Source organism: Mus caroli, unplaced genomic scaffold (assembly GCF_978045245.1).
Source record: "Mus caroli unplaced genomic scaffold, Mus_caroli_1 scaffold_2, whole genome shotgun sequence".
Classification (NCBI taxonomy): Eukaryota; Metazoa; Chordata; class Mammalia; order Rodentia; family Muridae; genus Mus; species Mus caroli.
In genome coordinates, this window is record NW_028227257.1 from 70,711,934 (window position 1) to 70,767,410 (window position 55,477).

Here is a 55,477-nt window from a genome sequence, read left to right on the forward strand (position 1 = left end):
TGGTAGCATTTGTCTTTACTTGGTGAGGTATCTTGTCGCACCAACTACTTCTTTTGCTACAGCTTCTTAGTATATGTGGGGACGACAGAGCCAGTACCTGCAGGCAGCCTAAAAAGCTTTAAAGACGACAGCACAGGCACACTGACTTCAGGTGCCAGATGGACCGAAGCTCTGCAGAGCATTCTACCAGGACACAGAAGCACCTGCCTAAGGTTCACAGTAAGTATGGCTAAGAGGATTTAAAGAGGGCAGCTGGGCATCAGTCTCTGCCATCAACTATATCACATTTCCCCCGAAATAACAGAGAGAAAGTTTTGTTTAGTTATATTTTATGAAAGGCAAACAAAATACAGAAATCTGAAGCTTCATGTCAGGAACCACCACGGCTTTTGGTTTTTACTCTATGTAAAGGTTATTTTACACACAGCGTTCAGAAATACATCCATTTGTAATTCTATCAGTTTTGTCAAATGCAAAGGACAAGCACGAGTCATACAAATACATTTTAAATAAGCCTTAGAATCAGAATTTAATTGCTAAATGATTCATCAGTTGAAAAAGCACTGTTTCACATTCCAAATAATTTTCTCAAACTAAAGAGTACAAGTGTATCAAATCTTTGCCAATATTTTTAAAAACCATGTCCAGTTACAAATTAGTTTAAAACTTCTTGAAAATTAATAATCAAATGACTTTCCCCCATTATGTAACTATTATTACTTCAACAACCTTTGAGGAAATATTACTCATAAGTTTTGGAGAATAAAAACTACAAAATGAGATTGTTGCTAGAACAGACAATGAACTGTAAGTTAGAAAATGCACAGACATTTATTCAGGAGGTACAACTACTAGAGTCCTTATGTATCTATCAATATCATTCCACAGTATAATCACATGTACTCTTTTAAGTCTATACCAAGTCATGCTGACGCTTTCCAGGTAAGCCATAACCATATTTTCTATTAAATTCTATTCATTTTAACTGTAAACAAAGTACTTGAGCAAAATGCCTTAAACTTCTACAACAGGAAGATGATCTTAAAAAGCGAGACCCTAAAGAACAGGACTACGTCCATTTAGCATAGCAGTTCAGTAAAGGCATAGGAGCCATGTCTAACAACCCCGACTCACCCTTCACCGTGCGGTCACATGGGCGACACTTCACATGCTCTTCAAATAATAACCTTCATAGGTTTTTAAAGGTAAAGGGGACAGAAGGAGAAAACACTAAGATTTTACAATTGAATTACTGGTAGCTTTTATTTCGGGAAAAAAAAAGGGAAAACAAAAGGAAGCTAGCATGGTTTACAGAGAGAGTTCCAGGACAGCCAGAGCTAAAAAAAAAAAAAAAAAAAAAAGTAGATTGTAATTATTTTGTTAATAAGGAATGCCAAATACCTCTTAAGTCTATAAAGAGGTACTGAGAAATAGAATCACATCAGATTAAATGTACTTGCAAACAGAGTCCAGTATAACCAGGAAGTCCATGAGCTGGTACTCCTGAAGCCTGGGTGTGCAGAACGAGCCTCTTACAGACAATGGAGGGTAGACTGGATAAACGCGTCATACAGTCTCAGTCATACAGAAATGACTGAATCAGCTGCACGGGAAGGGACCCGGGTGAGCTGTACATCTGCAGGGCATTCTAACATGCAGCCAAGGTCAAGAGTCACCAAGTCGACTCATTGTGAAATGTTTAAGAAAATAGATGGAAAATGGGGGCTAAGGGAAATTTACATTTGTAAGCTACAAGTCACACGAACACCCTTTATATATTTATTGCCTAGCTTTATTCACAAATCATCCATATATTAATTAGAATTCATCCCCTTCCTTAGTACACAAGCAGACTACTGTACACTTGTCACTGACTTTCCTAGGGTCAGTATTTAAAATTCTGAGATAGGAGAATCGCATCGATGAAAGCAAAGTATTGCTACTCATGTGCAACAGTACCAAGAACAGCTATGTATTTGGCTCCTTTAAGTTGTTTTTATTTTAAGAATTATAAATAGGTGTCAGCCCACACAAAGAACAGACTGTGAGTTACTGAAGAAAAAAAAAAAAGCTTTTTCAATATACTTAAGAAAAAAAAGTAGCTTGGCTGAAATTCTGCAACTGGTGAAACATAAAACCAGGAAGCTGTAACCATCACGGAATGCTGATGCGACCTCTGGAGCAACTGCAGCCACAGTGGTTACGCTAAGACAAGGGTTCCTCAGGGTTTCCTAACCCTGGGATGCAGAAATATGAGCATAACAATAATGGTACTGTTCTATATGCACCAACACTTTTCTTTAATATAGAGTTTTAAAACAATTACCTCTAATAACTTTACAATTAAATTAAAATACGTCATACTCTTCTATACTACTTTGGTCTCAACATTTTAAAAACACATGAGCTAATTCTGAAAATATACAGTACAGCATGATCTTATCAATGTCAAGCACATTTTGCAGTGGACTAAAGACATTCAACCATGCATAATCCAGTGTTCAATTCCTAAGTGATAAATAACATGTTGATTGACTTTTACTCTGAAAATCACTGAAAACGGCAGTAATCTTATAAGACTCACAATGTTCACACACATGCAGAAAAACATACACACTTCCATTCTTCCTGAAGGAATGTTACAAAATGCCCATTTTTTAAAAATAAAGGTAATAGTCGTAATTATGACAAATTCCTCCATTTTCAACCCAACGGTTTCTTTCTTTTTTTTTTTTTTTTTTCGAGACAGGGTTTCTCTGTATAGCCTTGGCTGTCCTGGAACTCATTTGTAGACCAGGCTGGCCTCGAACTCAGAAATCTGCCTGCCTCTGCCTCCAGAGTGCTGGGACTAAAGGCGTGCGCCACCACGCCCGGCTCGTTTCTTTTTAACATCATCACTTCCACCCTTTACAAATGTTCCTATAATCTGCGACTGAAAAGTTATCACTTTGATCTCAGCTTTTAGTAGACCACAGTTCCAATCATTTGTCAATAGCTGCCTTTCAGGAAAACGGTGACATCCAGTGGACAAATGGTAAGAAGCATTATTCCAAACTCCCATCACTATTTGAATCATCAAGATAGAAATCATCCCGAGCCCCACCCACTGTGAGACTTATGAAGCCACCTGTCTCTGTCTCTTAGACACATCCTTCCTGCCCTTCCCACCTCCAGCCGTGCTGAGGCTAGGATAGTGAGAATGCATGGCTCTTCAGGCTCCAGAGTTGGAAGTCACTACCTTGTCTTACTTCCATTCTCCCCAGCACAGACTAACTGACTCATCTCTAGGCACGAAAGAACCAAATTATGAGAAATATATTTAAATACAAATGAACAGCATAAAAAACTTGAAAAGTTGAAATCTGAGCTTGTTTGCATGTATAATTTATGACATACTGTTAAATATAAATAAAGGATTTAATTGGTAATGCTAATAATCAAATTACATCCTCTGGCCTCACTGCTTAAATATTATGAAAAACATATTTTAGCAATGATTGCTTCAGTGTTTAAAAACTTACTTTTATAAACAGTATAAATGAATACATTATATATTGTTTAAATAAAAATAAAAAGGTTTCCATGATAGCTATGATTTACCACTGATTATAGATATGTTATGTTCCAAGTACAAAATGCAGCAGAGATGCCAATACTCATAACGTGATGAACTGCCACAAGCGAGACTGTGATGTTTCATTTCTTGGAAAAATGAAATTTCACAAAGAAATTGCAGTAAGCAAAAGGAAATACTGAAGAGCTGTTATCTGTAAATAAGTCGCCAAATAAAGAGAACCTCTTTTTAAAAAAAGATTAAGAATGTAAAAGTACATTTTAATATTAAAAAAGCATTATTAAAAATCTATAACAACTTTGTGACAAAATCTGTTTGAAAAAGGCCTGTAAAAACAGCAGGACAGAACTGTCCTCCCAACTCCGACTTTCCTCGTGAGAAAAGAGTGTAAGCTTCTCTATAACCATAGGTGATGCTGAAACAGGCATTTAGAAAATGGCAAGAAGAGGTCACACAAGTTTCTGGTGTTTTACAATCACTGGCATCGAGGCCATCAGTAGGTCACAAAACTTTCCTAGCTAAAAGCAAAAGGAACATAAAGTTTTTAAATGATTAGGTCTGCTGTCTGCGTTTTGCTGATCTCATTTTCTCAAAGCGGGACTCCATTTCTTCCAAGACTTTTGGCGTGTACCGTACGACTAATTTAACCTTCCCTTGGGCTGCTTTCAGGAGCTCTACGGCTTTCTCATGGTGCTCCCCTTCAACACTCTGCAAAAGGCACACAGAACAACCATTACAAGTCATCTAACCTGTAAAGATGCTAATACACAATGAAGTACAAACTGTCAGTGTTCCATCATTTCAGCACTATACAAATAACACTCTTCCCCTACCACTTTAATCACTATGAAACCTCGCGAGACACATTTGTGTGCACGCTAAGAACAGCAAGCACAGCAATACTCATGCCTTACTATTGCACTGGGTCAATTGCCATTGTAAACCAGTAAACGGTGTCTATGCCTGTCTTAAATGCACAGGTTTACAGCACTGCACCTTAAACTTGGAGTGCCCTACAGCCACATTGAAAGTGCTTTAAAAAGCACTGGCTGGGGATGTGACTCAATGTAAGAAGGCCTAGCACACACATGACTCTCAGTTTGGTCCTCTGCTCAACAAAAGCTCCACTGTCATCACAAAAATCAAAGCACTCACAGGGCACCATGCAAGCAGTACTACCTGGGAGTCTCTCAAGGGATTATTATTATTTTTTTTTTCTGGTTTTTTGAGACAGGATTTCTCTGTATAGTCCTGGCTGTCCTGGAACTCACTTTGTAGACCAGGCTGGCCTCGAACTCAGAAATCTGCCTGCCTCTGCCTCCCAAGTGCTGGGATTAAAGGTGTACGCCAACACGCCCGGCTCTCTCAAGGGATTTTACAAATTAATCTCAAAAGGTTTCCCCCTTCTATCTTCTGAGTTGATTGTTCCAGTGCACCCCCAAGTGGCTACAACACATTACTGCAACTAGTAAATAGAAATAACAATTTATCTTTACCACTCCATTAACAGAAAGTAGCTGATCTCCTCGTTTGAGGCCTCCATGTCTGTCAGCAATTCCACCTGGAATTATCCGTGATATATAGATTGGTGAGTTTTGCTCTTTGCCTCCCATGATATTGAATCCAAGGCCCTCTTCTGTTTTGGGTAGCTCAACAACTCGGGGATGAGAGTGTCCTTCACTGGCAGCAAATGCAGCAACAGTAGCCTGAAAGGAAAATGCATACATCAGAGTATAACTTAGTTTTGAGGTGCTGGGTTTGAATCCAGAGACTCAGATACGCTAAGGATGCGCATTACTCTACATTCCTAGCCTACAAAAGCCTTTTTGAGGGACACAGCTTTTCACGTGTGAGCTTCCACTACTTCACTGGGATAAGTCTTACAGTTTGTAGGAGATAACTGAAAGTGATACTCAGATTAAAAGTAGATAAAAGTAAGCTTCAGATCACTACCAGCTTCCCCAGAACTCAGAATTATGCTGGTGCACACACACAGGGATGGACGGTCAAGGCCTGCCAAGCAGACAGATGTATAGACATTAAGAGGGGACGCTCTCCCTGAGAATGCCAACAGCACTGAGCTGCAAAGCAAATAGACTGATTTCCTCAGGGCCATGACACAACCTACAGAGGTAAATGTGTTCTTATGTCAAGTAATTGTACCAAACAGTAAATAATAAAAATATCAAGAAGTGACTCAATAATGAGACAGGAGGAGGCATATAGCCCATAGGAATGCTTTTTGTTGCTTCAGTCAAGTATCTAGTTACAACTAAAAAGAAAAAGATAAAAATGAAACAGTTCCAACCAATTATATTCTAACACAGGCTTATATTCTGTTTCCTTTTTGCTTTTAAAGGACCCATTTTCAATATGGATGCTGGATAGAAAAACAAAAATGAGAAGAAGGGAGGGAAAAGGCCCAATACCAACCACTATTTCTGAATTATTGAAAAAAAGCTAAGGCTCACAAACTTCGCAAAGTCTAAGAACCACACAAGTCAGAGATAACCAAATTTCCTCTTGGGGTGGGGTGAACGCAAGCAAGCAGTTTTGTAGCACAGGCTATCTTTAAACTCTACACCTTCATGCCTCAGCCTCATGTGCTGGGGTTGCAGGGATGTTGCCAAAACTTCAAAAAAGGTTTTTCTTTTCCTTCTGGAGACAGGGTCTCACTTAGCCCAGGCTGGCACCAAACATGTTAAGGAGTCTGTCCTTTCTGCCTCTGCTTCCCAAATGATGGGATCACGGGCATATGCCATTGCTCCCCTTTACCTTTGCAGTTGCATTGGCTCTCACTTCAGGGCTGCTGCTGATGTCCACCGTCTCATAAACGTGTTCGTATACCTGCAAAACACTCTATGTTTGAGTCCTCTGCAAAGTTAATATGTTAAGAATTTCCCAAAACAATTATTTGTCTTTATAAAATGTAATGCTTTCTATTAGAAATTTCAAAGAAAGTTCTCTTTTTGATGGTGGTGGTGGTAGGGTATTGAATCTAGGATTTTGTACATGTTAGACAAGGACTATGCTATATAACCCCTGCTAAAAATTCCACAGAAAAACAAATGGGGGGGGAAGGGGGGGAGGGAGGGAGGGGGGAGGGAGAGAGAGAGGGGGGAGGGGGGAGAGGGGGAGAGAGAGAGAGAGAGAGAGAGAGAGAGAGAGAGAGAGAGGAGAGAATCAGTTCTAATGTTTCCTTCCCTCCCTCCCTCATCTCTTCTCTTTTGTATTTCAGGCAGGTATGTCTGTAACTATGTAGCCTAAGCTCATAGCTGGCCTGTATGTAACTCATGGAATGTCTCCTGCCCCACCTTCCTGAGTCTTGGTATTACTGGCCTGTACTGCCATGTCTGGTACTAGTTTATTCTCTACAATATTTCTGAATCCAAATTTCAGTGTATTTCTGTAGCTAAGTAACTCAAAATTTGAGAAAATACTGATTACGTTAACTCACCTCTCTTACAGCATTGCAGAACTCACTCTGAAGGACTCTTTGCAAAGCCTGAAGTTTCTGTGGCGGCACCTCTCCACTCCTCTGTAATTTCTCCAACAATTCAATTGCTCTGCAGATATCTACAGGGAAACAAAACACAAGTGAAAATCTTGCTCAAGATTCTCCTCATTCCTTTAGATCTTTATAGCAGCTAAGATTAATTCAAGGCTAGTCAGGCATGGTCTCCAATATGAATAATCTTCCCTTCAGACAGAGGCTGAGGCAGGATGACCATTACCTGTTAAGGCCATTTTGGGCTTCAATACTGCCTCAAAAACAAAGCAAAACAACCAAAAAATAAAAATAAAAAATCCGGCCGGGCGGTGGTGGCACACGCCTTTAATCCCAGCACTTGGGAGGCAGAGGCAGGTGGATTTCTGAGTTCAAGGCCAGTCTGGTTTACAAAGTGAGTTCCAGGACAGCCAGGGCTGTTACACAGAGAAACCCTGTCTCGAAAAACCAAAATAAATAAATAAATAAATAAATAAATAAATAATCCAACCAACCAACTGAAACAACAAAATACAACCAAAACCCCAAATTCTCCAAAGATGAAGAATAAATGGTAGAAGGAGAAAAATCTTTACATTAGATAAGAAAAGCTAACAGTATTATCAAGAATTACTTAGTCAATAAAAATTTACCTAATCAACTCATTTGTAACCAAAGCAGGAAAAAACAAAAAACAAACAAAAACAAAAAACCACAAACAAACAAACAAACCCCAAGAGACCATGTGTTGACTTTCTGAAGGGAACCTTCAGGTTCTTCAGTAACATGTGGAGATGCAGCTAACTGAGAGGGTTGCTGACAGTGTTCTAACTCAGACATGTCCAGATAGGGTTTACAAAACAGGAAGGAAACGGAAAAAAAAAATAGCTTTATCAACCTGATCCTAATGCTTGTGACCTCAGAAAAGTTTCCTAGCCTGTTTTATGATCTTTCACTGTAAAACAGCAATAATGAGCCTTTCTCACATGGGAAAAGGAAATAAAAAGCCTTCACAAGCACAGATGTATGTCTCCTTGGTATGAATTAATTTTAAGAAAAATTAAGCCGGGCAGTGGTGGCGCACACCTTGGGAGGCAGAGGCAGGCAGATTTCTGAGTTTGAGGCCAGTCTGGTCTACAAAGTGAGTTCCAGGACAGCCAGGGCTACACAGAGAAATATTAAAGTATTAGGGGCCAAAGACATAGTTCAGCACTTCCTGAATCCTAGCACCCACTCATCTCACAATTACCTAAACCTCCAAGGATCTCACACCCTCTTCTGCCACGCCCTCCCCAAAGTCTCCCAACACATACAACTTAAAAAGAAAAAGTATGAATGAGTTTTACACACACACACACAGATTTAGCATATTAGATAACTGTCATTGGGAATGTAAAAAGTGAAGAAAGAACTTTAGAAAACTCAACTTCAGGTTATAACACTGTTAATCACAATCTCTGCTTTGAGCTTTCCCTAAGGCTTTTCTGAACCCCAGCCTCAGTATATTCTTACTGCTAATTAAGTAGCAGTAAATTTTAATTAAATTTAATTAAGTAAATTTTAATTCTGCTCATTTACCTCCAAAGGCTAGGATACCTTTGGGTTCTATATAGAGTCTATCTAAGTCTATATACTATCCTATATATTCTGATCCTTGCATACTTTGCCTTAACTGGAGGAAAGTTTTGATTTCATGCCACATTAAAAACCGGACATCTAGCCGAGCGTGGTGGCACTCACCTTTAATCCCAGCACTCAGGAGACAGAGGCAGGAGGATTTCTGAGTTCCAGGCCAGCCTGGTCTACAAAGTGAGTTCCAGGACAGCCTGAGCTATACAGAGAAACCCTGTCTCGAAAAAACAAAACCCAAAAAAATTCCCCCCAAAAACCAGACATTTGCTGGTCAGTGGTGGTTTACGCCTTTAATCCCAGCACTTGGGAGGCAGAGGCAGGCGGATTTCTGAGTTCAAGCAAGGCCTGGTCTACAGAGTGAGTTCCAGGACAGCCAAGGCTATACAGAGAAACGGTCTCAAAAACCAAGCCAAACCAAACCAAACCAAACCAAACCAAACAACAACAACAACAAGACATACCAGGCATTTACTTCACAGAATTAGTTAGGACTTTGCATTTGTTTATGAAAAAGTCCAAATAAACTTAGTAGAGAAGCAAAAAGTTGATTTAGTTTTAGATAATAAAAGTTTAAACTGCTCTTAATCAGTTAATCAAACAGACCAGCTTTGCTCTGATTTCCCACAACCAGAATAGCTAGCAAATATTGTTTTACCAGTTGTTGATTTACAAAGTAACAATACGTTATCCACATTAAAATACTACATATACAGCTGGGAAAACGGCTCAGGGGTAGAGTGCTCCCCTAGTATGTACAAGGCTCTCAACTCAATATAACATGGTGGAAAGAAGGAAAAGGTAAGAGAAGATAGGAGAGGGTAGAGAGAAGGGAGACCAGCCAGTCAACACTTAGAAATGAGTTAAACACTCTATACCAAATATATGCTCATTAAGTTTGTGCCCCAGTGAATTGTGCTTTGATGATTTTGAAGCAAACAGGAACTTGGTCATATGTACTGGTATTTTGCTGTGGAATTGTACTGTGGAACTTTTGAGAATATGTTAGGTCTGTTAGAATTCTTGATCGGAATCTGACTTGACACCAACTGCCTTGCTTATCCTGCTAACTGGACTTCATTCCTACCAATATTTTGAACTTTCTACTGTTTAACTGAAAAACTTCCTAACAGCAAAAAGCAGATGTCAGAGGAAAAAGGTCCACATTTTGTGCTTCATTTAAAGATACAAAAGAACGCCATCTTGTTTGAAACTTGCAACTCTTCTGTTAACACCAACAGATTTGTTCTGTGTAACAATGTGTTCAAAGCACATTGACACATAGTACTTGAGGGGAAAATGACACAGCTGTAAGCCTACCTTATTCTTTCCCAAGCTACCCTGTCACAAACAAGTTCATTTATTTAAAAAGAAATAAAAGGCTCCCAGGGTCACTACAATAAAAAGCAAAACTAATCATAATCAGCACAGTGTGTGAGGAAAGAGGTTCTATTACATACACAAATTTTATAAAATGATCTCCTTCTTGGGCGATATTGAGACTATAATTGTGAATACTAATATATGCAATGTCAAACTCCATCCCAGGCGATGTTTGCCAACAGCACTCGAAATGCTTAACTGGTACTTTCTGGTTGCTATGACTACCGAATTGTACAACGCTTGTTCCAGCTGTCTGAAATTTAAGTTGGGGCAGAACAGAGTACAATACTGGAAAGCTGCAACTGGACCCTGGGAGAGTCTTTTCACAGGCTTCTCTTCAATCGGGTTGATTTTTCTTGGCTGTTTGCGCTAAGAAGCAATCAACCAACCAGGTTTCCAAGTGTACGGTTTATGAGTACGGAATTGCATGGCACTTAAAAGTGACTTACAATCAAATCACTGCTCCACCTAGTTATGCAATCTCCTTCCCAAGATCAAGTCAGTTGGAGGTTTTGTTGTTGTTGTTGTTTTAAGCATCCTCTCCGTGGCTGGAGGGGTGCGAAAGTTAGGAAATAGCAACTGAAAGCCCGGAGGCTGTGGTCACAGTACTGAGGGAGTCTGAGTTTTAAATGGGGGCGAGGGAGTTTCTGCGGGAATGTGCCTGTGTCGGCCAAGTGGCAGAACAAGGCCAACAGGCCACACTGATCTATTTGCGCACACGGACAAGGACCGTAGACAGTGCCTGGCTGCGTGGGGGCCTCGGCTTTTAGGGTTTATGAAGCTGAAAGCCGATGCTGCGGTGCGGACCCAGGGAGTGCCCGTGCCTACAGTCGTGGGCAGGCCGCTGAGCCGAGCTGTGCCCGCCGCCAGCCTCAACGGCCGGCGCTGGAGAGCTTTCAAACGCCAGCCAGCGCCCAGCGCGGAGGCCGCCGAGGGCTTCCGGGGCTCAGCGTCCCGGCTACCTTGCCTCCGCTCCGGCCCGCAGGCAGAGCGGTTCGTAGTGTCGACCCGCCCCACCCACCGGGGCCGCGATCCCCGCCGCACTCACCCCTTTCCAGCCGGACAGGCTCGCCCAGCGCCGCCATCTTCTCTTCGGAGGTGCAGACCCACAGGAAGTGACGACAGAGGGGCCGCGGTGGACCGGGCCGAGAAAGCGGAAGGGCGAGGATGTAGTTAACGCGAGAGCTAGAAGGATGCGGGGAACTACGCAGAGCGGTAGCCGGGGACGCTTTGCGATGGAGGGGTGTCCTCCTTCCAACAACCTGAGGTTGAAAAGAACCGATGTCCCGAGTGTCCCCTGCCTCGGGAAAGTCGAGTCGTTAGTTCCGGCCCTTACCCGACCGACGGCAGCCTCTGACCATCTAGGCTGGTTTCCCCATGTCCGAGTCCTCTTATAAATTCTTAATATCCTACCTTGATCTAATTTAAAAAATTTACAATTCGAATTTTATCTAAAACTCTCTTTGAGCAGAAAGGTGGAAAAAAAAAACAATTGGGAGAGAACGCTTTGATATACTCGAAGTATTGTTTTTAGTTAGCCGATTCAAAATCTGCTTGTGAATGAAGGTTGAAGCATAGATTTTGTTTTATAGGTACATTTTGTAATTCGTAAGAATTTTTATATTTATGGGTGTTTTGCCCTTATGTATATCTGCACCATTTACAAACCTGAGGCCACAAGAGGGCATCTATTCCCCTGGAACTGGAGTTACAGATGGTTGTGACCTGCCCTGTGGGTGTTGGGAATCTAACGCTAGGTCCCCTGGAAAAGGAGCCAGTACTCCTAACAGCACTGTCTTCATCTCCAGATCCTCCTAGGGCCACTCTTGAAGACTTGGTGGACCCAAATATTTTTAGTCACTAATTTCAATGAAATAATTTTTGTGAAACTTGGATTTGGGTAGCAAAGATCATAGTCCAGTGTTAAGTTCGTAATACTGCAGGACAGGATTGTTTTAATAGCTGGCTGTAGGTGACCCATTCTTTCTGTTGAACTGCAGTTTTCCACATGTTGTTTTTAGGTAATTGAACCCCACCACTTTGAGCTTCCTCATGCTCCATACAAATGACACAGGTTTTCTTGGCTGACAGGAGCTATTCTTATGAGCTGGCGTTACACATTACTTTTCCAGAGACTAGAGTCTGCAGACTTGTACAAAGCTACACAAATCTGAGCTTCATCTCTATCTTCTGCTCCTTTGGAGTAGTCTTTTTCCATGTCTTTGATGATGAACACACAAAACAATCCCAGAATTCCAAGCTTACATACAAGACCATAAAGGTTTTCAGGGAATAAAAGGTCACCTTCTAAGGACTAGAAATTGAAACAGGGTGCACTTTCTTTTCCTTAACACGACTGGAAGGACTCTGCAAGCTATAAAGCTGTTACAGAAAATTAATTAATTAATTCTCAAACTAGAATTCCCTCCTTGTTTTCTAGAGCTTCCATAGCAAAGTATAACAAGCGGAATGTCTTAAAACCACAGATATTTGTCTCACAAATCTGAGAGCTACAAGTCAGGAATAAAGGTACTATGTTCATTCCTAATCTACAGGATCCCTTCCTTGTCTCTGCCTGGCTTTCTAGCAGTTTTCTGGAAGTCTCTGGTGTTCCTGACTTGTGCTACTCAGCGTCTTAGTTAGGGTTTTACTGCTGTGAACAGACACCATGACCAAGGAAAGTCTTACAAAGACAACATTTAATTGGGGGCTGGCTTACAGGGTCAGAGGTTCAGTCCATTATCATCAAGGCAAGAGCATGGCAGCATCCAGGCTGGTATGGTGCAGGAGGATCTGAGAGTTCAACATTTTCATCTGAAGGCTGCAAGTGGAAGACTGACTTTCAGGCACTTAGGAAGTTGCTGTGATAGCCCACACCCACAAGTGACACACCTATTCCAACAAGGCCTCCCCTGCTCCAACTGGGCCATACCTTCTAATAGTGCCACTTCCTGGGCAGTTGTTTTCATAGTCAAACGGCAGTCTCACTATTATTTTCGTCTGAGCATTTTCTTAGAAGGAGACCAGTCCTATTGGACCAGGGGCCTACTCTAATCCAGTATGACCTCAGCCTAAGCTACATAAACAGTGTGCTACTACCGCTGACTTATGATTCTCAGGTACGTGTGCTTTTTTTAAAGGGAAGGAGCCAACTTGTTAAGTTGATAAAATTATCAGGAGAGAAGTCATACTGAAAGATGTTTTAGGGGGCATGGGTATAGCTCAGTGGTTGAGTATTTGTCTAGTATGTCTGATATCCTGGGTTAACCCCCAGCACCACAGTTTCAGACAAAACGTATAAATTCTTCTAAAAAATTACTTTCCATACATACTTTCTCAAAAGCAACTAGGAAACATGCTCCATCAGAATTAGGAAGTTATATTGCCGATGTAACTTAGTGGCAGAGCAGTGGTCTCAGCCCTCAGAAAACAAAACCAATTAAGACGACCCTAGAATACTTGTTTCATCAGTGTCTCTAGGGAAACAGAAGTAACAGGATGTGTACACTCACATGTGTGTACAATCACGGAACACAGACTTACTGTAAAGATTGCTTCAAGTGATCATGAAAGATAAGATGTCTCATGATCTGTGGCCTGCAAGATGGAAACATGAGAAAGAAGACGGTAGTAGTCTCAGTACAAAGCCACAGGTAAAAAAAAAAACAAAACAAAAACTAACAAAGAAAAAAACAAACAACAACAACAAAACAGAAGTTAATGCGGGTAGTCCTACTTTGTGTTTGGTGATCCCATGATCAGATCCTCTGGGCTAAGGGCAGAGGTATATGACTCAGTTTAACAAGAGAGAAGGCTGCTTTTGTATGCTTTTCTGTAGTATCTAGATCGTCAAAGGATAGATTGGATGATGACTACCCACATTTCTTCTTTTTTTAAATATTTATCTTTAATTTTTTTTTTTTTTACAATCCTGCCATTATCCCTCTCCAGGTCTGACAGTTCCTCATCTCATTCTTCTCCTCCCACCGTACTTCCATTCCACCCCACCTCACCCTGCTAGGCCTTCCCACTCCCTAGGGCCTCAGGTTTCTCAAGGGTTAGGTGCATCTTCTCTCATTGAGGCCAGACCAGGCAGTTTCTGCTGTATATGTGTTGGGGGGGGGGGGCTCATATCAGCTAGTATATGCTGCCTGGTTGGTGGCTCAGTGTCTGAGAGATTTTAGGGGTCCTGGTTAGTTGAGACTGCTGGTCTTCCTATGGGATCACCCTTCTCCTCAGCTTCTTCCAGCCATTCCCTAATTCCACCATAGGGGTCCCCGACTTCAGACCATTGGTTGGGTGTAAGTATCTGCTTCTGTCTCAGTCAGCTGCTTGTTGAGCCTCTCAGAGAGCAGCCATGCTAGACTACTGTCTGGAAGCACAACATAGCATATGTAATAGTGTCAGGCCTTGGAGTCTCTATTGCTCAGGGGAGAATTCTACCTAAGCCACCTCAATAAAATCATACAGAAAATAAGCCAACAATGTCTCAGAAACTGCACCCTGACTTCTGTGCATGGTGCAGCCTTGGGGACTTGGTCTTCCCCAGGGAAGTTGTGAGCAAGAGGATCCACTAAAACTGGATGACAGTTGGCTTATAAAGGGTCATTAAGACATAATGAGGCAGAACAGCAGAGCACAGGTAAAATTTTTCTTCCATTCCAGGGAGTCTGACACTCTCCTTGTATCTGTGGGCCCCAGGCATGCATATAGTGTGAATACATACTTGCAGGTAGAGCAGTCATACATATAAAACAAATCTTCAAACCTCAAAAAGCAAAGTTACAGTCCTTCTGTCTGAGTCTTCAAAGTCCTAGGAACACAGGCACATGCCACTACAAACCTGACTAAGATGTATTTAAATAAAATGAAAGACAAAAGCAATAATATTAAATAAGGTGAAACAATATATTTTATCTTAGGATCTAAGTTGTATTGGTCTCATATTTTCAATTAGAAATATCAACTCTTGGTTATAGGTTTTATGAAAAGGTGTAGGAGACCTACATTACAAACACAATTTGACTGCTTAGTGAGCACAGACAGTAGGGCCAATAAGATGGTGGTAGGTAGGCAGGACAAAGGTGCTTGCAGCCAAATCCAAAGACCTAAGTTCAGTCCCTGAAATGTACAGTTTAAGGGAAGAACTAACTCCCAAAAGTTGTTTCTGAGCCTCACACATATATACATATGCCCTCACACAGACACATAGACCAGGCTGGCCTTGAACTCAGATATCCTCTTGCCTCTGCCTCCCTAGTGCTGGGATTCAAGGTGTGCACCACGACTGCCTGGCTCTGTGTGGTCTTTTGATATGTTGCCTCAGTTATCAAGAATTTTGAGGAAGACATGACAACAAATGAAAATTACTTGATACATAATGTATAGCAGCTAATATAAATGTTTGTTTAAATATATATTCCTTAAAACTTTGGAAATTTAATCAGAATCTCCAGGAAAGTCACAAGTAATATACATTTTTCCTATGTATGAATTTATTATTGACTAGCTGCTGAGAATTGAACACAGCCCTTATTTGTGCTAATAGTGCTGGAATCAACATTTTCAAAACTCTCAGGGGTTCTAACACAGCCAGACTGACTCAGTGAACTCTATTTGAAGTTCAAAAGATTATTTCTAGGGCCTTTTCCAACTAAGTTATTTTCCTCTACAAAAGCACAGGGCAAATTATCAAGAGAATTACTATAATCATAAAAGAATATTCTTGTATAAAGGGCAGCATGTCCAGCTGATTTTAAAATTAGTTTTCAAGTATTTGAGGTATAGGTAAAGAAGAGTTTTATGAACTGCTTCTCAGAGGGATACATATGATTCAAGCTGACTAACCAACCACTCACTTGTCCTCAACCTAGAAAAGAAGAGAACATGCTCTTAGGTAAACAAAGACCCCTCTGTAATGGGTGGCACTGTCAGAGTTGGGGGAGAGCTGGAGAGAACATGTTCACAGAAGACATGGGTTAGTGTCCTGTATCTCAGAGGCAGCTTCCAGCCTGAATGAGAGGGTACCTGTAACTCTTCTGCCTCTGCTAGCTGTGAAACCCCTCAGCATGCCTTCTAATCAAGACACTTTCTTCATGTGGAGGGGATCCTCTTCTCTGGTTGCCTTTCCCTGTCACTTCCTGCCTTAGAGATGAAAGGGAACTTCAAAATTAGAAACAAGGAAAGTCTGCATCTAGGCAAATCTAGGGAAAGCTAAATTATGCAAATCTAGTTTTGTGTAACAAATGGTCCTAAATAGACAAAAAGACTGCCAGGCCCATGAATTTCTTTCTTTCTTTCTTTTCTATGAAAGAGATTGTAATCATAGATATACCTACAGGGGAGGGAGTCAGTAGGTACAGCTGGGGGTAGGAGGATGTCTGGGGAAAGAAGGAAAATGAAAAGTAATATGAAATAAGAGATTCTAATGATTTACTACTTTATTGCCTGTTGATCTGTGCAGAAATAGGTTCTACTATATAAAGGCCCAACTGAAGAGGATTTTTGATAGTGCACTTAAATTTTCAACTTACATGTATTTTTTTCCTCCAACAGAGTATATATGGTATTCACTCCTTAGAAAAGTAAAATCTTGGGTAAATATCTTCCCTTACATAATGGGAATGAATGACAGGGTCAAATGTAAAATAGTTGGCATTTAAAATGAACTAAGTGCACTGGGAATGTAGCTCAGTTGGCTTAGCAGGAAAGAACTCCTGGATTCCCAATACTACATAAACCCAGTGTGTTGTGCCATTCCCTGAATCTCAACACTTGGGGTTAGAAGCAGGATGATCAGAAATTGGTTATTTTTGGCTATGTATGAGTTTGAGGCCACCTTGGACTACGTGAGACCTTGTTTCTAAACAAGCAGAAAAGATAATTAATATATTGCAAGATTTTGTCTAATGAATTGAACTTTTGAGTATGGAGAAGTCTCTTCACCTTTTGAAGGGAAATTTTTATCATAGAACTCAACTCTCAGAGTTCTGGAGATTGAAGTAAACCCTGCTTCTCTTGTTCTCTGGATTTCAGATTATATTAAAGTGTGAGAGTTCACTTTTTAATGTCAATTGTTTCATCATTCCTCTGAAGTACATATAAGGCACAGCTTGATGTATTTTTCTGGCATCCTCCTGACGCACCCTTGCCCTAAATAAATCTGTTTGCCAGGATCTTGTCGCTTAAATTAGCCATCTCAAACTCTTGATCCTGCCAACACTGGCAAACGTGCCAGTGTTCTCAGCATCTCCTGGCACATGAGCTGGTGCCTTTTCTTTGGCTCTCTCCGAGTACCTGGGGCCATCATACTTCCTTCACAAGTCTGACTGATGTGTCTCTGAGTAAGAATTTAGGATGGTTTGGACTTACTCTGGGGGTCTCTCCAGGGTGTGTGCCCTTCACAAAGTATTATCAGTTACACAATGTATATTTTTCAGAATTTGTCATGCACACACTTGCAGACCGGCAAAGCCACCTGCCAGAGATGAGAACCTTTTAAGTTGTTGTCAAACGTCATAAAATATGTTCCATGATTAATTTTGTGGGCACAGGCTGGTTTTTGCACAGAGTCCAAAATTTGGGATATGTCACAGTGACTAAATGGCACTGGCATGCTGAATGAATTTGGAATTTGTTTTGTCAAGTGTGGGAGCAGGCACACAGATGGGCTTTGAGCCAGTGGTACTGCTTAAGAGTTCTCATTATAGCAATGATGTCACTTGTCACGTGGAGTTGGTGATAATCCTGCTAAATTATGAAAAAAGCATGGCAAGAGAAAGGACTTAGCATGGAAAGCTTTCCCCATTCCTTGACTTCTACTTAGAGGACATAAGCTTTGTTTACAGGCTTTAAAAACATACTAAGTAAAAATATAGGCTGGAGAGGAAGTGTACAACCTTGAAGAAGGACCCATACCATCTGGGTACCTTCTCTTCTCAGAGGACATGAAACAAAAGTAAGTTTTACATTAGACCATGAAAAATACCTTTCAGCTGCAAAATAGAGCCTTTCTCTGTTATCTAATAAATGCCAAGGGATTTTGATTTATAAGAAAAGCCTTTTCTATTCAAAATATCAGCAACTGTGCTGGGAAATGGAAAAACGCAAAGAAAACTGTTTCCTGATAAAAATGTACAGCGTATTTCTCACTAAGTTGGTACATCAAAACAAGTGTTTTAAAAATATGTTTATGATGCAGCTAACAGTGTGCTTAGAGGGAAATTGATAGCTTTAAGTGCCTGTATTTAAAAAAAATGAAAACAAAACAAGATCTCAAGCCAATAATATCAATCCATATCTTAAGGTGTTTGAGAAGCACAGACTAAAACTAAACTAAACAGAAGAAAAGATGACCAAAGCTTGAGTTCATGTAAAGGTAAATACCAAAACACAGAACAGAAATCACAGCCATGGAAGAACTGAAGCCCATACATAATTTCTTCCTTCTCCCTCCTTTCTTTCCTTCATCTATTCATTTCTTTCTTTCTCTCCTCTTCCTCCTTCCTCCTTTTTCTTCTTTAAAACAGAATCTTACTATGTAGCTCCGGCTGGCTTGGATCTCACCATGTGAATCAGGGTGGAGAACTGCCTCTGCCTTCCAACTGGTAGTATTAAAGGCCTTTGCCACCACACCTGATCTCCATTGTATGATTTCTTGAAAAGACCACCTCAGTGGAAATTATTTAGCAGAGCTGAACAAGAAATGAAGGAATAACAAAATTAGGAATAAAACAGTTGGCATTACATTAGTATCAACCTATAGGATATAAATATAAAGTAATATTTATAAAGGAATGCTCAACATTGCTGTCTTTCTCCACTCATATAACACTAGTACATATATATTTCTAAATAAATAAATATATTTCTAAATAAATAAAATGATTACACATGGAATGAACATTTATATCTTTTTCTAACCTATAAAAATTTGGGGGACATATACTTTGGTTTAAAACTTCTGGTATAACACACACACATATAAACATATTTTCAAATTTCAGTTTTATATATGTGGATCAGGATTATGTAAAGCTTCATAGATACCACCAAAATGAAAAATATTGTGCATTGACCTTGAGAAACAAATCCAGATGTAATTTGGTACACCTATGATAAGACCCATCATGCCACTGAGGAGGGGATCCCAGTTACAATTATTTTGTACCACTGCCCAAGGGCCCCAGTTTTCATAGATTCACTCAAAAGCTGGCCTGGGGGACTCTGCCGAGTGCATTCTGCACAGGCCCCAGACATCCGGCCACCTTCCCTGCCAGAGGAAAGGGGTCCGAGCAGAGAGAGAGTGCTTTGCCTGAGCATCGGCAGCAGACATCTTGGTTCCGGGACCCCACCGAGTGTATTCTGCACAGCCCCAGAGATTACCAGATGGTGAAAGGCAAACGCAAGAATCCTACTAACAGAAATCAAGACCACTCACCATCATTAAAACGCAGCACTCCCACCCCACCTAGTCCTGGGCACCCCAACACAACCGAAAAGCTAGACCCGGATTTAAAAGCATATCTCATGATGATGGTAGAGGACATCAAGAAGAACTTTAATAACTCACTTAAAGAAATACAGGAGAACACTGCTAAAGAGTTACAAGTCCTTAAAGAAAAACAGGAAAACACAACCAAACAGGTAGAAGTCCTCAAAGAAAAACACATCCAAACAGGTGATGGAAATGAACAAAACTATACTAGACCTAAAAAGGGAAGTAGACACAATAAAGAAAACCCAAAGTGAGGCAACGCTGGAGATAGAAACCCTAGGAAAGAAATCTGGAACCATAGATGCGAGCATCAGCAACAGAATACAAGAGATGGAAGAGAGAATCTCAGGTGCAGAAGATTCCATAGAGAACATCAGCACAACAATCAAAGAAAATACAAAACGCAAAAGGATCCTAACTCAAAACATCCAGGAAATCCAGGACACAATGAGAAGACCAAACCTACGGATAATAGGAGTTGATGAGAATGAAGATTTTCAACTTAAAGGGCCAGCTAATATCTTCAACAAAATTATAGAAGAAAACTTCCCAAACCAAAAGAAAGAGATGCCCATGAACATACAAGAAGCCTACATAACTCCAATTAGACTGGACCAGAAAAGAAATTCCTCCCGACACATAATAATCAGAACAATAAATGCGCTAAATAAAGATAGAATATTAAAAGCAGTAAGGGAGAAAGGTCAAGTAACATATAAAGGCAGGCCTATCAGAATTACACCAGACTTTTCACCAGAGACTATGAAAGCCAGAAGAGCCTGGACGGATGTTATACAGACACTAAGAGAACACAAATGCCAGCCTAGGCTACTATACCCGGCCAAACTCTCAATTACCATAGATGGAGAAACCAAAGTATTCCACGACAAAACCAAATTCACACATTATCTTTCCATGAATCCAGCCCTTCAAAGGATAATAACAGAAAAAAAAAACAATACAAGGAAGGAAATCATGCCCTAGAAAAAGCAAGAAAGTAATCCCTTAACAAACCAAAAAGACAGCCACAAGAACAGAATGCCAACTCTAACAACAAAAATAAAAGGAAGCAACAATTACTTTTCCTTAATATCTCTTAATATCAATGGACTCAATTCCCCAATAAAAAGACATAGACTAACAGACTGGCTACACAAAAGGGCCCAACATTCTGCTGCTTACAGGAAACCCATCTCAGGGAAAAAGACAGACACTACCTCAGAGTGAAAGGCTGGAAAACAATTTTCCAAGCAAATGGCCTGAAGAAACAAGCTGGAGTAGCCATTTTAATATCTAACAAAATCGACTTCCAAACCAAAGTTATCAAAAAACACAAGGAGGGACACTTCATACTCAACAAAGGTAAAATCCTCCAAGAGGAACTCTCAATTCTGAATATCTATGACCCAAATGCAAGGGCAGCCACATTCATTAAAGAAACTTTAGTAAAGCTCAAAGCACACATTGCACCTCACACAATAATAGTGGGAGACTTCAACACCCCACTTTCATCAATGGACAGATCGTGGAAACAGAAAATAAACAGGGAAACAGTGAAACTAACAGAAGGTATGAAACAAATGGACTTAACAGATATCTACAGAACATTTTATCCTAAAACAAAAGGATATACCTTCTTCTCAGCACCTCATGGCACCTTCTCCAAAATTGACCATATAATTGGTCACAAAACAGGCCTCAACAGATACAAAAATATTATAATTGTCCCAGGCATCCTATCAGACTACCATGGACTAAGGCTGATCTTCAATAACAACATAAATAATGGAAAACCAACAATCACGTGGAAACTGAACAACACTCTTCTCATTGATACCTTGGTCAAGGAAGGAATAAAGAAAGAAATTAAGGACTTTTTAGAGTTTAATGAAAATGAAGCCACAACATACCCAAACCTATGGGACACAATGAAAGCATTTCTAAGAGGGAAACTCATAGCTCTGAGTGCTTCCAAAAAGAAACTAGAGAGAGCACACACTAGTAGATTAACAACACACCTAAAAGCCCCCCCCCAAAAGGAAGTAAATTCACGCAAGAGGTGTAGAGAGCAGGAAATAATCAAACTCAGGGGTGAAATCAATCAAGTGGAAACAAGAAGAACTAATCAAAGAATCAACCAAATGAGGAGCTGGTTCTTTGGGAAAATCAACAAGATAGATAAACCCTTAGCCAGACTCAGTAGAGGGCACAGGGACAGCACCCGAATTAACAAAATCAGAAATGAAAAGGGAGATATAACAACAGATCCTGAAGAAATCCAAAACACCATCAGATCCTTCTACAAAAAGCCTTACTCAACAAAACTGGAAAACTTGGTTGAAATGGACAAATTTCTAGACAGATACCAGGTACCAAAGTTAAACCAGGATCAAGTTAACGAGCTGAACAGTCCCATATACCCTAAAGAAATAGAAGCAGTCATTAATAGTCTCCCAACCAAAAAAAAATCCCAGGACCAGATGGGTTTAGTGCAGAGTTCTATCAGACCTTCAAAGAAGATCTAATTCCAGTTCTTCACAAACTATTCCACAAAATAGAAGTAGAAGGTACTCTACCCAACTCATTCTATGAAGCCACAATTACTCTGATACCTAAACCACAGAAAGATCCAACAAAGATAGAGGACTTCAGACCAATTTCCCTTATAAATATCGACGCAAAAATCCTCAGTAAAATTCTTGCTAACCGAATCCGAGAACACATTACAACAATCATCCACCCTGACCAAGTAGGTTTCATCCCAGGGATGCACGGATGGTTTAATATATGGAAATCCATCAACGTAATCCATTATATAAACAAATTCAAAGACAAAAACCACATGATCATCTCCTTAAACCCGGAGAAAACATTTGACAAAATCCAACACCCATTCATGATAAAAGTCTTGGAAAGATCAGGAATTCAAGGCCCATACCTAACCATGATAAAAGCAATCTACAGCAAACCAGTAGCCAACATCAAAGTATATGGTGAGAAGCTGGAAGCAATCCCACTAAAATCAGGGACTAGACAAGGCTGCCCACTTTCTCCCTACCTATTCAACATTGTACTTGAAGTCCTAGCCAGAGCAATTCGACAACAAAAGGAGATCAAGGGGATACAAATTGGAAAGGAAGAAGTCAAAATATCACTTTTTGCAGATGATATGAGAGTATATATAAGTGACCCTAAAAATTCCACCAGAGAACTCCTAAACCTGAAAAACAGCTTCTGTGAAGTAGCTGGATATAAAATTAACTCAAACAAGTCAATGGCCTTTCTCTACACAAAGAATAAACAGGCTGAGGAAGAAATTAGGGAAACAACACCCTTCTCAATAGTCACAAATAATATAAAATACCTTGGTGTGACTGTAACTAAGGAACTTAAAGATCTCTTTGATACAAACTTCAAGTCTCTGAAGAAAGAAATTAAAGAAGATCTTAGAAGTTGGAAAGATCTCCCATGCTCATGGATTGGCAGGATCAATATAGTAAAAATGGCTATCTTGCCATAAACAATCTACGGATTCAATGCAATCCCCATCAAAATACCAACTCAGTTCTTCAACGAATTAGTTAGAGCAATCTGCAAATTTATCTGGAATAACAAAAAGCCTAGGATAGCAAAAACTCTTGTCAAGGATAAAATAACCTCTGGTGGAATCACCATGCCTGACCTAAAGCTGTACTACAGAGCAATTGTGATAAAAAGTGCATGGTACTGGTATAGTGACAGACAAGTAGACCAATGGAACAGAATTGAAGACCCAGAAATGAAGCCACACACCTATGGTCACTTGATCTTTGACAAGGGAGCTAAAACCATCCAGTAGAAAAAAGACAGCATTTTCAACAAATGGTGCTGGCACAACTGGTTGTTATCATGTAGAAGATTGCGAATTGATCAATTACTATCTCCTTGTACTAAGGTCAAATCTAGGATTAAGGAACTCCACATAAAACCAGAGACACTGAAACTTATAGAGGAGAAAGTAGGGGAAAGCCTCGAAGATATGGGTACAGGGGAAAAATTCCTGAATAGAACAACAATGGCTTGTGCTGTATGATCGAGAAACGATAAATGGGACCTCATAAAATTGCAAAGCTTCTACAAGGCAAAAGACACTGTCAATAAGACAAAAAGAAAACCAACAGATTGGGAAAGGATCTTTACCTATCCCAAATCAGATAGGGGACTAATATCCAATATATATAAAGAACTCAAGAAGGTGGACTCCAGAAAATCAAATAACCCCATTAAAAAATGGGGCTCAGAACTGAACAAAGAATTCTCATCCGAGGAATACCAAATGGCAGAGAAGCACCTGAAAAAATGTTCAACATCCTTAATCATCAGGGAAATGCAAATCAAAACAACCCTGAGATTCTACCTCACACCAGTCAGAATGGCTAAGATGAAAAATTCAGGTGACAGCAGATGCTGGCGAGGAGTGGAGAAAGAGGAACACTCCTCCATTGTTGGTGGGATTGCAAACTTGTACAACCACTCTGGAAATCAGTCTGGCAGTTCCTCAGAAAATTGGACATAGTACTACTGGAGGATCCAGCAATACCTCTCCTGGGCATATATCCAGAAGATGTCCCAACCGGTAAGAAGGATACATGCTCCACTATGTTCATAGCAGCCTTATTTATAATAGCCAGAAGCTGGAAAGAACCCAGATGCCCCTCAACAGAGGAATGGATACAGAATATGTGGTACATTTACACAATGGAGTACTACTCAGCTATTAAAAAGAATGAATTTATGAAATTCCTAGGCAAATGGATGGACCTGGAGGGCATCATCCCGAGTGAGGTAACCCAATCACAAAAGAACTCAAATGATATGTTCTCACTGATAAGTGGATATTAGCCCAAAACTTAGGATACCCAAGATAAAAGATACACTTTGCTAAACGCATGAACCTCATGAAGAATGAAGACCAAAGTGGGGACACTGTGCCCCTTGTTAGAAATGGGAACAAAACACCCATGGAAGGAGTTACAGAGACAAAATTTGGAAGTGTGACGAAAGGATGGACCATCTAGTGATTGCCATATCCAGAGATCCATCCCATGATCAGCTTCCAAACGCTGACACCATTGCATACACTAGCAAGATTTTGCTGAAAGGACCCAGATATAGCTGTCTCTTGTGAGACTATGCCAGGGCCTAGCAAACACAGAAGTGGATGCTCACAGTCAGGTATTGGATGGATCACAGGGCCCCCAATGGAGGAGCTAGAGAAAGCACCCAAGGAACTAAAGGGAACTGCAACCCTATAGGTGGAATAACATTATGAACTAACCAGTACCCCGTAGCTCTTGTCTCTAGCTGCATATGTATCAAAATATGGCCTAATAGGCCATCACTTGATTGAGAGGCCCATTGGACTTGCCAACTTTATATGCCCCAGTTCAGTGGACTGCCAGGGCCAAAAAGGGGGAGTGGGTGGGTAGGGGAGTGGGGGTTGGGTATGGGGGACTTTTGGTATAGCATTGGAAATGTAAATGAGCTAAATACCTAATAAAAAATGGAAAAAAAAAACAAATGGTGCTGGCACAACTGGCGGTTATCATGTAGAAGAATGTGAATTGATCCAATCCTATCTCCTTGTACTAAGGTCAAATCTAAGTGGATCAAGGAACCCCACATAAAACCAGAGACACTGAAACTTATAGAGGAGAAAGTGGGGAGAAGCCTCAAAGATATGGGCACAGGGTAAAAATTCCTGAATAGAACAGCAATGGCTTGTGCTGTAAGATCGAGAATTGACAAATGGGACCTCATAAAACTGCAAAGCTTCTGTAAGGCAAAAGACACCGTCAATAAGACAAAAAGTCCACCAACAGATTGGGAAAGGATCTTTACCTATCCTAAATCAGATAGGGGACTAATATCCAATATATAAAAAGAACTCAAGAAGGTGGACTCCAGAAAATCAAATAACCCCATTAAAAAATGGGGCTCAGAGCTAAACAAAGAATTCTTACCTGAGGAATGAGAATGGCTGAGAAGCACCTGAAAAAATGTTCAGCATCCTTAATCATCAGGGAAATGCAAATCAAAACAACCCTGATATTACATCTCACACCAGTCAGAATGGCTAAAATCAAAAATTCAGGTGACAGAAGATGCTGGCAAGGGTGTGGAGAAAGAGGAACACTCCTCCGTTGTTGGTCGGATTGCAAGCTTGTACAACCACTCTGGAAGTCAGTCTGGCAGTTCCTCAGAAAATTGGACTTAGTGATACCGGAGGATCCTGCAATAGTATCTCCTGGGCGTTCCAGAAGATGTTCCAACTGGTTAGAAAGACACATGCTCCACTATGTTCATAGCAGCCTTATTTATAATAGACAGAAGCTGGAAAGAACCCAGATGCCCCTCAACAGAGGAATGGATAAAAATATTGTGGTACATTTACAGAATGGAGTACTACTCAGCTATTAAAAAGAATGAATTTATGAAATTCTTAGGCAAATGGTTGGGCCTGGACGGCATTATCCTGAATGAGGTAACCCAATCACAAAAGAACTCAAATGATATGTTCTCACCGATAAGTGGATATTAGTCCAGAAATATAGAATACCCAAGATATAAGATACAATTTGCGAAACACATGAAACTCAAGAAGAACGAAGAGTAAAGTGTGGACACTTTGCCCGTTCGTAGAATTGGGAACAAAACACCCATGGAAGGAGTTACAGAGACAAAGTTTGGAGCTGAGACAAAAGGATGGACCATCTAGAGACTGACATATCCATGGATCCATCCCATAATCAGCCTCCAAATGCTGACACCATTGCATACACTTGCAAGATTTTGCTGAGAGGACCCTGATATAGCTGTCTTTTGTGAGACTATGCCAGGGCCTAGCAAACACAGAAGTGGATGCTCACAGTCAGTTATTGGATGGATCACATGGCCCCCAATGGAGGAGCTAGAGAAAGTACCCAAGGAGCTAAAGGGAACTGCAACCCTATAGGTGGAACCAGTACCCGGGAGCTCTTGTCTCTAGCTGCATAAGTATCAAAAGTTGGCCCAGTTGTCCATCACTGGAAAGAGAGGCCCATTGGTCATGCAAACTTTATATGCCCCAGTACAGGGGAACGCCAGGGCCAAAAAGTGGGAGTTCGTGGGTAGGGGAGTGGGGGGGAGGGTATGGGGGACTTTTCGGATAGCATTGGAAATGTAAACGAGGAAAATACCTAATAAAAAATATTTAAAAAAAAAAAAAAAAGGAAACGACAGAAGAAAAGGGCCTAAGTATCAAGGAAAACAGAAAACATTTGGGCACCATTCTCTAGGAACTTTCCTGAAGGCCTTCCACCCTGACTCTGGAATTAACATGGTTCTGGAGACCAAGACAGAGAAAAAACTGACATGTTCTCAGGACTCAGAATCCCTCCTCCAAGACCGGATGTTGGATCTCCCCTGAATTTTCTCTTCTTTTTACATATATATTGTATAGGTATGCATTCATATACACATAAACATATATTTTAAAAAACCCTTTAAAAAATTCCATTCTGAACCTAAAGAACAAGGGGATATGAGCATTGTCAATAAACCACTAGTGAGGGTTTGCATAACATATCACAGTCTTTAAAAGGTCCTGAGATGCAGTATTTAGAAAAATCAACGTTCAATATGATTCTTTCCTACCAGTCCCCTTCACTGAAGTTTTCAACCAGTCACCTCTAAAGTATTCACTGGTCGGGAAGAGAGGACTCTCTGATGGGGTTCTGCTCTCAGGGAATTTATAATCCATTTGGGCAGAAGAGAGAATCTTTTTTTTTTTATTTTTAATTTTTTTTATTTTTTTCCTTTTTTTATTAGGTATTTTCCTCATTTACATTTCCAATGCTATCCAAAAAGTCCCCAATACACTCCCCCCTACTCCCCTACCCACCCACTCCCACTTTTTGGCCCTGGTGTTCCCCTGTACTGGGGCATATAAAGTTTGCAAGTCCAATGGGCCTCTCTTTCCAGTGATGGCCGACTAGGCCATCTTTTGATGCATATGCAGCTAGAGTCAAGAGCTCTGGGGTACTGGTTAGTACATCATGTTGTTCCACCTATAGGGTTGCAGATTCCTTTAGCTCCTTGGGTACTTTCTCTAGCTCCTCCATTGGGGGCCATGTGATCCATCCAATAGCTGACTGTGAGCATCCACTTCTGTGTTTGCTAGGCCCCGGCATAGTCTCACAAGAGACAGCTATATCTGGGTCCTTTCAGCAAAATCTTGCTAGTGTATGCAATGGTGTCAGCGTTTGGAAGCTGATTATGGGATGGATCCCTGGATATGGCAGTCTTTAGATGGTCCATCCTTTCGTCACAGCTCCAAACTTTATCTCTGTAACTTTTTCCATGGGTGTTTTGTTCCCAATTCTAAGAAGGAGCACAGTGTCCACACTTTGGTCTTCGTTCTTCTTGAGTTTCATGCGTTTAACAAATTGTATCTTATATCTTGTGTATCCTAAGTTTTTGGGCTAATATCTACTTATCAGTGAGTACATATTGTGTGAGTTCCTTTGTGATTGTGTTACCTCACTCAGGATGATGCCCTCCAGGTCCACCCATTTGCCTAGGAATTTCATAAATTCATTCCTTTTAATAGCTGAGTAGTACTCCATTGTGTAAATGTACTGCATTTTCTGTATCCATTCCTCTGTTGAGGGGCATCTGGGTTCAGAAGAGAGAATCTTGAATGCTTTCTCTCCATGGGTTTGGTGTTTCTTCCTCTGATGATCTGAAACATTACTAAATAGTTTAAGCCTGAAAGTCATTTAGTTTGCAAACAAACTCACACTAAATTCAAGCAAACCCGTGTTAACATACACCCAGTTTGAAAGTTAATATTTAATTACTCAACAATAAAAAGTTCCACCTGGGAATGGCACCTGTAATCTGAGCACTTAAGAGACTAGGGCAGGAGAATTAGAAATTTGAGGCTAGCCTGAGCTATATGGCAAGACATTGTCTGAAGACAAAGAAGCAAAGAGGATAAAAGTCCCACATATGAAACTTAAAGAAATAAATGCCTTCAGATCTATTTTTTGCTTTCTATAACTTACATTTAGAGAAAAATCTTAGCAGCATTAGAACATTTTTTTTAGCTCCTCGATCTTTCCACTTATACAGTCAATTAAATGGTTAGTCAGAAGACAAACAGACCAAGACAATAGTTGGATTAATTAAATGTAGCAAGAGTATCTTAATTATTCAGAGTGGTAAGGTAGTGTGCTGAGCCCTAGAAAGACTAGTCTCTTAAACAGTTTACACACACAGTGGGAGGAGATTGGCACCCAGGGGACAAAGGAGAGATGGTGAAAAATGTTTTCATTGAATTCCTTGATACTCTGTGGCCTTTAGTTGCACGAATTTTGATAGAGATGTAAAAGGGTGTGGGATAAAGAAGAAATGATTTCTCACTATGAGGAACCAGGGCAAGTCACTGAGCATAGGTGCTAAGCCAGGAGTTATTTTGAAGCCCAGAGCACATTGAGCAGTGTCTGGAGTTGTCTCTCTCCTTCCCTTTAGCTCTTCATAGTCCTGCTCTGCAGAACTACTCTTGGCCTCAAACAGGCCATACCTGTCTGCCTTCTTACTTTTTTTTTTCTGAGTCATAAACTTTTCTTTTTTTGTCCAGCAAACTTTTGCTCATCCTTTAAGACCAGTAAAGGCTGGGGCATATAGTTCAGTGTTAGAATCCTTGCCTCAAGAACATGAGGCCCTTGGCCTCATTTCCAGCACCACATAACTGAATAAAAATCTTCAAATTTTCTGTTCTCTGCTACATGTGGTAAAGATCAACAACATTGAACTTTGTTTGCTCATGTGTTTATGGTCCTTGGCCAAAGAATACCCCTGCCATGTGTGTGTAGACATGTTTATGTATGTGTGTTTGTATGTGCATATGCACGTATGCTTGTCTGTGTGTATGCATTTATGTATGTATGTGTATATGTGTTTGTGAGTATGCATGTAAATTTGTGTATGTGTGTTTGTATGTGTGTGTATGTGCATTATTATTGTTCATTATTATTATTGTTATTATTGTTATTATTTATCTCTGACTCTCCAGGAGATATCAAAGTATTGCTTAGGCTTATTTCCTGGACTGAGTCATTATAAGGTGAATGAAGCATGTGTAGAGAGAGGGAGTGGCAGAGAGGAACTCTGTACCCACACAGCCTTTGTTGGGTGGTGGTTAAAATATTTTTCATCCTTGCAGGGCAGTGGTGGTGCACACCTTATGCCCTAGCACTTGGGAGGCAGAGGCAGGCGAATTTCTGAGTTTGAGGTCAGCCTGGTCTACAGAGTGAATTCCAGGACAGCCAGGACTACACAGAGAAACCCTGTCTCGAAAAAAAAAACCCCCAAATTTTTTTTCCTCCTTGTCAATTTTATATTTTAAACTTCATGTCCTAGCTTAAATATTTCCTTCTGATAGATGATACTCTATCAGGAAGAACAAAAAGAATATGGCTTCAAGCCTTGGGTGAATAGGCTAAAATCATGTTTTAATATGCTTTTTAGAGTACTTCCCGGTTATTAATTTAACATTGACCTGCTTATTAAGATCCCATTATTAAGGAAACAATTGTAAAAATCATTAAGGGCTTCCACAGCTCTCAGCCAATGACTCATCTTGCTAGTTCTGAATGAACTTGACCTGAACTTCCCTCATTCAGGTAAAATTGTATTTATCTAAACATTACTGAGCACTTCCTCTTTGGGCTGATTTTTGTGTTTTATTGTTATTAACGCAAAGAAAGGTCCCTGCAGAAACAGCTGCAACTTGGGACTGGGACAGATATGGGTGAAAGAACCTTTCTAAAACATCATACTCCACAGGAAATAAGCAGTACTTGCTCTACCCCAGAAAGTCTCAAGTTTTTAAGTTTTACATTGAACCATGAAGCAAATAGCCATACCTGTATTATTAGGAAGGAGTAAGAATTTTCTGGCATCAGAAACCCACATTTTGAATGTAGATGGTTTGCCTTTTCTGCTTGTCATTTTTTATCTTGTGTTGTCCCCAGGAAATTAAACTTCACTGATGGATAAGGAGCCCTAGGTTAGTGGTTCTCAACTCTTCTAGCATAAGATTGGATGGGAGATCCTCTTATCCTGGGTCCAAGGAAGTGGTGAATCTGATATAAAAGTCTCAAAGGACTCCAGACTCCTGGCAAAATTCTGGCATAACCCTCACCTCTTTTTCTTCCTCAGTACTCTCTTCCTCTACAGTCTTCCCAAGAGACAACAAGGACAATCTCAACACTTCTTATCTCAGGTTGCCCGGTCATCACTGAAGCCTAAATCTATGTGTTTATTCTCTTTCCTGACCACATTCCTCACTTCTCATTCCAACTCATTTCTATGCTCTGCAGCCTATCTCCAGCAAAAGCCCTGTGGTTTTAACCTTCTTTCTGAATGACTATTATGTAATTATTGTTCTAACCGAAGCCTGGACCTCCCAGAGTCATTTTTTCTTGCAGTCTTGCCAAGTGGTGCTTGTTGTTGTGTGTGTGTTTCCCACCTCATGTTACTTTGGGTTAAATGAGCAAGACTACCCTCATTTCAGCCCCTTTAAAAAAATGAAGTATGACATTTGCGGAGTCAGGGAAATAGAAGCTTTATGGTATTCATGTAAAGTGTTGGACTCTTTCTTTTTCATCAATCTAACCAGACCAAGTTCTCATCTCCCTGAAGGAATCTGGGCCCGGAAACAATGACATCAAGACTAACTATCCTTCCTATTGTAACCATCATCCTATTTTCTCATAGCCTGTGAAGGCTTAGGCTTCCAGTTTAACCCTCACCCATTCCAATGACACACCCATCTCAATTCTTCATAATTTTCACCTCCGTGGAGACCAGTGATCTCCACCTTCCTAATGCTGTAACTTTAATACAGTTCCTCATGCTGTGGTGACCCACATCCATAACATTACTTTGCTGCTACTTCATCACTGTAATTTTGCTACTTTTATGAATTGTAATGTAAATATCTGATCTGCAGGATATCTGATATGTGGCTCCAAAAGGTTGTGACCCACAGGTTGAGACCTACTGATTCAGTACTCTGGCTTCTGCCTTCCTAACCCTGGCCATTCATTCTCACAGGATGATACATTTACATCCTGCCTTGATCTGAACATTTATTTCTTTCCATAATCTCAGCCACTAGCTATCCTTTTCTAGGACCACCACCTGAGATCTTTCTTTCCAGCTAACTAACGATTGTTTGACTCAACCTCTTTCCATTGCCCTTTATAGTCCACATGTCCTCATTACCTCCATATCCATCCTAGAACTTAGTCCATCGATATCTTGGCTTTATGCACCTTGCTGATCCTCACATGTCCTTCCTTCTTTTGCAAAATTTCCATTTCAGTTATCTACAATTGTCTTCCTATTGTGCACCCATATCTGATATTTGACTAGAGAAAAATACCCCACTTTATTGTGTGGTCTCATTTAAAAGTCATAAACCACTAAGTTCAAATGGCTCTATGAATTCTGGTAGATGTCCTTATTCTGCGGTCATTCTTCATAAAAAGTTTCAGTATTTTTTCTCGAATTTTCAGCATGTTCCCCTTCACTCTCCTTTGATGTACTCCATTCCTGTTTCACTGAAGAAACCTCTTATACATAGCCTCTGTTACTGCTTCCCTGCCTGCAAATTTGCCATGTGCTTGCTGCATGCCTTGTTTACAGTGGGGAAGTGTTCGTGTTCCTATTTAAAATCCAGCCCTCCTGTAAGTTAGCTTTGTTTCTCAAGGATTAGAAGTAATACTCTAGCGCTTTCAAAGGTAAACGAGGCTCTCTCTTCTTCTAAGTTTTATTTCCACTAGCATTTAAATACTGGATCTCATATTAAAATATTGACCATTAATTCATATCACCTTCAAAGCAAGACTTATTCAAAATACAGTTTGTACATACTTAGTATTTATTTCCTCTTTGCAGTTCCTTTTGAGCCCCTTAATAAGACTTATCTAAGCCATTTCATTCAAACAGCTCTGACATTCCCTCTTCCTAAGTGATTGTATGTTGTATCAAATTAACAACAAGAATTAGGGGCTGGAGAGATGGCTCAGCAGTTAAAAGCACTGGATATTCTTCAAGAGGTCCTGAGTTAATTCCCTGTAACCATATCGTTGCTCACAATCCATCTATAATGGAATCTGATATCCTTTTCTGGCATGCAGGTATACATATAGACAGAGCACTCATATACATAAATAAATCTTTAAGAAAAAGATTTATTTTTCTTAAAGATTTATTTATTTATTTATTTATTTATTTATTTATTTATTTATTTACATTCATATGAGTACACTGTAGCTATCTTTAGACACACCAGAAGGGGGCATTGGATCCCATTACAGATGGTTGTGAGCCACCATGTGGATGATGGGAATTGACCTTTTGAAGAGCAGTCAGTGCTCTTAACCTCTGAGCCATCTCTCCAGCCCAATAAATCTATTTTAAAAAGAGAGAGAAACAATAAGAGTTAATCAGCACACATGACAGGGCCCTGCCTGCTGCTGGCAAGGTCTCAGAGAGAAAGAGATTAGTAAGTCTAGAGCAGGGAGCAGGAGAGAACTAGTTTTCTGTGTTGCCAGAACTAGTCATCAGTTCTTCGTCATTGTGTCATATGAAACAATTTAATTCTCCCTCCTTGCCATGCTTACTCCATTTGTCTTCTGGGATGTCATCTACTTAAGTCATTTCAGTGGGCACTTTAAAATAGCCCTCCTTTGTCTCCCCAGAGTCAGTTTTGGAGGACTCTAAGGACTCTGTTTCCATCTCTCTTCTGCTTTCTGTCTAAACTCACTCATTGCATGATCTCATTCTGTCTCATAGGTACATGCTGTCTATCTTAGTACTATGTGATGAACCATAACATACAAGGCAATGATGTAGTTTTGAATATTTCTAATAATAAAGCAAGGTTAGTAAGCTGTCTCTGTGGACAAAGGTGCCTACCACCAAGCTTGATGAGCTGAACTTGACCCCTGGATCATACATGTATGATGATACATACACAATAAATAAATGTAAAAAATTAAGTGAAAAGGAACAAGTTCTGTTAATTTTAATAGCATTTTAATAAAACTCCATATACTGAAGTTATGGAGTTATACCATTAACATTTCAACATGCAATCAATATAAAATGTTTAATGATATTTTTCCCATTCTTTGTTCTTTAAAATCAAGTATTTGTATTTATAGTTTATGTCATTTAGAAATGGTTACATGAAGGGCTAAGTAGCTATTTGTGACAAGAATGGACAAGATAGATGTCTAAGGTGAACTCTGGCTTTTACTGAATCAAAGAGGAGATATTGGAAAGTTTTGAGGAGGGAAATTATATGACCAGACTAACTTTAAATTTTTTATTCATTTTTATTTTGTGTGTATGAGTGTTTGGTTACATGTATGTATATGAACCATGTGTATATATAGCTGGTGCCTGTGGATCCCAGAAGAGGGCAATGGATCTCTCACAACTCGAGTTACTATTGGTTGTGAGCGCCCATGTGGGTTCTGGGAACTGAACCCAGGATCTTCTCTCTACAAGAACAGCAAGTGCTTGTGAGTATCAAGCCATATCTCCAGGCCTACCCAGACTCACTTTTGAAAGGCCCCACTGGGCACACTGTTGAAAATAAACTGTGGCAGACCATGGAGGAAGCAGTGAAACCAAGGAGAAAGAAAAAGGGAGGGGGGGTGGTGCTTGTGGCAGGGAGAAGGGACTCTGTTATGAAAATGTAATGAGTAGGATTTATAAATAGACTGCACAGGAAGAAAGGGATCCAGGAAGTGGAAAGATGGTGTTGCTTTTAGGTGAGATTGGGAAGGAGGGAGGGAGGGAGGGAGGGAGAGAGAGAGAGAGAGAGAGAGGGAGGGAGAGAGAGAGAGAGAGAGAGAGAGAGAGAGAGAGAGAGAGAGAGAGAGAGAGAGAGAGAGAGAGAGAGAGAGAGAATTTGAGAAGGTAGCTTGGTACTTTAATTTTGTATCTGTTGAGCTTGAATTTTCTATGAAATAAACAGGTAAACAAAACCCAGTACTTTTGAGGATTTCAAGTATGTCAAGGAAGCAATACTCCCCCCACCCCTAAACAAAGCCTAGATGTGATCCATGACAGAGATAGTGTGTCTTAGGATGGTGGCCAGTGAGTGCATTTCTAAAGACATTTGAGAGCATTTGAGCTGAGTCCCAAATTAAGAAATGAGACCAGCCGAGGCAACTTTGGGCAGAAAGGATTTTAGTTAGAGAGTACTAGAAAAATGAAGCAGGGTGGGGGAGGTAGAAGAAAAAGACAAAAATGAAAAAGGAAAAAGAATTGAAACTCTTGAGAAAGGCACATTCAAGGGACAGAAAGATGGGGAAGTGAGCTGGAACCAGGTGTACAAGGCCTTGTCAGCCTTGGCGAGGACTTGGGACTCTGTCTATATACAAATTGAGGAAAGCATTCTGGAGACTGTAAGTTAGATGGCATGTGATTTATTCAAGCTTTCCAAGGAAAGCCCTATATCCTAGATGGTGGACGTATTTATATTGTACCATTATTATTTCTAAATTAAATTAAAAATTTTAATTATGCCATTTTCTGTAAATTTGCTATGATTTTATATCATTTTGAGTAAATACGCCAGATTCATAAAGATAATTATCATGTTTCTCTAACCCATGAGTCCTAGATTTTATATAGATACTAAAGCCATTGCTTTATGTATATTTTTTTTAGAAAGTTCCCTGCAGAAACAGCTGCACAATTGGGACTGGGACAGATATGGGTGAAAGATCCTTTCTAAAACATCATACTCCACAGGTAATAAGCAGTACTCTACTCCAACAAGTCTCAAGCTTTTTTTGTTGTTTTTGTTTTTTGTTTTTTTGAGACAGGGTTTCTCTGTGTATCCCTGGCTGTCCTGGAACTCACTTTATAGACCAGGCTGGCCTTGAACTCAGAAATCTGCTTGTCTCTGCCTCCTGAGTGCTGGGATTAAAGGCTTGCACCACCACGCCCAGCTCAAGTCTCAAGTTTTTAAGCTTTACAATGAACCATAGATGAAGCATTATCTATGAGTGAGCAGAATATCGTTAGGAATTTTTGTTTGTTTGTTTTCCAGGCATGTTTGGTTGTACTTTAGTTCTCTGTGCTATTTAGTCTTTGGTTCCTAGCCATGAAGGCAGTGTACAGAATGGGCATAGGCTCCCTTTTGGGGCATGGGTCTCAAGTTAAACAAAACGTTGCTTCTCCACTTCTACAAGTTCTTGGCCACTATTGTCCTAGCACATCTTGCAGGCAGGACAAATTGTAGATAGAGGCTTTTGTAGCCGCATCGATGCCCAGGTTTCTCTTTCTATAGCCTTCAGAGTACCTTCCTGAACCAAAGAGACTAAAATGTAAGGGGGAAGGCTGGGTACCAGCACCAGCTGGACCTCTCTATGTTCAGTGAGCTGTGTGGGTGTTATCCTGGAGAGTCAGTTCAGACTCTCATATCCTTCATTCCCGGGAGTCCTCACTAGGTTCATTCTCAGCGATTCCAGGTGCACCCTCCCCACCTTCCCAGTGTTTCCTAGTTTCAGCTGCCTTCCATGCCCTCCTTCCCTCCATCCCTCCCCTCCTTACCTGACTCCTCCTTCTGTCCTCATCTCCCCCAGGTTGCCTAGCAAAATTTATTCTATTTTCCCCTTCTCAGGGAGATTCATGCATCATCTCCTAAAGCCCTCTTTTTTACCTAACCTCTCTGTATCTGTGGACTGTATAGTTTGATTATTATTTACTTAGCAGCTAACATTCGATTATAAGATTATCTTTCTTAGTCTGGGTTACCTCACTCAGGATGATTTTATTTTTTTCAGTTGCATTCATTTGCTTGCAAAGTTTATGATGTCATTATTTTAATAGCTAAGTAATATTCCAATATGCAAATGAACCACATTTTCTTTAGCCATTCTTTGGTTGAGGGACATCTAGATTCTTGTCAGTTTCTGGTTATTATGAATAAAGCTACAAAGAACACACTTGATCAAATGTCCTTGTGTAAGATGGAGCATCCTTTGGGTAAATTCCCAGGAGTGGTACAGCTGGTTCTTGAGGTAGATAGGTTCCCTGTTTCTGAGGAGCTGCCATATTGATTTCCATAGTGGCTGTACAAATTTGCATTTCCACCAGCAATGGAGGAGTGTTCCCTTTGCTTCACATTCTCAGCACTAAGAGCTGTCACTTGCATTATTGATCTTAGCCATTCTGACAGGTGGAAGATGGAATCTCAAAGTAATCTGATTTGCATTTCCCTGATGGCTAAGGATGCTGAATGTTCCTTTAAGTGTTTCCCAGTCATTTGAGTATCCTCTATTGAGATTCTCTGCCTAGATCTATACCCCATTTTTTATTGGATTATTTGGTTTTTGATAACTAATTTTTGAGGTCTTGATATATTTTGGATATTAGGCCTCTATCAGATTTGGAGTTGGTAAAAATATTTTCTCATTCTTTTGGCCGTGGCTTTGCTCAATTGTGGTGTCTTTTGTCAGTTTTATGACATCACATATATTAATTGTTGATCTTAGTGACTGCACTATTGATGTTTCATTCAGAAAGTTGTTTCCTGTGCCAATATGTTCGAGGCTGTTCTCTCTACTTTCTCTTCTATCAGGTTCAGTATGTAAGGTCTACATTGAGATCTTTGACTCACTTGGACTTGAGTTTTGTGCATTGTGATAAATAATGGGTCTATTAGCATTCTTCTACATGCAGATATCAGTTTGATCATCACCGTTTGTTGAAGTTTTTTTCTTTCAATGTATATTTCTAGCTTATGTATCAAAAATCAGTGTTTATTGATGAGTGAACTTATGTCTGGGTCCTCAATTTGATTCCACTGTTCAACACATCTGTTTTTATGCCAATACCACGTAGTTTTTATTTCTATAGTTCCATAGTACAGCTTGACATCAGAGATGGTGACAACCTCCAGGAGTTCTTTTATTAATCAGGATTGTTTTTATTTTGGGTATTTTGTTTTTCCATATGAAGGTAAGAATTGTCCTTTCAAAGTCTATAAAGAATTGTGTTCGAATTTTATGGGGCTTATTTGGCTTATTTGCTCAATATGATCTCAAGTTGCATCCATTTTGTTAAATGAAAATGACATAATTTAATTCTTCTTTATGGTTAAATAAAACTCCATTGTGTGTTTATAACACACTTTGTTTATCTATTAATCTGTCAATGCAATCTGAGGTTGAGTCCATCACTTGGCTACTGTGAATAGTACTACAGTATACACATGGATGTTTTAATATATCTCTGGTATATTTACTTAAAGTCGTTTGGATATATAACAAAAATGGTATAGCTGGGCCATAGTATGTGAGTATTTTGAAAGAATAGTCATAGCCAATTAAAATCAAGTGCCTCTTCAGCTGTGTAATTTGAGGGCTTTAAGGGTAGCTTCTAAGGGTAGAGATGGAAAGAAAATAAACAGAGCAAGACAAGGGATTCATATTATAGTAACAGATAAAATAGAGGGGTAGATAGGAGCAGGGACAGGATGAAAGCAAGAAGGGTGAGGGAGGAGATAGGCAGCTTTCATTAAAGGCTGGATAGACATAGAGATAAAGATATGCAAAGCCATGGGCTTTGAGAAACTCCATCATAACAAAACACAAACAACAAAAAGGTGTGGTAGTGGTGAGGAGAGAACAGGTAAGGTGGTTCCACTAAGTGAAAATTGGTATTAAATAGAAGAAGAATAAGACTTTTGGGAAGTGCCAAGAGGGGGGAAGTCTACAGGTAGTGTTGATCCCACAGATGTGAGGAGAAAGAACAGCCACCCAAATTATGGCCAAATTAATTAAAGCAAGATTTTTTACTCATATACCTGGGCTGTCTCTACTCAAGGCAAAGTTCAAGAGGTCAGCATTGGATGTGGAAAAGATAAGATTTTCATAGCTCAGGAGTAAGGGGTTTCAGAATGGGGCATTTGGCAGCCAAATAAATGAGGTCACATAAATAGAATATAATCACAATAATTTGGTCATAACAACCTTCTGAAACAAAGGCATGGTTACAACATGTTCATAACAAGGTGGTTATAGCAAGAAGTGGTCATAATAAGATAGTTATAACATCAGGTGGTCATAACCTTTTGAAACTAAGGCATGATTGCTGTTTCCTGGAACTGGCAAGGTGGGGCATGGCTCAATCCTTGAGAAAATGATTTAATCATAAATAGGAATGAAACCTAGTTTGTCTTTAGATGGCATTCAAGACCAAGATGGAGGCAGGCTGGTTTATCAGTAGCCTCTTATCTGGGACTGCTTGGTGGGCCTGTATTTATGAAACAATTCTAGCCTAGGGTTTGAACTAGAATTCCACCTTGTGCAACAATGCATGGTTCTGACTCAAGATTTTCTAACTGGAGCAGTGGTTCTTAATCTTCCTAATGCTGGGACCCTTTAACACAGTCCCTCATGTTGTGGTTACCCCCAACCATAAAATTATTTTGTTGCTACTTTATAACTACAATTGTGCTACTGTGATGAATCATAATGTAAATACCTGATAGGCAGAATATCTGATATGTGACCCCCAAAGGGGTTGTAACCCATATGTTGAGAACCAATGAGCTAGAGGTTTCTATAGGCCATTTATTAATTAGTGTGCACTAACTGACACTTGCTGTGGGTTCTGGAGGGAGGGACCATTGGCTATAGCTGAGCTGCAAACTCTGCAGGGATGCGTTTAAAATGGCTTGTTGCTACTGCTCCAGACAAGAATATGATAGAGAGAATTTTCCTATCATTGACCCTTCCTTGCACCTATCACAAGCAACTTCTGTTATCTTCCTCTCTCTCCTTCTTCCCCATTCTTTCTCTTCACTCATCCTTCCTTCTCTCTCCTCATTTCTCTTCTTAAAATTACTGAAACTATAATGTGAATTTCCTGAGGCTCTTTCTTTATCTGAACCAGTGGTTCTAACTCTGAACTGTCTGAGTCTCATGAATGGACTCTTGACTCCTCTTTTGTTTTGCTTCCCAAGTTTCCTTCCTTTCAATGTTACTGAAACTGTTTTCCACTCTCACCTACCTTGTACACCATCTCCTGTCCAATGATTCTATGTAAACCTGGTGATTCTAGGGAGTCCATGCCTAGATGTCATCTGCCATCTTTAGGAATCCTTATAATTTATAGTTCTTACACAAAGCATATAATCTGTCCCACAATTAAAACACAATAAATGTTTGTTGATGTGGGGCAATGCCTGGTTCACTGGAGAGGCAATCCTTAGATTGCCAGGGGCAGCAAAGAGTTTCTTGTCTGGGTGGAGTGTAGGAAAGGTGGAGCGTGTTGAAAGAAGGGAGACGGGTAGAGACACCAGTTTTGAGTAAGCCAAGGACAGGTTTGGCCTCCTTTATATTTTGGCCTCAGGCTGGTCTGGTTCCATTGAAAATGATGTGATTTCCATGTGTGGGAATGGCTGAAATGGTTTGATCATGAAGGGACCTTAATCTATCATCCAAAGCCTTCATTAAGGAGAAATTTCTGTTGGGCTTCATGCAAAGCCATGCCTACAGGAATTTGCCATCAAGTGCCTCACTTCTGTCTGCCTATACTGATGCTGCAAGCCTGAGCACCCGCAGGATAGCATGCTGAATTCAAAATTTCTGGCTAGGACAGATGTCCTCAAGCCTAATTCCAGCCTGGCAAAGAGTTACATTTGGTGCTAAGTCTGTGCCCTACTGCCTGCACTGGACTTGAGTCTGATTCTGTCTGGAAAGTCTGTGGATCAGGTAGATGACATTTGACCACAAGAAAACAATTTTGTTTGTTTTGAGATCTCAGACCCTTGCTATTTTCCTTCAGGTTTGTACAGCTGCTGAAATCCATCACTCAGCACTAGCCTTTCGATCACAGATCATCACCTGCAACTGAGGATCCCTTGGGGACTGCCACACTTGGCATGTGAACAGAGCCAACAGGGATGGTTACAAATTCGTCATTAATTACTGCATGTAATTACATTAAAGCAGGGGTGCAGGCTCTTTCCTCGTAATTGTTTTACATCTGAATCATATTTCTGTTCTTAGCCTGACCTTTGAGCTCCCTAATTAGGATATGGTGATTTGTGATGGACTCACCGTGTTATTTAATCAAACTTTCTCTGGATAAGGGAGGAGAAAGAAGATTTTCCTTTTTCTATCAACAATTGCTTTCATTTCTACATTAAGAGGGTGGAAACTAGGTTCCACCCTTGTTCCTTTAGGCAGTGAGTTCATGGTTCAAAATCATACAGTGGTTGATTTTGACTTTGGATTTCCCTCTGTTTTTCTCGTTCTGTTATGCTGCCTAGCATGAGTCTTTCTAGCCAACACTCCCTAAGGGTGGGGCCAAAAAGACAGCCTATTTAAGCTGTCTTATTTTAAGCTTTGGGTAATTTGCTTTTATATTTACCCAAATAAGTCAAGTTCATGGCATATTCCCGTTTGTTCTTACTGCTGACATGTACTTGACATTTAAACGGTGTGAGGATGAATCACACTGCATGCATTTCTTTAATGATCTATGAAGTATCCCAGGGTCAGGTTCAGGAACCAAGGGAAGGTTGCCTGCTGCCATGTGTTATCTACTCTCTGATCTATGAACAACTTTCTGTTTCATGTAAGGCCCACGGAAGATTCCTGATGTTCTAACATTCTAATGTCATTTCTGCCTGTAGCGGTAATTTGTTAAGCCACTCTAAGCTCCTGGCCGGTGCATAGCTCTGCACTCCCCCAAGAGCTCTGGATTCACAAATGAAAAGATACATATACACAGCGTTATTTTTAATATGCCTTACTAGCCCAATGGCTGGACTACTCCTCAACCTCCACGTGGCTAACACAGTCCCTCCGATATTCCTGAGTTGATATTTGCCACCTCTCAAAGTTTGATTTCCCCTTAATTTTTAGTATAAGGAGGGTTAGCCACATATTTCATACAAATGTGACAGAACAAGAATTCCGGGCTGGTGAGATGGCTCAGTGGGTAAGAGCACCCGATTGCTCTTCCGAAGGTCCGAAGTTCAAATACCAGCAACCACATGGTGGCTCACAACCATCTGTAATGAAATCTTGACTCCCTCTTCTGGAGTGTCTGAAGACAGCTACAGTGTACTTACATATAATAAAAATAAAAATTAAAAAATCTTAAAAAAAAGAATTCCAAGTATTGCTTTACAAAGAGCTGTTGTGATGGCAAAATACTTTTATGAGGTGGTGCTCTGAGACATTTAGCATGTGCAGCCCTTGCCAAGGAAAGAAGACAAATAAATTAGAAAAGAGAGGACATAAACTTTAAAACCACAGAGTTGTTGTCTAAACTATGATTGTTCCTCTCCCCCACTTTTTTCATTTATCCATTCAAAATATTTTCTACATGCTTTGTAATAAATAATACACTTAGGCTTACTTTTCACAGTGGCTTTTCATTTTTTGAGTGTTCATTTGTGTATAGTGTGTATATGTGTTTATATGTATATAGGTACAAAATATGTATGCAGGTGCATATCCATGTGCATATACACATAGAGGGAAGTCAGAAGTTGATGTTGGCCATGTTCTTTCATTGTTCTCTGCCCTATATATGTAGACAGGCTTTTTCACTCGAACCAAGAGTACACTTAGCTAGTCCAGTTGTCTAGCATACTCTAGGGATTTGCTTCCCAGAGCTGGGTTATAGTTTGGCCAATACACCTACATAAGCATTTATGTGGCAACTGGAGACCTAAATACTATTTCTGAGGAAAGCATGGCAAGTCCCTTACCTATGGGCTCATCTTGCAGCCCTATTTTAAGTTTGCTTGATGTTTGTCTCACATCATGAAGGATGGAGAGCTCTCTAGTTAAAGGTGCTTTCTCAGAATTTGCATACGAGGGTAGAAAAGGGACCTTCTATTGCATTCTTGGATTCATGCTAGACTCTTCACACATTATCATATTTAGTCTTTGTGTTTATTCCTCATTTTACTGATAAGTAAGTTACAGTTAAAACTTACATCACCATGATTTAAGTACTTAATTCACTATAAGCTCTGTTCTACAGTATTTCTATTTTTAAGCACTCTCCCCCACTACTGAGATAAGTTTTGATGTAGTATGGCTGGCCTTCTGGCTTGCTACTAGCATGATCAACATGATCCTGAACTTCTGATTCTCTTGCCTTCACCTCTTAAGTGGTGGAACTATGGGAAATGCCACCACATCCAATTTATACACTGCTGAGAATCAAACCCAAGGCCGGATATATACCAGGGAAGCATGCTAACAGCTGAACTATTTCTCTACTATCTATTTTTGAATTAAAAAAATGTTTCTATGAGTGTTTGTCTGCATGTATATATGTGTACCTCACATATCTGACTACATGCAGAGGTCAGAAGAGGGCATTAGTTTCTCTAGAACTAGAGCTAAAGATGGATGTGAGCCACCATTTGGGCCTGGAAACAAAACCCAATTCTGTGTAAAAGTGACAAATGGTCTTATCTACATAGTCATCACTCCAGTCCCCATTTTTTAAATTATTAGTCCTTACAAAGTTAGAGTTGTTTCCCTTCACTATGACATATTCACTATCTTTACTTAAATAGAAAAGCATCCATCTACGACCTATGATGGTTCCAGTTTCGATTTTCCATCTCACAATGATGGGAAAGCAATACACTTCAGCACAAACCATGCATTAGAGTATGAACTTTGGTTATTTCCATAGGACGGTGATGTGTCTCAAGGTGCTGAGCAGAGGTAGAAAACCACAGTCCCCCAGCTGCTCATAGGATCAGAAGGCTGAACTGGTGATACTGTGTGTAGGAAGCAGTGTTGATAACACAGGCATGTAGTAGGACAGGTGTAGTAAATGCAGTTTGGACTTAAGATATTTTGAACTTACAGTGTGTTTATTGGAATGTAACATCATTGTAAGTCAAAGTTTTAGACTTGAAAAATTAAACATAAATCTTCCAAAAACTAAATGTAAATAATTTATTACATTTAAAAATTAATTTTATTAATTTCATTCAGATGTAAAATAATATATTGTATTACTACCAATGTATGCATAATATTATGCAGATTTAACAATTTTTTTAGTTAACAAAAATGCTTTAAGTTGTGTTATGTGGCCATAATAGACCATACAAGTAGTGCCTATACTTGTTCCAAAGGACTTTCTGGATACAAGTTACCTTGGCAATTGAGGGACAAATAGCATGCACGTTGAAGAACTTTTACTGAGAAAATCCAGAGACAGTTCTTTGGTCTCCAGTTTTGTTAGTCAAACTCCATCCCTGCATGTAAATGCATCTTCTTTGGTGGGATCATGTGTCATAAGTTGCAGAAGGGAAGCTCCCATCTGAATTTAGATCCTTTTTTTTTAAAGAGCTATTTTTTCAGACAAATTCGAACAATTAAAAATAAAATACTGTTTTGAGCCCAATGCACTCACCTTCTAGGAGACTTACAGATAATATTAATAGCAATGAATTAAAGGGGAGGAAAGCAAGTGAACTCTTTTTAATTGTGTTTTTTAAAGGGGGGAATAAGTAGTTATTCATTAGAAAAATTTGTTGCAATTACATTACCGAATATATAACTTATGAAATAAAACAGTCTGAAAAACAAGAAGTGACTACTTTATCCAGTGTCAAAGCTCTCATTCAAACCCAGATTGTTCTAGCAATTTCTACAGTATTCATAGCTTCTCCCTGAGAGAACAGTTTTCAGAATTTTTTTCCTTCTTTCTACCAAAGAGTTATAAAATGCATGATAATACATACCTTTTAAATGTGAAAAGCAAAACAGCTTTTATCTATAGTGGGACCAGTGGCAGTTCTGGGTTAATATCAGACAGCCTTTCACAAGTGCTTTCTATTTCCTTCCATCTGCCACCAGCTGGAGCTACCGTATAAAACCAAATCACTTTGACTTCAGAAGACAACTCTGAAATGTGAAGCCAAAATCAACTTTGTCTTCAAACAATTTGAGACCACGTTTCAGAGAATTAGAGATTGAAAGATGTAGTGTAGGCAAGAGCTGAGTAGCTGGGCTTGACCAGCTATGGCATTCTGATTATTTTGATTTAGACCCCTAGTTTAGTTGGAACAGCTTTGCAGTGATTACTGTTGTGACAATTAAATATAAATAGCCCACACAGAGCCTTCTACATGGTATGCTGTTTATTAATGACATGGATATATCATGCATGTGACCATTGATGACTTTGGTAGTTATTATTCATTTCACTATTGTGATGGTTTGTATATGTTTGGCCCAGGAAGTGGAACTATTAGGAGCTGTGGCCTTGTTGGAGTAGGTGTGGCCTTGTTGGAATAGGTGTGTCATTGTGGGTGTGGGCTTTAAGGTCTTTGTTCCAGCTGACTGGAAGTCAGTCTTTGTTGCGTGTAGCTTTTGCTACACAGCTCAAGCTCTAGGAACACCCACCCCCATCAGATTTCCCTGAATTTAGGGATAACACACACACACACACACACACACACACACACACACACCAGTTAATCTTAAAATGCCTTTCCTAACTCAGTGGCTGGGCACTCTTACCCCTGACCCTCAGGCATAATCAGATAGAGTGGCCAATGGCTACCCCAACCAGAAACCTCACATGGCTAGTTGGCATTATATTCGGCTGCTATGCTTCCTTCTCCTCTCCCAGTTCTCTTGAGTCTGCTAGCTTGCCTTCAGAGAACTAGAAGTTCTGCCTATTTCACCCAGCTCATTGACTACTAGCATCTTTATTGATGGATCAAGGACCAATTGGGGAACAGGACCTTAGCATCAGAACAACGCCTACTAGTCTTCTAGCTGCCGATGGAACTCTCAGCTCCCATAGCCCCAGGTATGCCTGGATGCCTCCATGCTCCCACCTTGATGATAATGGATTGAACCTCTGAACCTTTAAGCCAGCCCCAATTAAATGTTGGCCTTATAAAGGTTGACTCGTTCATGTCTCTTCACAGCAATGGAAACCCTAACTAAGACAACAGTACATATCACAACTGATGAGGTGAAATATTCATTGTAGGTGTAATTCATACTATCACTCATTATGATTATTGATGAGAGAGAAGTCTTGAGTATCTGGTCAGTTTGAGGGACTCCCTGAGACTTATGAATTGTTTATTTTCTGAGTCTTATTAATTAAATCTCCCTTTAGAACTTTCTGAGTCAAAAGAGCTTCCTCATGGATGGAATTTTTTAACTTGGAGTAAAATGTTACCCAATAGGAGAGGCAGGTAGATTTTGAGAGCTCCCTGGCCAGCCATCCTATCTAAAACAGCACAGATTAGTTTTTGGGAGAGACTCAGAAAGAAAGAAAAGTTAGGGAGTGATAAAGGGAAACAACTAATGTCTGGTGAGCTCATCTGCACACATGCATACACATGCATGCATACATCACGCATGTACACATGTGCACACACAAGCCAGCCCTTCCTTCCTTCCTTCCTTCCTTCCTTCCTTCCTTCCTTCCTTCCTTCCTTCCTTCCTTCCTTCCTTCCTTCTTCCTACTTTGTTTTGTTTTTAATGAGAGGGTTTCATGTAAATTAGGTTGTCTCAAACTTCCTGTGTAGTTGAGGATGCCCTTGAATTTCTAATCTTTATGCCTCCTCTCAATTGCTGGGATTACAGGAGCATACTACAGTGTCTGGTTTCCATGGGGCTGGCAACTGAATTCAGGGGTTCATGCATTCTGGGCAACCACTTTACCAAATTAATCATATCTCCAGATCCTTTAGTTCTTATTTAATACTTTTTCTGTTGATATTTTCTACAAATTAGACACCCAAATTAGCATTGATTTGGTCACTGGATAATAATACATTAATTTGTTTGTTTGTTTGTTTTTAAATAGAGCTATTACTAGAGATCCCAGGATTCTGAAAGACCATATTAGAATGGAATAAATTACAATTCTTTCCCTTTCTCTGGGGCTTGGACTCAAATCCAGGGCATGTACAGGCTTGGCAAACATTCTACCGCTGGACTACAAAGCAGCAGATAATCCTTTCTTTCTGAGGGTTAATTTGGGAGACAGAAAGGTTGCCTCATAGTATATGTGCATGTGTGCTGAGGTGCCTAGTTGCACACTAGAAACACATTCCTGTCAGTGGTGTCAGAGGGTGTAGCCGTTACCATCAGGATTTTGGGTAACAATAAATAGCTAACAAATGTTACAAGCAAGATAGTCAATGGTAAAACAAAACAAAACTATATACTAGTATTTATTTATTATATTGTCTTCAGTATTTTTGTCTGGTTTTTCTTCAGAAATTAGTTGGATATTTTCACAATCCGAGAATGTATCAATTCTGTCTGTGAAACACTGGAACAAAGCTTTGCAGGTGGGTGGGTCCTCCACTGACATTAAAAAGGTAGTAGATAGTCCCCAGAGGAAGCCCCAGGGAAAGGGGATATAGGTATGGTCTCTCCTATCCTATCCTGCTGTGTTTTCCTCTTTGGAGTCTCAATATTTACTACCTTTTGGACTATGGTGGATAGTTATATATATAATACCATTTGAAAGGATGGAGGTTAGAATGCCTAGAGGGCATCCTAGACATTAATGTTTGACAGTATTTCCTAAGGCACAAAGAGTCAAAACCTCTCAAAAGGCCATCAGGCCCCAGGATCATTAATACTTTTTTTCAGTTTGATAAACCATGGAAACATATCTTTGGGCATGTTTGTGAGGGATTATATATTATGTTAGGTTAATTGAAGTAGAAAGATTCACTTTAAATGTGTGAAAATCTTTTTTTCATACTGAATAAAAAGAAGAAATAGCAAGCTGAGTACCAGCATTCATCTGTCCTGCTTCCTGACTGCAGATGCAATGTGATTACCCCCCTCAAACCCCTGCTACCGTGATGGAGTGACTCGATCCTTGGACTATAAGCCAAAACAAACCCTTCCTTCTCAAACTGCGTTTAAGCAAGGCATTTTATCCAAGCAACAAAACAAGACACTAATCCCACCTCTGTGTGTCTCATCCTGAGAATCTGGGGCATTTGTAGCTTATTAGGAACCAGGAGTTAGAAGATGTCTGTGTAATATCTTCTTCTTTTGCGTATCTTTGCCACACACCCAAGTCACTCCAAAACCCAGAGGAAGAAGCTCGGCACTCCCACTGGGATGGGATGTTCTTGGTAATGGGAAGCCTCATTTCTGAATTGAATGTGAGTGCTGGGAAAAAGCATATTGGCTAATGCTTCAGCCCTTCTGTTAAATTCAGATCTTTGACAACAAACGCCTGTGGTTGAGGTTACACAGTTCTCATCTCTCCATTTCCCCTCATGGAGGCAAGCTTCCTCTGTATATTCTTTCCTGTGATGGGAAAGAAAATCTGCAGCTATCCTGATCAGCCAGCCCCTTGTGGGTTGAGAAGAGGATAAAAGAGGGAGTTTCTAGTGCAGAATTATAAGAGTAAGATTCCTCTCTGTGGACCTACCAGTAAATGTCAGAGATTAAAAACAGTCAGAGGCTGTTAGAGCACAGTCAAAAGAATGACCCGTGGTGAACAATGCCTGTGAGGGAGGCTCCAGGAAAAAAGGGAGAGGGCTTTGTACTTCAGGTGCATTTTATTCCCTGGATTGTTCTTGGACATGATTTTGTGCCTTCTGTAACAAACATTTACATTCAATTTATAAGACATGTTTATTCTTGTTGGATATCACATCATAGCTACAGAACCCAATCTGGTCAGTGTACCCAGAATATGGCTTTCTGCCTTGCTTTCATGCTTTCTCAGATATAATCTATGGTACATTCCTGTCAATTGTATTTCAGTTGCTCTATCCTGGGAAAGTTCTGGGAAAGGGATTCCCTGTTAATATTTGGTATGTGCTTACTGCTGTTTATTTACATGGTTTTTCTGAACTCGAACAACCTTGCTTGAATCGTTGCTTTCTTTGTTGGTTTATGTATAAAAGTGCACTTAAACTGAAAGAAGATTGTCTACAGCATCAGTCTGTAGTCTGTGCCTATTCTTTCAGGTCATCAGATGCCAAGTCTGGTAGACAAGATTTGCACAGGTTGGCGAAAATCAAATGACACTAGTATATGAATCATAACACCTTACAAGTGTATGCCACCTTATAATTTTTAAAGGACTCTTACAATTACTACTTTTTTTGACCATTCTAGAGATCAGTGGGAAAAATACCAGAAACAACATTTTAAGATGAAAAGACACAGGTGTTCTGAAGATAAATCAATTTCCTTTGAGTACACAGGTAAGGACAGAAGTGGGTCTTATTCCTGATCTGAAATTACTCATAGTGGTCCTAAGGTCTGGGAGGTTACTAGAATGGTCTAGGTATATTATAAAATATCCTCACATCTGGGATTCTAAGTAATAAACCTATGATAGAGGTCAGCAGATTTGTAATTTAAATCATTTCCCCATAATTGTTCTCAAGTTGGAAGCATTAAAGTCTCATCATTGAGCTACATCTTGTCGAGTTGTTGCCCAGTAGCTCCACAGAAGCCCCCAAACATCGTAGGGTACAGGCATTATTGCTGAAGATGAGACTTACTTATGTCACTGAACGTGGGATAAGTCAAACTAGTGCCTAACTAGAAACATTACCCTCACTCCCACTGACTGTAGCTCGTGGTCCTGAGAGGTACACTGCATGCCACCAGGAGAGAAAGGTAATCATCAGTATCATCCACTACAAACTCTACAGCCTATAACGGTGACCTGCCTGCAAGATGTAGAAGTGACACAAATGTTATGGGGGTAACGAACCACTTTTAAAAATTGCATTAAAGCCCACTCCGTGAGACGGAACCCATACCTGATACTGATAAAGTGGCCAAAAGCCTGACACAAGACAAGAGATGTGACTAGGTGGAAACCTGCTACGATTGTTGTGCTAAAGGAACATAGGAATACATTGATGCCTCATGATAGACATAAAAGCTGTACCTGTAGATCAGTGCTTCATTCAGCCTTCATCAGAGAAACTTCTTGCTGTCTATGGGAATTAACACAGAAACCACAATTGGACAATGTGGAGAGAGTGAGAGAACCTTTGGAACATTCATTCCTAAATGGGATGTCTTCATCAAAGCTTTTCCTTCAGGATTCTAGGACCTATGCAGAAAAGAAGTCAGAAAGATGGTAAGAGCCAGAGGTGGTATAGAACTCCAAGACAGAAGAGGATCTATATGCATGTGAACTCACAGGGAGATTGTGACAGTATATACTCAAGACCAGCATGGGTTCAAACCAGATGGGATTCTAGCATTGAGAAGTAGAAAAAGACACCCTAACAAAGAAGCTATCTGCAACTGTCAAAGAGAAAATCAGTTTTCTCCAATGAAATCTTAATGGGTATATCAACCACATTCCAGTGTAGGCTCTGTGCCTAGGAGTATCTGGCCAACACAAAATCAGCTCTGTGGTATTTTTATGGAGCTTTTACTTTGTTTTGCTTTATTTTGACATGTTTTATCTTACTGGTGTTTTGTTTGTATACTGGTTATTTTTATGTCAACTTGAAACAAGCAAGAGTCATCAGAGAGGAGGAAGCCTCAATTGAGAAAATGCCTCCAAAAGATCTGGTTGTAAGGCATTTTCTTAATAAATGATCAATGGGGGTGGGGTGGGGGTGGGGGCAGTCCATTGTAGGTGGTGTCATCCCTGGACTGGTGGTCCTGAGCTCTATAAAACAAACAAACAAACAAACAAACAAACCAACCAACCAACCAACCAACCAACCAACCAACCAACCAACCAAAGCAGGCTGAGCAAGCCATGGAGAGCAAGCTTGTAAGCTGAACCATGGCCTCTGGACCAGCTCCTGTCTCCAGGCTCCTGCCCTGTTTGAGTTCCTGTCCTGACTTCCTTCAATGATGGAAGTGTAAGTGTAAGCTGAATAAACCCTTTTCTCCCCAACTTGCTTTTGGTCAGGTTGTTTCATACAGCAATAGAAACTTTAGTGAAGACATCTTGCTTGTTTTGTTTTAAACTTCTCTCTCTCCCCCTCCTTCCTTTTTTTTTTTTTTAAATTAAAATAAAGAGAAAGAACATAAAGTTGGTTGGATAGGGAGGTGGATAAGATCTCAGAGGAGTTGGGGGAGGGGTAAACATGAACAAAATATATTGAATGAAAAATTTCTTTTCAATAGGAACAAGTTAAAATGAAAAAAAAAAAACCCTCAGTGTCCAGATTATACTCCCACCAAATATGACACTCCAGCCATTGGAGGGTTATCAAATTCCCAGGTGATTCCCAATAGTAAGCCTAGGTCATGAAACTTGGCTTTAGACTAGAGCTTTTAGACTAGAGCTTTACGACTTATTTTCCAGATCTTTTTGCAGAGGAGGTGGAGAAGAAAGAATATAAGGTAGAAGGGAGGAACAATAATAATAACAACAGCAACAACAAACAACAACAAAAACAAAACTAAAACCAAAACAGAGCTCAAGTCCTGACTCTTATGTTGGAAATCTCTCTTCTATCTGAGCCTCAGTGTTCATTTTATAAAATAGAGAAAGCAAGCACTATTAGCCATCAGGAATATGATGCAGATCAGATGGGGTAATGAATGTGAAATATCCAGCAGCCACTTAGCTATTCTCCAGCCCTACGTTTCCCCCTCAAGTTCATTCAAACACTTTACCATTTCCCTGTGTCTTCATATTGTGCCCTCTTTTTTAGTGGTGGTGGTGAGGTCCCTGTGTCTTCATACTCTGTCTTCCTTTTTGGAGGGGGTGGAGTTCAAGGTAAGGTTTTTCTATGTAGCCTTGGCTACACAGAACTCACCCTGTAGTGTAGACCAGGCTGGCCTTGAATTCACAGACATCTCTGTTTCACAAGTGCTTCCATCAGGCATTTGACCCCACTGCCCAGCTATACTGTGTCCTTTTATGAGCAAACTTTCCATTTTTGATTGTAAATGGAATTAGAAATGGAGCTTCAGAAGTGTTCACAAATGAAATACAGTCTAGAAACTGGGGCTGTGTTCTCAAGACAACTTCCTGCTGTTGCTATTGCTCTGCTCAGCCCTCTGAACCCCAGAGTTATGGATCTGCCAGTTTGCTGAACGTTTACTCAGAAGGGCAATTTCATTGCAAGAGAACATTTCAGCTCTTACTATTCACCTTCTGAATCCCTCCATCCTGCTCGCTGAGTTCCCCTGAATGTGCCCCCAAGCACCTCTTGTTTAGTCTCATTCAGCAAATTAAGGAAAGTTCCAGGATGTTTTCTTATTTGGCAAGTGCTGAGTTCACTGTAACCCAGGCCTGCCAGAGAACAAATAAACCCCACACCATACACACCCACTCCCTTGACTGACACTTGGTACCGGTTAGAACAGAATCTTCTAATATTAGGAATGGTAGCGTGAGGATCGTTTCATAACCACAAACACAGCAAAACTATCGTGAAATTAAGCATGACTCATTGTCAAAGGAACACGATTCATTGGATCAACTCCCCAGGTTGCTCAAATGGGGACAACTTCTCCACCAAACTCACAGTTGGCTATTAGTTTTTCCTCTAATTGATAGTTATTTCTGAAATTGCCTTGACCACACGCACTGATTTATTTTTAAACCTCTCCTAATTCCTTCCTCACTGAGTAACACTATTGTGGCAAGCATCGTTCTCTTATTTTCTATAGATTTAAGTATCTTTTTAATTAAACTAGACTGTGATTTGAGAATATATATTATCTTAATGCATACTATCTTAATCACGGGAAACGACACACGGCAGGATCTAGTAGATATAAGTTAAATGTATTGTATATTCTTTATCCATGAGCAAGGGTTCTTTGTAGCAAGGTAAAGAAATATGTTTATCTTATTCCTTGGGAGTTGGTGATCAAATACATTTTTTGCCATGATATAGCCACAGATGAATGGTGGGAAGAATGAAGTATTCAGGGGGTAAGGAGAAAGGATGAACAAAGGAGAAAAGAAAAGAGGGTCTAGTGAGTGTTATATAGTATTCTAGCTTTTAGAGATAAAAAAATGCATTGAACTACCTACAATACGTGTTCTTGGCGTGTTCATGTGCATACCTGTGTATTTCAGGAGAAGCAATGAAAATGGAAATAGGTAAGTGCCGTAGAACTGTTGGATGATGATAAACTCTGCAAAGAGAAATTAAGGCAGTAGAGCCTTGGGTGGAGTGTGGGCTGTGGGAATGTTAAGCAAGTCCCTGAGGTGGAGAGAAACTAGAGACTTTGCAGAAAGCCTTCAGCCCTCAGGCATTTGCAGGGCAGGTGAGGGCAGAGCAGAAGAGAATGAAAAATCCCTTTTTGCTGGTAGACAAACTTGAGGGGAGAGAGCTTTAAATTTTTTTTTTTTTGATGAGTGTTTTGCCTGCATGTATGTCCATGTAACATTGGCATAGTTGGTATTTACGTAGGCCAGAAAGCATGTTAGATCCCTTGGAACTGGAGTTACAGACAGTTGTTAGTCACCATGTGGGTTCTAGAAACTGAAGCTGGGTCCTCTGCAAGACCAGTGAAGTGCTCTGCTGTAAAGCTGACTTTAAAATCCACACAAAAAGACTGTATGGCATGAGCATGACCCTTAACATCCTGCATTCTGTGCTTGGAACTTGCTGAGAGGATGAACCTTAAATTTTAACACGTACAAGTAGAAACTATAGTGGTGACTATTAAACACATCAATTTTGTTTTTGTTTTTGTTTGTTTTTGTATTTTGTCATTACATCCGAATACAACTTTTGAAAACTTAAAAAATAATTCAGAAAGGCAAAGAAACCTAATTATCCCAAACAATCTGGGGAAAAAATATAGGAGCAAGTGCATACAAGGACTCATTAGCCATTCAGGAGAGAAAAATTAAAGTGGAAGTAAAGGATAGCTAATTTAAAAGTAAAATAAAAAAACTACTGATGAATAGGGGTAAGAATGCAGGACAGGGGCTGCAGAGTGGCTTGTTGGCTAAGACCCATTGCTTTTGTAGAGGACTGGGATTCAGTTCCCAGATGGTTTACAACCCTTCACAAACTGCAGTTCCAGGGGATCTTATGCCATGTTCTGAACTCTGCAGACACCAGGTATACATGTATGCATACATACATGCAGGCAACTTACTCATATACACAAAAAAACCCCACAACAATAAAACAAATATAAAAGTTTTTAAAAAGAATGCAGAGCCATTGGTTTTCACCAGTCACAAAGTGCAATAACTGTTCCGACACTCAGGTAGCGTTCCTACCAGGTTTAAGTTAAGGAGTTCCAGCTGGGTATGGTGGCACACGCCTTTAATCCCAGCACTTGGGAGGCAGAGGCAGGTGGATCTCTGAGTTCGAGCCAGCCTGGTCTAGAGTGAGTTCTAGGACAGTCGGGGCTACACAGAGGAAAAACCAAAAAAAAAAAAAAAAAAAAAAAGTTAAGGTACCTGGGTACTTGCTTTGTAGAAGTAAAAATTTATGTACCCCAAATTCTTACTATAAACACATGTGCCAATTTTACTCACAGTTACCGAAAAGTAGAAATAGCAAAATGCTTTTCAGCAAGTGAACATGTGATGTGGACAGTTCTGTCTGTACAGTGGGTACATCTTAGCAGTAACGGACGGAACAAACTGTGGATAACCCAAGTCAATCTGAAATACTTCAAGAGAACCAGCTGAAAGGTGTTATACACTGTGCAAGTGCACCCTATACAGAAACAGTGGTGATAGGGACATATTGGCCATTTCTAGGAATCAGGGGAAAGAGATTGAGGCCTTCTAAACCTTGGTCACTTCTATCTCCTAGAATATTCTTGCTCATTTATCACCGGGTGGAGGAGATGGAGAATCAGAAGAAGGGGGCATGGATTATATGCTTTTAAATTTGTAAAACTAACCATATAAATAAATTTTATGCATTTAGTTTTCCCTGCTGTGAATTGAGGGATTTATGAGTGTTGAAAATGTTATATATGGTGTACTTAGAGCACTAAACAAGATATTTTGCAAACATCAGGTTTCACTTTTCGATTATTAATTGGGAATTTGGCTCTGGATTCTGTAAGGAAGGGTCAACTGTAGTATCAGCCAAAAGTTTTAGATGCAAATTGTTCTTGTCCTTTAGAGATTGTTCTTCTTGCAGCTTAAACTGCTACGGCTTATTCCTTGGATGGAATTACAGAAATATTCATAAATGTAGCACATTTACAGAGCTTGAATAAAATTTTGGTAAAATACAGGGCTTAAATGACATACACATCTTATATATTGGGTATTTCCAGTGGAGATGTTTGTCATGTGCCTATCCAGAACTCAGAAGATAGTCAGGTTTAAGAATTCCATTTAGGCAACCATGAGTATTGATGAGATCATCTAGGAGCAGGACATAAGAGGTGAAGACGGGATCTCAGGTTTACAAAGCTTTGAGGAAAAATGAGAGGAGGAACCCATTGAGTAGATGTGAGAGGAAGGGAAGTACAGCGCTCCAAACCAGAAAGAGAAGTAGAGTACTCCAAACTAGAACATTCAGCAAGAAGTCAGTTTGGAATCACACGTGTTTGACAATGAGTAGGTCATTGGTGTCCAAAGCATTTTTTGAGTTGATACTGGAGCAAAGTCCAGACGGACATACTTTAGGATGAATGTGAAAAAAACATCCTCCATAACATTGAGGCTTATCCGTATTGGATTCTTAAAGAAGGCTTGGGTAGGAAATTACTTTTATTTCAAACCATTAACCAAGCAGGGCCAGAATTTCTTGCTTAGTTCTTGCATTCCTCCTGCTTTCCTTTTCCAGCCTCACTTCCTTCAGCTCTTCCTTCTTCCTCTTCTTCATCCCTCTTTCCGTTACTTATCCCTCTTCCCTTTGTGC

General features: G+C 40.0%; 1 protein-coding gene across 1 annotated transcript; it reads right to left on the reverse strand.

The window, feature by feature from the left end:
* Nucleotides 1-364: 364 nt before the first annotated feature.
* Lin7c (lin-7 cell polarity scaffold C) lies at nucleotides 365-11,202 on the reverse strand. The gene is made up of 5 exons (XM_021154920.3): nucleotides 11,122-11,202; nucleotides 7,032-7,150; nucleotides 6,350-6,421; nucleotides 5,071-5,280; nucleotides 365-4,282 (listed from the first exon to the last, which is right to left on the reverse strand). Exons 1-5 carry the CDS (start codon nucleotides 11,156-11,158, stop codon nucleotides 4,127-4,129), a joined length of 594 nt encoding a protein of 197 aa, XP_021010579.1. The 5' UTR covers nucleotides 11,159-11,202; the 3' UTR covers nucleotides 365-4,126.
* Between the last annotated feature and the right edge of the window lie 44,275 nt (nucleotides 11,203-55,477).

Bases quoted from the DNA above. Each gene is read 5' to 3' on its own strand.
- Lin7c (XM_021154920.3), bottom strand. From the start codon at position 11,158: ATGGCGGCGCTGGGCGAGCCTGTCCGGCTGGAAAGGG. The intron at 5,281-6,349 runs GTAAAGGGGAGC...TTTTCCTTTCAG, and splicing joins GAGCCAATGCAACTGCAAAG to GCTACTGTTGCTGCATTTGC. The intron at 4,283-5,070 runs GTAAAGATAAAT...TGCCTTTTGCAG, and splicing joins TACTTTCTGTTAATGGAGTG to AGTGTTGAAGGGGAGCACCA.